The sequence below is a fragment of the Delphinus delphis genome, chromosome 2, assembly GCF_949987515.2.
Source record: "Delphinus delphis chromosome 2, mDelDel1.2, whole genome shotgun sequence".
In the NCBI taxonomy this organism is placed as follows: Eukaryota; Metazoa; Chordata; class Mammalia; order Artiodactyla; family Delphinidae; genus Delphinus; species Delphinus delphis.
In genome coordinates, this window is record NC_082684.1 from 74,747,195 (window position 1) to 74,816,696 (window position 69,502).

Sequence of the window (69,502 nt, forward strand, 5' to 3'; positions counted from 1 at the left end):
CACCCCAGGGCTGGCCTCACAGCCAAGTTCTTGCTTCTCGGGGCTATGCCCCACTGAAGCATTTCAATAAAAACCATTTCTAAAATGTCCCATTCGCCGTTGTTAATGGGTCAGGCAGAAATTCTACCCACGTCAGCTTCTTGGGTTTATTTAACCCAACTCATTTCTCCCTGAAGCTCTGCCTCTGAGTCAGGTGCCAAGCCTAACTTGGCACTTCACACTTTATAATCCAGACTTAGCTGTCATCAGCCGTGAAGATCTGAACCAGTTTATGTGAAAGGAAATTAGACACCGTGGGTTCAACCCCTTCTGATGCCTCCCCCTATATCAGCCCCACCCCCATCTTCTCAGGATGCCCCTTCTTTTTGTTGTCTCTCTGCTTGATTTCATGTTTTCTCTCTGCTCTCACTTTATAAAAATTCCCTTCTCTTTCCTCCACAGAATTTAAATAAAAACTAATCAATCAATAAACCAAGTGCTGCTTATGGACATTACTGTAACAAGAAAAGGTTATTGCTAGCTTCAGGGTACCCAGAAAACTGGTATTACAGAGGGAAACACAGATGGAATGCGAGAAAGTGAGCTAGAGAAAACAAGAGACAAATGAGACAGAAAAGCGACTCCTGGACAGCAAGAGTGAGATTGAGCAAAGAGGAGAGTGAGATTGAGCAAAGAGGAGAGGGAGACGGGTCGTGGCAGAGAAGATGGATGGAGACATTGATGGGCAGAGCTGGACTGTGAATGGGGGTGTGGGTCAGGGAGTGGGAAGGGAGACTCAGAAGGACAAGTGATAGAGTGGGCAGAGAAATAGGGAAGAAGGAAGCAGCAAGAAGCTAATGCACAGTGAAACATGTCCCCCTGGAGACAGATAATTTCTCCAGCCATACATAATGAACACGTGCCTCTGTGTGCTGCCCCTGTACTGTCACAGTCACTTACATTCTGCAAGAATCTCTCTCTGTCTACTCTGCTTGTGCAAGGTTGGAAAGAAGGTTTGAGCTCTCTCAGAACCACCTTTTCTCAACCCAGCCAGGAAGACAGAAAAGCAGAAACCGGTCTCATAAGAGCAGGAGGGTAAGTAAGGCAGGATCACAGATTCAGTACCTTTTAACATTTTATTTTTTGACTCACAAAGAGGTCCTCTCTCCCCTCACTTTCATACCCCCTGGCCACACACCTCACACATACATGCCCACAGGTCAGGACCAAGGCTGTTCAAATAGCGAGAGGGGGGCCACAAGTTCCCAGGGAGACAGGAATAGCAGGTGCTTCTGGTAAGAAGGAAATAAGTAGATTCACGTAGAAATGTGTGTAGCCCACAAGGGACTAAAGTCAAAGGGATATTTTTGTACGTATTGCAGCTCTTTTCCTAGCCTCGCCTCAATATCATCACTATCCCAAGGACATCAGACATTCTTAGCTTCCCCATGCACAGAGTTTCACAGAACACATTGACCCTTTTTTCATGGTAGTTCATCTGGAGCAGTGATGTGCATTGTTGTCTGATTAGAGGAAATCCATTGAGCACCAGGGTTCTGTGGGAGGGCTCATAATCATTCTGTTTCCCTTGAGTCTTGAGGCTGCACTCGAAGCTTAATCTTTAGAAAAGAAAGCAGTGGAGCAGTTTAAACCAGAACAACAGATTAAGCATGGTCCCACATCTCTAAGTACGTCCCAAAGAGGGAAAATGGCACATAAAGGTGGATCAGCCTTGAGTCAGTAGAGCCCAGGTGTGGTCCTTGGCTGCATGGGCTACATCCATGAGCATCTGTGTAAGGTCTCTGATTGTTTTACGATACCTGTCTTCCTTTTCAGTTAAACACTTTACTACACTTTTGTTTATTCTCCAATGTCTAGGGTGCTGCAGGCTACTCAGTAGAGATAATAAATGTATTTTTAATGAATAAATGAATGAATGAAGGATTTCACTATGGTGCCTTAATGCCAGTGATTCTTACTCTTCTCAGCATTGTGACTCCCTATTATTTTTGCATTTCAAGATGCTGTTTGCTCCTCTGAAACATACTATGAAACGTTATATTAATTTTTAAATTAAGACAAATTAAAATTACTTGCTTTATGAATCTTTAAAAAATGTTTTGCCAACCCCCTGCTTATAAATGACTACAACTAGGTGTCATAAAAGGCAGTTTTGAGAAGCATTCCTGCCCATCCCCACCTTGCCTGGATTCTGCGGTCCTGCTCTCTTTCTCTTCAAATGGCAGGATTAGTCTCACACAAAATACGATCAGCCCCTGAAGAACTGAGCTCCAGGTGTAGCTCTGTAGGTTATCTCCCTTACCATATTTTGTTTTATTTTGCTTTCTCTTCAATCCATGGACAGAGGCTTAGCCAATACCCAAGCCTGGTTCCTGGATGTCAGGTGCATGAGTGACTTGCTCTTTATAAGGGAAGGACTAATGGTGAAAGAGAAGAAGTTGTGCCACCAAGCCCCACACCCAAAAATGGAGACAAGCCACCTTTCTTTGGGTTTTGGTTTCCTTCGAAATCTAGAATTGTTGCCACTTGTCTTTCTTCCACCGGTTTAAACAAAATGTTTTGACATTCTAGGTGGTGTTCATTAACATGTGCTTTAGAATTTTCTGAAGAATTATAACGGAGTTCTAAAATGAATCAGAGAATTCCAGAGACCTTAAGACCCTGACCTTGTCTTGAGAAAGGGCTGAATCTAAATATCTAAAGCAAACAGTTTTATCTATATTTTAAAAATTCTGAAATGCTTGAAAACTTCAGAGAAGTTGAAAGAATAGTACAATGAATACCCACTTACCCTTCACATACGTTCACTAATTGTTATCATTTTGCCACATTTACTTTATATGTATACATCCATTTATTTATTAACATTTATTTTACTGAATCATTTGAAAGTAAGTTACAGAGATCATGACATTTGACCCTTAAATATGTCTCCTAAGAACTAAGCTATTCCCTTACAAAACCACAGTACTGTTAACACACCAAGAAATTTAACATTACTATGATCGTATTATCTAATACCCTGTCTGTATTCAAATTCACCAACTGTCCCAGTAATGTACATCATATATATTTTTTCCTGATCCAGGATTCAATCAAGGCTCACACATCACATTTAACTGTCGTGTCATTTCAGCTGCTTTAATTTAGAATAGGTCCTCATATTTGTGTGTGTGTCTCTTATGACATTTATACTTTAAAGAGCACAGACCATAATATGTCCTGTGAAATCTGGATTTGTCTGATTCTTTCCTCATGATTAGATTCAGGTTAAACATTTTTAGCAAGAATATTGCCTAGGTGATATTGTATACTTCCCATTGCACTGCTGCTGGAGACACATAATGTCAGTTTGTTACATTATAGATGACGCTGAAGTTTGCCTGCTAGGTCTCTCTATTTGGTGACTTCCCTGGTGGCACAGTGGTTAAGAATCCGCCTGCCAATGCAGGGGACACGGGTGTGAGTCCTGGTCCAGGAAGATCCCACATGCCGCGGAGCAACTAAGCCCATGCACCACAAATACTGAACCCACGCGCCTAGAGCCCGTGCTCCGCGACAAGAGAAGCCACCGCAATGAGAAGCCCATACACCACAACGAAGAGTAGCCCCCGCTCACCGCAGCTAGAGAAAGCCCCAGCGCAGCAACGAAGAACCAAAAATAAAAAATAAATAAATAAATATATTAAAAAAAGAAATAAAGGTACATTATTTGCCCTTTGTAATTAATTAGTAAACTAATAAGAAGTAGAGTGATTATTTGAAATCATGGGAATATCCTGTACTCCCATAGTCTTGCACCCATTGGTTTTAGCATCCCTGATGATCCTTCCTGAATCAATTTTTGCATTGGTGGTTGCAAGTGTTGGTTTTTCAAATTCTGTCATTTCTTCTACCTGTATAAGCTGGCATCTATCTTTCTTTTCCTCTTCCTCATTGTACTTTGCATTTACCTATCTTTAATTTTTTATTTTATTGCATTTTAATTTATTCTTTATTTGCAGGTCTTTAAAGAAAAACTTCCCAGCTGTTTATACAATTTATTTTGCATTTAATAAATCGTCAAATCCATAACTCTTTTCTTTTAAAATCTAATCGAACCTCATTCTTGCTACAACATAAACTCCTTTCTTCACTCTTCCTTGAGTACTTCCCTGCTGCCTGCCTCTCTTCCTTCTCTTTTCCTTTGCATTATCTTCCACCTTTCTGTAACCTCTCTCATTTCTCCAAATCTCAACTCTCTCAGACACTTCCCTCTCCAGTGTCTCTGAGGACACAGTCCCAACTGGCTCTGGGATTTCCTTCCACTACTGTTCTAAAATGCTCTTGGGTGTGGTAATGAATAACTGTCAGAAACAGCTTCCTGGCCTCATGCCAGGGGAAGTTAGACTTCACTGTGTGGAGAGGCCCCTTTGGGATCTCACTGAACAGAAACAGCTTAAAATACTAAAGAGATCTGTTTGATTCAAAGCTAAATAAGTAGCTTTTCCTCAATTGACAAGTCATCTGTGAAGTTTAACATTTGAAATCTCAAATGCTTTAGAATTTTAAATTGTAATTAGGTGAAAAAGGTGCATTTTCTCCCTATTCTCATTACCTAAGAGCACAAAAATGGTTTACTCAAACTTTCTACCAAAGATTCCCCTGTGACAATAAGGAAAAAAAAAAGAAAGAAAAAGAAATGACAGGACTTCCCTGGTGGTCCAGTGGTTAAGACTTTGAGCTTCCACTGCAGGGGGGCGGATGCCGCATGGCGCAACCAAAAACAAAAAATAGAAAGAAAGAAAAAGGGCTTCCCAGGTGGTGCAGTGGTTAAGAATCCGCCTGCCAATGCAGGGGACACGGGTTTGAGCCCTGGTCCGGGAAGATCCCACATGCCACCCGCGCAGCAACAAAGACCCAACGCAGCCTAAAATAAATTAATTAAAAAAAGAAAGAAAGAAAAGAAATGGCTTTTCCATCTTAACTCCGACCTTTGTAGAAATGGACTCATAATTAAAGATATATCCCAAGAGATATTGTATGGGGGTTGTGAACATTCTACTGATAATCAGAGGGAAGACAGGCTTCTCTTTCATGGACTCAGAACAAGAGAGCCAAAGAGTATAACATAGCAAGGCAGAGTGGATTGCAATTTAGGCAGAGACTAATGAATGGTCAAGAGCACAGGTCCTGGAGTCGGAAGACCTGGATTCAAGTTCTGACTCCACCATTTAATGAGCTTAATGACCTTGAGGTAAGTCACCCTCCCTCTCTGAGTCTTAGTTTTCTCATTAGTAAAAGAGGCAATATAATAGTACTTATAGGCTCGAGTACATGAAATAGAGTGGCTGGCACCAAGTAAACCCTCAATAAATGTTGATTATAATAATTGTCATTAACAGTTTTGTTTTCCCTTCATTCTAACGTTTTTGAAAATGATCACCTGTACACCTGAGGATATGAGATGTCCTAATATATTCCTATCAAAAGTGAATGTTTTCCTGGGACTTCTCTGGTGGTCCAGTGGTTAAGACTCCATGCTTCCACTGCAGGGGGCACAGGTTTGATCCCTGCTCAGGGAACTAAGATCTTGCATGCCACACAGTGCAGCTAAAAAAGAAAGAAAAAAAAAAAGGTAAAAAGTTTACTTTTCTAGTGATTTTCCTGGCTTATATTATTATTATTATTTTACTTATCTTTTTTGGCTGCGTTGGGTCTTCATTACTGCGTTCAGGCTTTCTCTAGTTGCAGTGAGAAGGGGCTACTCTTCCTTGCAGTGTGCGGGCTTCTCATTGCAGTGGCTTCTCTTGTTGCATAACACAGGCTCTAGGGGCGTGGGCTTCAGTAGTTGCGGCATGCAGGCTCAGTTGTGGCTCCCAGGCTCTAGAGCGCAGCCTCAGTAGTTGTGGCGCACGGGCTTAGTTGCTCCGCGGCATGTGGGATCTTCCCGGACCAGGGATCAAACCTGTGTCCCCTGCGTTGGCAAGCAGATTTTTAACCACTGCGCCACCAGGGAAGTCCCGTATTATTATTATTTTTTTAATAATGGAAAATACGGGAAAGGAAACACAGAAAGTCTATAACCCTTAAGAATATAAGCACTAGGGCTTCCCTGCTGGCACAGTGGTTGAGAGTCCGCCTGCCGATGCAGGGGACATGGGTTCGTGCCCCGGCCCGGGAAGATCCCACATGCCGCGGAGCGGCTAGCCCTGTGAGCCATGGCCGCTGAGCCTGCGTGTCCGGAGCCTGTGCTCCGCAACGGGAGAGGCCACAACAGTGAGAGGCCCGCGTACCGCAAAAAAAAAAAAAAAAAAGAATATAAGCACTGCCACCTCATTTTCATGTAACAGGCAAAGCTGTTGCCTGGGTTGTCATATAAGCCAGGGTGCTGCTAGGGTGAAAAAAACACTTGGAGGCAACAGGCCTTTCTGCTGAGAAGCAGATCCTACCAAGAATATCCTAGACTTTGAGAACCAACAAGTGAATGGAGGAGACATTTCAGCACTGGGGGGCTGAATAAGACAGCCGGCTTGGGGCAATGAGACCTTGTAGTAACCTCTCTCTGATCCTGTTTCCTATAAAATTGGGATGCCAATAACCTGCCTGTTTAATACTGATACAATCACATTATCTAGTTTCATATATTTCATTTATCACATTCGATTTTCCCCAATTATCCTGATAATGTCCATTATAATTTTTTTCCTAACCCCGATTCAATCAAGGATCATATTTTGCATTTAGGTCTTATGTCTCTTTATTGTCCTTTAATTTATTTTTATTATTATTATTTTTAAAATATTTATTTATTTATTTTGGCTGTGCCGGGTCTTAGTTGCAACACACAGGATCTTCGTTGCGGCATGTTTAGTTGTGGCAGCCGGGCTCCTTAGTTGCAGCATGCACATGGGATCAAGTTCCCCGACCAGGGATCGAACCCAGGCCCCCTGCGATGGGAGCGCAGAGTCTTACCCACTGGACCACCAGGGAGGTCCCCTGTTGTCCTTTAATTTAGAACAGTCCTCTCATCTTTGTGTGTGACTTCATTACATTGATATTTTAGTAAGCGTTCAGGCCAGCCGTCTTGTGGAATGTTGTGAGGATGAAATCAGATATTTTTTAAAGCTGTGCTTTGAGCCAGTGAGGCATAACGGTTAAGAACTTGCGCTATGGAGCTAAATTTTCTGGGTTCAAGTTCCAGGTCTACCTCTTACTAGCTGTATAACCTTAGTCAAATTATTATACCTCTCTCTGTCTTAGTCTCATCTATAAAGTGAGGATAATGAGTACCTCCCCACTACTGTGGCGATTAAATAAGTAAACACATGTAAAGTATTCACAGCAGTCCCTACACAGTAAGTGTTCATGAACTGCTACTGAAGAAGGCAAATTCTTGTTGTGGGATCTGAGTTTCAAAATCTGTGTGTGTTTAGCTAGAAAAAAAATTCACTCAATTATACATGATTATTTTTCAGTGTTTACTAAATGTCTATAATTATGCCAGCTGCTGCAGTAAAAATTTAAAAAGTAGTTCCTGAAGGGGAAAAAAAGAAGTTTAAGATATGATCTCTGATCTCAAACAATTTACTAGTGTGAAATTACTATAATATGGGAAACAATCAAGGTAGAGTTAAGCACTGCTAACCTGAGTAAACATGAAGTTCATGCTGATAGTTGAGAGAAGGAAGTGGTCTGTGTTGACTGAAATAGCTGCAGAGTGTTTAAAAACTGACTAGTAAGAGAAGAGGAGACAGGCATTACTCCAGGCAGATGAAACCGCTTGAGCAAAGGAATAATACAGGAGTGAGGGCAGTGGGAAATAAGTACAAACAGGGGCCTGGGGCCAGATTATGAGTAGTTTAAAATCCAGGTACAAGAAGCAGGTCTTCATGCAGGAGGTAAAGGGGGACCATTTTAGGTTCTTGAGAATGTAGTGTTAGCCAAATAGAGAAAAAATTGGGGACGCAGGCTGCGCAAAAATCCTCGCCCAAAGTGTAAAGCTACTTTGTCTTTCACCTGAAGGATGTCACGCACTTGCATGAATGTTCATTTAAAGGTGGGAGAGTTAAGCAATAGACGTGACCCAGAGACATTCCACCTGGAAATCATGAGCTCGGCCCACGCACCGAGTGCTTGATGCTTAATCCCAAACTAGAATTTTACTGACTAGTTAACCAACTTTAGCAAATTGTCAGAAGGTGCTCGCTCACCGGTTTTTTATGCTGGTAACGAAGGCCTGGTTTCACTGAGGAACAAACATGGGAAAAGGTGAGAGGAGGGTGAGAAAGTGAAAGGAAGGGGAGAGAGGTGGGGAAGGGTATAGGTGCCAACCGGGCCGCCAGGGTCCGAGCGGAAGGGGGCCAGGGTCGGGGGTCGGGCGGCCCTTGGGGGCCCCCTGGGCCCGCGCCTCGGGTGCTACGCGTGTGCTCGCGGGCGGGGCGCCCAGCGGCCGCCAGTGGCCAATCCGGGCGGGCGTCCGGGGAGGGGCGGGGCTTGCCGGCTCTGGCTCCGCGAGTCCTCCTTTTTGCACACACACGAATACAAAGAGCCATACGACCTTCGGGTATCCTTTTTCCATTTTTTTTCTCCTTAATCTTGTGCGTGTTTTCAAATTTTTAAAAAAAAAATAGAGATCTGTGGCAATGCTGGGGTGAGGAAACTGTTGCTAAGGGGAATGTGCGCTTTTCCCCATTTCTTTTTCTGTCTCTCTTCCTCTTTCTTTTTCCTGGTCAAGGTTTTAAATATACCAAGAAGTTGAGAAGCAGGATGGCCGTGTACAACTGTTTCCAGCCAAATTTATAGAGATTTTTTCTTTTTGCTATCACATTTTAAGAACTGGTAAATTTTTATGGTCAGGGGAATTTTAAAAATTTATCCTCTTGGGAAGTGTAAGTTTCTTTTTTTAAGCGGGATGAAGGGATAATGTAAATTTCTGCCACAGGCAACGTGTAAGGGAGCGGAGATTTGAGACTCCCTCACAAAGCTGTTTGCGTGCGTTTTACACACCCTCCCCCAGAACCAAAACCAAGTGGCTTGAATGTGGCAATTGTCCAAGGCCAATAGGTTAAAAATGTTTGGATTTTATAATTGTGACACTCATTTCCCGGCGGAGGGGGGGGTCAAAGCCCTTCTTACAGTGTGTCTTACACACATTTTTCATGAGAACATTGTGTGTGTGTGTTTCTTTAAGCAAGTAATTTCGTAAAGATTTATCTTGGGGTTTTGTGCTTTGTGTATATGTACAGTATGTGTATATGTGCCGTATCAGATTTTGTTTTCAAAAGCGATTGCCTTTGGTTTTTTGTGTGCAAAGTAGCCCCTAGGATGTGGATTTTTTTGTTGTGTTCCCAAATGTGATCCAGACAGGATTTCATGTGCAAATTAAAGCGTAGAAGAAATCCTATGCATAGAATTACTTAGGCATTTTCATTCCATGTGCATTTACTGTATTTTCTGCTCTTCTTCTAAAGTATAAGATTAGTGAATAATTAAATAATTGCCAAGGAATATGCAGTCCATGTGGCAAATGAGGGTAGGCAATGCATTGAGTCTGTGGTTTAAAGCCGCCTTTAGTGACTGTTTTGCCTAAGTGGTTTTGCTTTTTATTGTCTCACGTTCTTAAATGTACAGCTGTGTATATTTTGGCCTTTATGTGTGGTTTGGTTGGTGTGTTCAGAAGGGAAGTTCTCTCTTGGCTTTTTGACAAAATGGTCGTTGATAGGTTGGGATTTGTTTGAAAAGCTTCACAGCTGGCAAAATATCAGGAAAATAATCCAGTCAAGTCCAATTCTCAAAAACTGTTAATGGTGGTGGTGATGGGGGAGGTGCCAAGAGGAGGCAAAGGCAAATAATATATGGGAGGGATAAGAAATGCATTTTGGTTATCATGTTGCATTTTTAAAATGAAAAGCTTTCTCCCCATGCCAAGAGCCACGGAGAGAAGTGTATGAATTAGAGAACAACAGGCTCAGAACAGCACCTCCGCTTACAGGAGACGTATTCTCACTTTTTTCTGTTACAGAACCATCGTCTCCTATTAGGAGTCATACGGAAAATATTTATATTCAAATCTCTATTGGCAGATTGGAGTGAAAGCATAGGAGGTATATGGGGTGATGAGGGAGAAACTGGAATGTCACAAGTGAAGTAGCGACCAGGAGATAAAAAAAGATCTACTGTAGAGTTCAAATTTCAGGACAACAAAACCTCTGTGTGATAATACATTTCCATTCCCCACCTCGCGTCCCACTCAGTTTCAAGCAGTATTTAAGACACCTAACAACGGCGATTAAACTGTTTGTACAGGTCTTGACATTCACTATAATGAAAGTAGCCCGTGTGGGCTCTGGGTTTATCTGTATTGAGTGCATTTTTATTCCCTAACAATACAAGTCAGATCAGTCTCAAATGTGGATCATTCCACAAGTTTAGGCCTGCGTATCTTTGAAATCTAGTCAGTCTAGTGCCCTTTGTGATGGCAGCAGTGTTAGGAATTTTTAATGGAGTTTTGCTCTTAATCTTTTTCGCCTTACTGCAGGTCTTCACGTATACTTCCTACCTTCTCGGAAAAGAGAGTTCTTCTAGAGCAGTATACACAGCCCAAGCCCCTGTCTTCCTAGACTATTTAATTTTTAGTAGGATTTTAGGCTCAGAGGCAATGTCCTTGCTTTGAATTTCTTTGTAAGAAACAAAATTCCTCCCACGAATATATCGTTGTCTTGGCCCTCCTACCAAAGCAAAGCTAAACTCGGTTGGTTTTGCTTGGGAATCCGCGGGGCCCCTCGAAATGAAAACTTCTTTGAAGTAAGGGCAGCTGCCACCTTGCTGAAAGATCTGCAGCTGAGGCCGGTAGGAACGAAAAGCCTTCCGCCACCAAATGTATGAGGCCGACTTGTAGCCACTGTACCTATAATCGTGTACACGCAGCTTTGTGAGCAACAGAGAACAAAAGCGAGTAAACAAGAAAAAAAAGAGGCTAAAGATGGCGTCTGACGGCTTTGAAAAAGCCTCGCAGTCGTGTCCCTCCCTGAAGAGGCCCCTCCCCTCCCTGGCTTGTTGAGTGATTGCGGATTGCGGCCAATAACGTCCCCAGCCCTGCTCCGCCTCATCGTCCAACCGCCAATCACCGGGGGCCCGGAGACTGGCAGGGCGGGGCCTCCCCGCGTGCGCGCGCTAGCCGGGTACACGAGCCGCGCCTCGGTCGTCCGCGGCCGCCCGCGCGCCTTCTTGGCGCCGTTCGGTCAGCTAGCGCGGCGCGCGGGGCACACGAGGTGGGACACCCTTAGGGCCGCCAAGGCGGGATCGCCGCGGGAACTCTCCCGCCATACTCCCCCCAAGCCCTCCGAGCTTTTTTGGCCGCGTAGTCTACCCACGGTGACCCAACGAGATCCCCGGCCCCGCCTCGGCCAATCTGCTGTCTGCGGGCCTTCTGAGGAACACCCCTTTCCCAGGACACCTAGGGCATAGTCTAGCGGGGGCCTCAGTGGCGGGTCGCCCTGTTCCCTGCGGCCTGGAGGGCGGAGCTCAGCTCTATTCTCCCTTGCGCCGCTGTGTCCTCCCTGCCTGTGGCTGAAACGTTCCCTTCGGAAATTGTTCTGCTGTCCCTCGTGCCCACTTTGTCATCTTTGACTAATATTTAATCAGCTAACGTTTACCGAGGGCTCGCTGGGCACACGATACAGCTTTAGGAGCTAGTTTTTCATTTTTCAGTTTCTCCAGAAATGCAGGAAGAGTCATTTACGTCAGGCACATGGATATGGAAACCTTAAACCGGTAATTTTAATCTCACCAAGTTGCATTTTAGCACATGTAAAGAAAAAAGACAGTGCTATATCGGGTTAAAAACCCTCGTACTACTATACAGACATACTTGGAATTTTCGGATTACGTGGGATCCTTTTCTTAGGAACTCATTCTGCCCTCTGGGTCTACATCTTTTTTACCCCTAGAAACGAAGTCTTAGATTTTGTTTTTTTGTAGATCCTTAGATGGGTCAGTCTTTAAAAATGTAGAAAAATACTGTCTTATGGTGTTTACTTACCTGCTCTTGTGTGATAAGGAGCTCATGTCTGATAGAAATAGGTTTTGAGAGGACCTTCTATCCGGTGAGCCATTTTGCACCTTCAAGTGGGGGAGAAGGGCTGACCGGCACAGCAGGAACTTTAAGTGGCCATTTTCCTTTTTTATTTCTTAAAATGAAGATTATGGTATCGATTGCTATGCTTTCAGTAATCACATTTAAGGAAGTCCATTGCTAGCATGACCCTGAATGAGTCAAGGGCCCATTATAAAAACATATATCATCTGAGTGATACCATACCCTACACACCTATTAAACAGTGGGAAAACTTTTATTTTTCATAGTTTGGAGGTGAACTCAGTCATGCAGAAAATTCAAACTCAGAATGGGTTGAAGCAAGCAAGGGAGCTGCCAAGGGTATGATATATTTAGTTCTAACAAAAATACATGTCTTGGGAGGAAAGGGATAGTTAAGATTATGGACAGTCTCACCCTGAGCTGTCTGTCTAAAGAAGATGAGTTTTCTTTCTTCTTTATCTAAATACTTATTTTAAAAAAACCAAAATTTTTGAAAAGTACATTTTCTAGGCTCCTTTCACATGTATTAAAATTAGACCAATACAGAATGAACCCCAAACACACAGATTTTATGTAAACTTAAGTTTGACAGCTGCTGCCATTTTGTGTTGGCAGCTCATCATAGGATTGAAGATCTTTTTCTTAACATTCAATTCTAAAAGTTGATAGCATTTTGCAAAAGGCATGTATGTTATTCAGTGGTGGTCAATCTTAGTTTATTCCTGTTTTTTCTTTCTTGAACAAGAATGCAAACTCTTGGTTTCAGAATAAATCAGCAATCTGAAGTTGCAAAAGTTGATAGTATTCAAGTTTAATAATAATGGTATAGACACTGCCTGGATAATTTACTCCAGTTAACTGTTGCTTTGCCAGACATTCCATGGATTGCTTCATGGGCTATTAAACAGTTATACATTTTGAGAGGTAAAATAAAGATACCATAATAAAGTTTAGCTATGTTAATAATGTTGGCAGGGTTAAATGGGCTTTAGAACCTTAAACTAGTGATGGAAAAAAGCAAGAATGATTAATTGTGGTAGGTCTGGAGTGTTAGAAAAGAAGAATTTAGCAGGTTGTAGCAACAGATAATGCAGCACTATCTATAATAAAGTTCTTTTATCAGTTTGAATTATTCAAACTGAGAAATGTCTGTAAAGTAAAAAGAGTGTCTCAATAGCATATATCTTTGTCTTCCTCTCTCCATGTCAATGAATCTTGGCCGCTGAGTTCATCTTTTTCTTCTCTGCAGTCTCAGGGAAGAGCTTGCCTTCCTTCCTTCTCATGGGCGAATCCTTGCTAGAAGAAAACTTAAATCCTTTCCTAATATGTTTATCCTTTCCTTTTTCACTGGCCTTTTTCTTTCTGCTTTTTAAACATACTGAGGCTCTAGTGCCCTCTCTGACTTCCTATTTCCTTCCTTTCATAACTAAACTCTAGAAAACTTGACTTCATGTCTTGCTTCCATTTTCTCTCCATCATGTTCTCTTTCGTCTACTGCATAGTATTACTTTCACTACAAAAAATACCTCTCTGGTCATTGCCAGTGACCATCACAGACAAATAAAATGTATTTCCTTAATTTGCATCTTTTTTAACCATTCTGCTGCACTTGTCACAGTTGATTGGATCCACTTTCTTGATATTCTTCTTCTTTTTAATAAATTTACTTATTTATTTTTGGCTGCGTTGGGTCTTCGTTGCCGTGAGTGGGTTTTCTCTAGCTGCAGCGAGCGGGGGCTACTCTTTGTTGTGGCGTGCAGGCTTCTCATTTCTCATTGCAGTGGCTTCTCTTGTTGAGCACAGGCTCCAGGTGCGCGGGCTTCAGTAGTTGCTGCACGTGGGCTCAGTAGTTGTGGCTCACGGGCTCTAGAGTGCAGCCTCAGTACTTGTGGTGCACAGGCTTAGTTGCTCTGTGGCAATGTGGGATCTTCCCCAACCAGGGCTCGAACCCGTGTTCCCTACATTGGAAGGCAGATTTTTTTTTTTTTTTTTTTTTGCTGTACGCGGGCCTCGCATTGTTGTGGCCTCTCCCGTTGCGGAGCACAGGCTCCGGACGCGCAGGCTCAGCGGCCGTGGCTCACGGGCCCAGCCGCTCTGCGGCATGTGGGATCTTCCCAGACCGGGGCACGAAGCCGCGTCCCCTGCATCGGCAGGCGGACTCTCAACCACTGCGCCACCAGGGAAGTCCCTTGATATTCTTTCTACTTTGGCTTTCATAACACTCTTTTCCTCCCACCTTACTAACCATTCTTCTCTTTCAATGAAGCCTCTTGCAAGGATTGGCTCGAAGTGCTGTCCTTGGCCTTTGCCAAGGACTTTGTATTTACTCCTTGGAGAGCTCATTCACTCTCTGAAGTTCAAATATAACCTCCTACTAAAGTTTCCAAATCTGCATTCCAGCTCTGACCTTCCTCCTGTTTTTGTTTTTCAGTCCTAGCCAGTTGCTTTCAGAACATTCCATTTAAAGATGCTGCCATCAATTTGAAATTTAACATGTTGTATAAATACACATCTTCTCAAACATGCTGGTGCCTCCTCTCAGCTTCCTCATTTCTATCATTCTGTCAGTGGTACCATCTTCTGACCCTCAGGTTTATAATCTTGAAGCTGTCTTTAACCAATTTCTATCCCCCACATTTATTAAGTTAAGAAATATGATCAGTCCTTCCTCCAGGATATTGAACCTTCATATCCACAATGCTGATTCTCATCACTTCTCTCCAGGATTAAACAATCTCCTAACCTCTAACTGTTCCACTTTAGGTATCTAAGACAGGGGTCAGCAAACTATAGCCCCTAGTCTTAGGTCTGGCCTGCCACCTGTTTTTGTATGGCCCATGAGATAAGAATGACTTTTATATTTTTTAATGTAAATATTAAATGTAATTTGTGACATTTCTGTGTCCATAAATAAAGTTTTATTGTAACACAGCCATGCTCATGTTTATGTATTGTCCATGGCTGCTTTGTGCTACAGTGGCAGAGTTGAATACTTGTGACAGAAACCACATGGCCTGCAAAGCCTAAGTTATTTACTATCTAGTCCTTTACAGAGAAAGGTTTGCGGACCCCTGCTCTAAGAGTTTCCTTAACTCGATTTTCAAAGTCCTCTGTCAGCTTTCTGTACCTTTTATATAAGCCATTTTGCTCTGATCTCTCACATGTACCCTTTTAATTCTGTTATGTTTTTTTTCCTGTCACTTATCACGTCTTCTTACGACCCTCCCAGTTCATCCTATATCTTGCTCAAGGCTCAATTGTAGGTTTTTCTTCGATAAGCCCCCTTCCACATGATTTCATTCTGTTGATCTTTCTATTATTTTGAACTAACTCCTCAAGATTTTTTTAGTCTGTACCATATTTTTAGGCACATGTGTATATTTTGACTTGTTCTTTAGACATTCTATTCTCACATGCACCGTAAGCTCCTTGTGTGTAGGGACTTTTGTCTTCCCTTCACTTGAGTACTTGGAGGTGGCAATCCATTTTGGTGACTCATCCTTTAGCATGGCCTTTCATATAGAGAATTTTTAGAAACACATTTTTGTTGTTGTTTTTAACTTGCTCATCTTCTCTAATGGGGATATATGTAACTAATGATATTAGTGTTTTGTTTTTAATAATTTATCCAGCGTTTGAATTGGTGTCTGGTTAGTAAATATCATAATGTGAAATGTTCCTTTAACACCTGCCAACTCCAGTTTCCTCATGCTTTTATTTCAGTGTCTTAGAGCTTATGTGGGAGACTCTAGCAGGAGCCTGGGAAACTAAGTCAGCAGTAATATCCATAGGAACCCCAAAAGAGTTATTTGAACGCCCATTATGCTACACTGCACTGTACCAGGTTTTTATAGACATATTAGTTCAAGAAAACACCTATTTGTTGCCCTGAACGTGACATTCTAAAATGGACATAATTAGGTAATACACAAAATCGAAAAGCAGAAAGAAATTGAGGGACAAAATTATAGAGCAGATAGTATCATGATATTTTATGTCAACACAAATATGAAAATATATTTAGCATTAAAAACTAGCAGAGTTGAAATTATCCTTAGTCTAAACCAGGTCATGATAGTAAGTAAATTACAAATACTCTTGTTTTCTCAATACCTTTCTAATTTGCATCACAGAAGGTTTTGTACTGATAAATGCGTCTTTGTATACTTGAATTCATTTTTTCTTAGAAATGTGCTATTAAATTTAGAGGGGAAACTCCCCAAATTCTATTTCAAGCCATTGTATTTTTTTTTTTTTTTCAAGATTAGGACATCAGGATGGATGTCCAGGATGGGAAGACAAAAGGTTTCAGGAATCTCGCTGTTACGTGTGGAGCACTGACTGTGTGCCAGTATTCTGTAGATGCCTTATATATATTATATACAGTCTTCACAAAAGCACTCAAAAGCATCTCAGAGATGAGAACACTGGGGCTCAGAAAAGGGAATTATATGCCCAAGTTCACACAGCCCATTTTAGTGCTGTTTTGGGAAGATTACCCAAGAAAGACCATTTAAGGGGAGGGAGGGGCTCAAGGTAGGCACAACGCTGGCAGGGGTAAAGGCCTCCTGCAAGAAAGAGTGAGTTTTGGGGGCAAAAGTATTGCAGTTGTCAATTTGATCCCAGGAAGTGTACCCAGCTGGAGTCCCAACATGATGCATCTTCATTTCTATTTTTTTTTAATTTTTAAAAATTGAAGTATAGTTAATGTAAATTATATGTTACAAATGTACAATATAGTGATACACAATTTTTAGAGGTTATACTCCATTTATAGTTATTATAAAATATTGGCTACATTCCCTGTGTTGTACAGTATATCCTTGTAGTTTTATACATTATTTATTTATTTATTAAAAACAGTTTTTTTAACTGAAGTATAGTTGATGTACAGTATTATATAAGTGACAGGTCTTAATTTCTTGTTGTACAAATCCTGAACCCAAGTGGTATATTACTGTTTACATAATTTTCTTTCTCTCACAACATCCATGTTTCAGATTAAACTCTGCATGATGTTGGTTTTAAAAAACTTAAAAACCCCGCTGGAGCATGTAGGACCTTATTTAGGAAGGAAAAGGATATATTAATGATTCATCCACAAATTGACCTGGGAATCACTTAGTGCTTTCCTTTAACCTTTTGTTTTAATTTGACTTTAACCTTTATTTTTTGTTGTTGTTGTTTTTGTTTGTTTTATTTATTTTTGGTGGCATTGGGTCTTCGTTGCTGTGAGTAGGCTTTTCTCTAGTTGTGGAGAGCGGGGGCTACTCTTTGTTGCAGTGCATGGGCTTCTCACTGTGATAGCTTCTCTTGTTGCAGAGCACGGGCTCTAGGCACGCAGGCTTCAGTAGTTGTGGCACGCAGGCTCAGTAGTTGTGGCGCACAGGCTTAGTTGCTCCACGCCATGTGGAATCTTCCTGGACCAGGGCTCGAATCTTCCTGGACCATGTCCCCTGCATCGGCAGGCAGATTCTTAACCACTGCGCCACCAGGGAAGTCCTAACCTTTAGTTTTTTAGGTTTAACTATGCCTTCCAGTGACTCTAATGATAGAGAAGCAGTAAATGGATTTAAGTTCTTACAAGATGTGAATATCTAGCACAGAAAAGCATTTCTTCCATATAAAGGGTAGAAAAAGCAAATTAAAGACTATTCTTTAAAAACCAAATGTAATTAAAATGCATTGTCAGATTTACATTTTAGTACCTCAGAGGCATTGATATTGCCTGTTTCCGAAATGAGATTGCTGACTCAAAACAAACAAACAAACCAAATCTCGGAATGTGGAAAATTCTCCTAACCTTCTCCTCTCCTTTTTTTTTTTTTTTTCCCTCTCTCTCCTCTCCTTTTAATTGTGATGTTATGATATAATTTACAGGGTAAGATAGAAATGTATCTCTTGAGGAAATTGTAAACATACTTAAGATTTTGTCACTTAGGGAGCTTCAGGCAGAAAGATTCTTTTTTCTGTAATCAAGTGTCATTTAGAAAATGACAATATGAAGTTCCTTGGAGTGTTCTCAGTGGTACAAACCAACCCTCCCACACTTTTTTTTTCCTCCTGAAGTAGTTTAGTTGCTTAACTACAGTGATTCAAAAGAGAGGCAGTTTGGCTTATCATTGATATTCTGGTCTCTCCTTTTGGGGGCTGGTTGTGCGGGTAGAGTGGCAGCATGTAGCTACTTAGACAATCCCGTTCAGCTCTGCCTCTCCCTTAAGCAGCATGAGAAGTGGAGTTGAGGGTCCCCAGTTGGTTTCTCTGGGCTTCCAGCTGGAGGATTCAGAACAGCTAGTTTCTATCGCAGAGGCTGTAGGCCCAGGTGTACAAAGTGTGAGAGTAGGGGGCTGTGCACAGCCCTGGTTACTGCAGCTCAACTCTCCTATCCAGCTTTTCCTTTCATTTCCCTGCCCACCCCCAAAACATTAATGATATAATAGTGTGAAGTTGGCAACATGTTGGGGGCTGCAATGATTGGCCTTTTCCTTGTATAGGAGTCTTACTCTGAATGCATCTGTATGCAAATTATAGAGACGGTAGAATCATGATTTTTTATGTCAACAAAAAGTGGTATCAGTTTAAATACACACACACACTAAACTGAAAGTAGCCATAACTGGATTCTGCTGTCTTCCCCTGACCTTGAAAAAGATATATAAGTTCTCTGCATGTCTCTTCTCTGGCCCTGGGTTAACATGTGTTTCCTAGAGCTGTTGTGTGGATGAGATTAACCTACATGAAGTGTTCTGAACTCCTTAAGGAAGGATGTCAAAGCAATAAAATGCAATACTGTTTTTACAGCGAAGACAGAGAGACGGAGAAGACAGATCTACATTTTCTTCCTTAATTTTCTGATCTTTCCAGATGCCGGTGGGTCCTTTTGAGTCCCAGCTCTGTTCCTTAGCTTGGAGTGGTGGGGAATTCCATGCCTTCCACCCTCTGAAACTGTGTTCCTCCCGAAGGCCTTTGTAGGCCCACCCTTTTGGGAAGGGGTGAGTGTGACCCCCACTGTGTTGAGCTAGGGCAGCACAGAGAAGAAGGCGCTCTGCTCCATAGCCCAAGGAGAGGCAGCCATGGACTGTGTGCGCCTTCAGGGCTAGCCCACTCCTCCTTCACAGAACCCAGCCCCCGGGGGCCCAGGCTGCTCCGACCAACCTCCATGAAAAAGGAGAGTGAATCCAAAGAGACCAGAGCTTCGTGCGGTCCGGTCGACTGGGGACACTTTTGCAGCAGTCCAGCAGCGTGAGCACGGGCCTTCCTGCCTCTGCCACCATGTCCTTCAGCGCCACCATTCTCTTCTCCCCTCCCAGTGGCGGCGAGGCCAGATGCTGCTGCTGTGCCTGTAAGAGCGAGACTAGCGGGGGCAGCACAAGCTGTCAGGGCGGGAACCCTCCTCCCAGCACCCCGATCACGGTCACCGGACACGGCCTGGCCGTCCAGAGTTCAGAGCAGCTCCTGCATATTATCTACCAGCGGGTGGATAAGGCCGTGGGTCTGGCTGAGGCTGCGCTGGGTCTCGCCAGGGCCAACAACGAATTGTTAAAACGTCTCCAGGAGGAAGTGGGTGAGCTGAGGCAAGGGAAGGTGCCCGTCCCCGATGAAGACGGCGAGAGCCGGGTGCACGGCTCCCCGCCCGAGGAGCCCGGGCCCCTCAAGGAGAGCCCCGGAGAGGCAGACAGGGCCTTGCCGGCCGTGGAAGAGGAGTGTGACAGTGTGGGCAGCGGCGTGCAGGTGGTGATCGAGGAGCTGCGGCAGCTGGGAGCGGCCTCAGCTGGGGGGCCTGGGCCCTTGGGCTTCCCGGCCGCTCAGAGAGACGTACGGCTCCCGGTATGCGCCCTGGCTGCAGGCGAGGGGCCTCCGATGCTCAACCCCGTGAGTACGCAGCGCAGGACACTAGCGGGGCTGTGCTTCTGTGCTCTTCCCGACCTCTTTCTCTTCTCTTCTCTCCATCCTTCAGCCTTTCTTTCGGTTGTATCTGTGACAGAACAGCACGGTACCCAGTTTCCTTTGCCGGCAGGGAGAGTCAGCCCTCCTGGGTTTTTTGTTTTTTGTTTTTTTGGGTTTTTTTTTTTTTGGTACCGTGGCCTCTCCGGCAGAAGGTCATTTTCTGGCGTGAGTGGTGTCGGGGCAGTGGTACTGCGCTCCCTCTCTGTTGCTCTGCATGGCACCTTCTCCACAGCTGCCTTGGCTGCTCCGTGGGTTCTGCCTCTCCTGGCAAGGATGCCTGCCGAGCACAGACGGCTCATTCATATTTGATCACGGGCCCTCTGCTTGCCAAGAGGAATTCAGGACTATGAGGGAGATGGGGATGTGAGGAGAGAGAGGCAGAGGCGGGGAGAGAGAGAGAAGGGAAAGTGGGAGGGAGAGGACAAAGATAATAGCCGACAGGTGTAGGGAGGGAAAGAGGCAGGCGGAAATGAAGGGAAGGAGAAAAAGTGGAAAACAAGAGCAGAGGAGAAAGGTGAACCTAAATGGAAGGAGAATTGATGCAAGAGAGAGAAAATGAGGTAAGGTGGGAGGGAGGTAGAGGACAGGAAATAAAAATGAGGAACAGAAATGAGAGTTGAGAGTTCACAGTAAGAGGATGATAACATGTAGGGAGAAAGAGGGAAGCGAGCAGGCCTATTTTGTGAGCAGGAAAAGACAAAGAAGCACATGTGCTATTTCAGCTTCTTTACTGCTCAGGGCCATATGAGCAGGAAAATCCTGGCTGAGGAGAGTAAAAACTGCAGAAGTAGTTTCACACATGGAAGTATGGAAAGGAGATGGAGCAACTGTAGAGATCTCAGAGATGGGAAACTAACAGATGTGTTGCCACTTGAGAGACAGTGGGAGGTCTGTCAGCTCTCCTCCACCCTCTCCTCCAGAGCGTCCTCCCTCTGCCCTGTCTCTGTTCCTCCTCCCCGCCACGACGAGGCCCAGACACCCAGGAAAGTGTAGAGCAGCAGAACACACAGGGTTGATGGGAGGGATGAGACTCCCAGCCCATCTGCTGGATCTTAGGAGTGTGACCAGTTGTGTCACACTGCCACTGGTCACTGCTCCCTTGAGGTCTAGCCACGTGCGGGTGATGGCCCCGCGGCTCGCCCCAGTCTGTGCCCCGCCAGGGACTATCCTTGGTTTGGGACTGTTGGAGGAGGAGCTGGGAAGGTGGGAGGAGGCTAGGAGGTACCTGGCCAGGCAGAGCCCTGAGCTGTGGTTCTTTCTGGCAGGGAAGGCTTCCAAGCCAACAGGATGGAATTAGATTTCACAGCACAGAAAGCAGCTCACAGGTCTATAAATCTCAGCCTCCTCCCCCACTTCTTTCTGTGTTTTTTTTCCCCCACTTTCACTGTTTTGTTTTCTGGGCTGCAAAAATCCCCCTCCTTTCTTCTCTCCTCTCTCTCTCTCTCTCTCCCTTCCTCCCTCCTTCCTTCCCCTACCCTCTATGTCCTTGAGGGAGGGCACAGGCAGGCAAGCAGGTGTCAGGGCAGTGACAGTCGGATGTGGCCAGAGCAGGATCAAGGTGAGGGCACACACTGGCCCTGCAAAGGGAAAAGGGCGGGGTCGGGGAGGCAGTGCTAGCCTCTCTAGAGATTTCCGACTTTATATCTCCCTCCTTTGCTCCCATATCTCTCCTTTTTATTGTTATTTTATTCTCTTGCTCCTCTTGCTTTGTTTTCCTTTCTTGTCATCACTTCCTCCCTCAACTCCTCTCAGGCAAAACACTTGCCTAGTTACATTTCCTATACTCAAGCACACAGCGTAAATGACTACTCACAAAGCGTCAGAAACATGCCTTCTCTGTATAATCAGTCCTGTGGTAATGACCCAACATGAGAGGCCCTGTACCCACAGAAATATTTGCCCACACTCCTTGTTCATTATACTTGGCCAGTGAATGATGGTTGATCAGGTTCCCGTAAGCCTGGCTGGCTAATAGGCTATTCTTTTTTATGTTCTTAGCTGGTGGATGATTATGTGGCCTCTGAGGGTGCAGTGCAGCGGGTGCTGGCCCCTGCTTATGCCAAGCAGCTTTCACCAGCCACACAATCGGCGATCCAGCGGACAACCTCAGAGACAGGGCCGGAAAACGGAACCAAGCTGCCCCCGCCCCACCCTGAGGACATGCTCAGTGCTGCTGCTGCCCTGGAAGGTGCCTTGGAAGAATCAGGCCCTGGGGGAACTGGGGAGCTGAGACACTCTCTAGGATTTACTGCTTCCCCATGCAGGACCAGAGGGAGTGGGCAGAAGAACTCCAGGCGCAAGCGGGATCTGGTCCTCTCCGTAAGTGAGCTCGCTTTCTCCACGTTTTTCTTCAGTCTGGAGAGATAAGTGAAGAGGGAAATGTGGGTTGATTTTAAACGTCCCATATCGAATGAATGGTATCCTGAAGCCTGCTGGAGTGGGAGGGGCAAGAAGGAGAGAGCCTCTTCCCTAGCCCAGGGACAGGCAGCCCCACTGCTATCAGTGGAACTTCTTTAGGTTTTCCCAGATAGATTGATATCTTCCATTTAAAGATAAGGGAATTATATCATATATATAATTATATAATTACATCATATCTCCTGGTGATCTCATAATCCTGATGGGAAGATCCTTAAGGGGTTAAGCAGATTGACGGCAGCAGAGCAGCACTGGAAACTGCCTGCAAATTACCAGTGTTCAGGGTGAGTAGCAAGGGTCCCCATGGGCAGAAAGGCCAAGGTGTCCTGAGGTGGTCCCGTACCCCAAAGATGCAGAGGGCCACTCAGCTCAGGTGTAAAAGGTTTGGAGATTCTACTGATTCTCAGAGCACTTGGCAGGGAAGGTACTGATATGATCCAGTTCTGCCTGAAACCTTGCAGTGGCTCGGAGCCCTAGGAGCGTCACTAAACATCCTACAGTGTACAGGATGTCTCCCCCAACACCCCCATTATCCAGCCTAAAATGTCAATAGTGCCGAGGTTGAGAAACCCTGTTCTAGGGTGACCGCAGACCTTTGGATTCGCTCTGTCGCCCAGAACATCTTTCTGATAACTGTGGGGATGTTCTTTAGCCGTATCGTGTTCCCATTGACGGTAATGGGTCTCCACTCTCTGGATAATGGCTGATGAGGTAACTTGAGGGCTCTGGTTAGGAGTGGAGGTCACCACTGACATCCAGCAAGATCTCATCATAGTATAGAACTCATTTCTCCTTGTTACAGTCTTAGTAAAGATTGAAAACAGCTGACTACCATTTATACCTCCTTTATTCATATTACTTCTTTCTTTTTCTAAGAGATCCTACTTTACTCTGCCTTTTCATTTGATGTTTTTACATTGACATAGTCTTTTTTTTTTTCCTCTCTCTCTCTTCCAGAAGACACCATTCATAATCAGTATCAACTGGTTTCTAACCTTCATTTCAAATTTTGGTTATGTTCAGTGACGTGTCACTTACCAAGAACAGGGAATAGGGGGACTTCCCTGGTGGTCCAGTGGCTAAGACTTCATGCTCCCAAAGCAAGGGGCCTGGGTTCGATCCCTGGTCAGGGAACTAGATCCCACATGCTGCAACTAAAAAAAAAAAAAAAAAAAGATCCTGCATGCCATAACTAAAGATCCCGCATGCCGCACGAAGATCCCGTGTGCTGCAGCTAAGACCAGGTGCAGCCAAATAAATAATATTAAAAGAAAAAAAAAAAAAAACAGGGACTAGGTTTAGTTTCTCTGTCATGGATTTCTGGCCCAAGAGGGCACTGTTGTTGCCAGTGATAGAAATGGAGGTTTATACCTAGAAGTACATTTCAAGGGATTTCCCAAAAATTCATAGTGCTTAAATTGTGAATAAATGTGTGACAATTAAAATTTGCATAAAATCAGGACTTTTGATCAGTTCCATTCCTCTAGTGCCTACTAACTCCAGCGAGAGGTCTAGTGATGAGGCCTGGCTTCTTCCTGCCCTTTGGAGAGCTCAGCATGGGACCTTCTGGGAGGACAGCATTCTCAGTCATCCTGCTCTGTGTTATAGTGCTTGAAGAGGCGTGAGAGGACCAGTCAGGGAGTCTTGCTGCCTGTCACAGAGAAAGATATAAAATGTTCTTGTATTAGTCTGTGGGTTTAGAGGGAGAGGGATAGTTGCAGATCTTCACTGTTCCAACCTTTAGCTCTGGGAAGGAATGAGAGAGGTATCTCTCCAATGTGATGAAGCTGCTGTGGGTCGCTGCTAGAGATCCAAAAGGACCAAATCGGAATCTTAATTCCTTGGACTGCTGCAGATCCCAGCCACCCACTGGGGAAATTATTCATTTTTAGCTCACTCAGGAGGTAGGTGAGCCAGCAGCCTTTACAGTCTTAATGCTTGTTATTGTCTAGAGTATTTTCCCTTTCCACTTCAAGCTTGGTTGGATGTTTATCAGCTGATCTCTTCCAAGCCACTTGAATTGGAAGCTATGCAACTCCCCCACCCTACTTTTTTTTCTTTTCTTTTTTTCTGCAACTCTTTCAAATTCTTTCTGAAGCATTTACCCATCTTTTGTGATTTTTCAAGTTTGGCCTTCTAAGAGGTAAAATAACTATATCAAATATGAAGCTAGTACAACAGTCTTTTTTATAGAGTGGAGACCCTAACCATAAAGAGTTAACAGTAATTTCCTAAGTTGATATGGTCAGTCAGCCATAGTGCTAGGAGCATAAATTGGGCATTTTTTAATATGAAGCTGAAATCCTGAGATCAGCATCCCATCAGTTTGGGACTGGGTAATTTCCATTGACTGAAGGACCTTGGAATGAAAATATAATCAGAAACAACAAAACTAAATTTAATAGGAAGAAATGTAAAATCCTACATTAAAGTTAAAAAAGAAAACAGTTGCAGAATGGTGGAGATAGTAATCCATGTGGAAAATGGACTACAAGCTCACTATGAATGAACTCTGTGACACTGAGAGTAGGGATGGGCTTGCTAAGAGAGGTACAGCATCTTGGGTTTCATTCCTAGAAGTATAGAGTTCTAGTCAGGGAAGTAATGTTCCCTTTGGCCAGACCTCAACAGATGAGTTAGATTCAGTTCCAGGTGCCATGTTGTAAGAGGGACACTGGCAAACCAGAGAGGCTCATAGTTTCATGAGGAGTCTGTCTGGCAACTATGTCATGAGGAATGGTTGAAGGACTTGGTGTTTAGATGGGATAAGAAAAGACTTGGTAAGTACATGGAAGCTGTCTTCAAATACTTCAGGTGCTGTTAGGGCAAAACTGGGGTCAGATTTTGGAGCATCTAAGGCAAATTTTTTTTAATTAATTAATTTATTTTTGGCTGCACTGGGTCTTTGTTGCTGCACGCAGGCTTTCTCTAGTTGAGACGAGCTTGGGCTACTCTTCATTGCGGTGCATGGTCTCGTTGAGGTGGCTTCTCTTGTTGCAGAGCACGGGCTCTAGGCGCGTGGGCTTCAGTAGTTGTGGCACGTGGGTTCAGTAGTTGTGGCTCGCAGGCTCTAGAGCACAGGCTCAGTAGTTGTGGCGCTTGGGCTTAGTTGCTCCGCGGCATGTGGGATCTTCCTGGACCAGAGCTCCAACCTGTGTCCCCTGCATTGGCAGGCGGATTCTTAACCACTGTGCCACCAGGGAAGCCCCTGAGGCAAAATTTTTTAACAATTAGAGATGTTCAATAGTAGCTGAGTCAAAAACTAGTGAGAACCCATCATTAAAGGTGTATAAGCAAAGGTAGTGACTTCCCTCGTGGCGCAGTGGTTAAGAATCCGCCTGCCAATGCAGGGGACGTGGGTTCGATCCCTGGTCTGGGAAGATCCCACATGCTGCAGAGCACCTAAGCCCGTGCGCCACAACTGCTGAGCCTGCGCTCTGCAGCCCCCGTGCCACAACTACTGAAGCCTGCACGCCTAGAGCCCGTGTTCCTCAACAAGAGAAGCCACCGCAACGAGAAGCCTGCGCACCACAACAAAGAGTAGCCCCCGCTCACTGCAACTAGAGAAAGCTCACATGCAGCAATGAAGACCCAACACAGCCAAAAATAAATAAATAACATTAAAATTTTTAAAAAAAGAAATGTCCACTTGCAGTAGCCCTGGTGTATATTTGCTCTCTCCTTGCTGTTAGGAGTGTGTTTGTGGAAGTGTTTGAAACCCTCTACTGTAGTGATCATATTCCCTGGGAGCAGAAGGAAGACCAGGGGGTAATCCTGGAGACTCCACAGAAATTAAATGAAAAGGAAAGAAAGGGAGGGTTCATTAGAAATACTAACTTGGATCGGCTCTCTGGCTAAGAAAGGGCATCAACAGAAATGGTACCTAGACTATGGGCAGGATTCAGGCAGAGAACCCCATAGGGACAGTGCCTAGGGACCAGAGGAGGGTTTCATCATATTTGCTCCTGGCTTGATTCTGTGTTTGTTTGTTTGTTTCCCCTAGAAATTGGTCCACAATGTGCATAACCACATCACCAATGACAAGAGATTCAATGGGTCTGAAAGGTACGATCCTCTTGAGGGAAAAGATCATAAGGAACTTTGCCAAGGAGAGGGAAATAGAGGGGGCTGCTTCAGTATAACAGTGAGGGTAAGGCTTCCATCTCACCATTGCCCCTTGTATACTGCCTTAGGCCATGGAGGACTTTACCACAAAGTTGATTAGTGCTGGGAATCTCTGTCTAGCTTTTAAAATGCTGACGAGGGACTTACCTGGCGATCCAGTGGTTAAAACTCCACTCTCCCTGGGCTTCCCTGGTGGTGTGGTGGTTGGGAGTCCGCCTGCCGACGCAGGGGACACGGGTTCGTGCCCCGGTCCGGGAAGATCCCACATGCTGCGGAGCGGCTGGGCCCGTGAGCCATGGCCGCTGAGCCTGCGCGTCTGGACCCTGTGCTCCGCAACGGGAGAGGCCACAACAGTGAGAGACCCGCGTACCGCAAAAAAAAAAAAACAAAAAAACCTCCACCCTCCCACTACGGGGGGGCACAGGTTCCATCCCTGGTCGGGGAACTAAGATCCCACAAGCCACGTGGTGCAGCCAAAAAATAAATAAATAAAATAAAATACTGCCTTATTCACTCTCTTCTCTTGTGGCAGCATCAAGTCCTCTTGGAATATTTCAGTAGTGAAGTTCCTTCTGGAAAAGCTCAAGCAGGAGCTGGTAACCAGTCCCCACAATTACACTGACAAGGAGCTGAAAGGTGAGAAAAACTAAGCTAACTCCCATCCCATCCTTTCTTCATCCCCTGTTCCTGGCCAGAGGAGAAGAGGCATATGGAGATGATTTAGGTGGTTTTGAAAATAGAGGACTTTAAAAAATTGGTTTTGGTTATTCTTTTCACCTGCAATACACACAGGATTGTCTCTAATTGCCTTTTTATTCCCCTACTCAGTCTGAAATGAAAATGGGAGAAGGAAAGGGCCAGAACACCATCATGCATGACATTTACACGCACAGCCTGAATCTAGGGTGTTATAAAAAGGAGGTCAGAGTCCAGCCCTGCTCTTTTGTCCCTAAATATTATGTCCTGGGTTTTCTACTTTCCTTGCTCTTCTGTTATTTGTCTGTAGCACTAAGAAAGCTTCTGCTAAAAAAAAAAAAAGAAAAGAAAGCTTCTGCTGAAAAAGTACTTGTAATCTGCTGTCAGCTGAGTAGAATGGGGGTAGGTTTACCTGGGAGTGGGGGAAGGGAGTTACAGAAGCATTGGAGTTGTCTTTTTTTTTTTAACGTCTTTATTGGAGTATAATTGCTTTACAATGGTGTGTTAGTTTCTGCTGTATAACAAAGTGAATCAGTTATACATATACATATGTCCCCACATCTCTTCCGTCTTGCGGCTCCCTCCCTCCCTCCCTGGAGTTGTCTTTTTATAGTGGGAGGAGTTCCTGTTGGAGACGGAGGGAGGCAGAGGGAGCTAAACCAGAGAGGAATGAATAGATGCTGATGGATATACCCAGAAAGCCCATCGTCTAAACAGTGGTTCACCCTTCTCCCATCCAGTAGTATTAGGGCAAAAAAAAGGGCTGAGGACCCTGCTTTTTGCTGCCTGCCTTCTCCCTCCCCACCAGGAGCCTGTGTAGCCTACTTCCTTACTAAGAGGCGTGAATACCGCAACTCCCTGAACCCCTTTAAAGGCCTAAAAGAAAAAGAGGAGAAGAAACTTCGAAGTCGCAGATATCGGGTAGGTTTCTAGTCTTTCCTTTCAAGATGCTAAACTCTAAAAGCTAATAAATAAGGCACAGTGGGAAGGGCCAGGGGACGTGGCATCTGAGAAAAGAGTTGAGATCCAGGAACGGAGCAGAGGAGGAGGAGGAAGGGAGCCAGTTCTAAGATCTGACTTGGGTTCTCTTGAGGACTTGTGTTCTCTTGAGAACTTGGTTCTCTCGGGCACAGATTTTACACAGCCTCCCTTCCACCCAAAGCCTTTCCCCAAACCTAATGCGTGGTTTGTTGCTTTTCCTAATCTCTGTCCTGGGCTCCTACCTTAGCTTTTTGCCAACCGATCCAGCATCATGAGGCATTTTGGCCCTGAGGACCAACGCCTGTGGAAGGATGTGACAGAGGAGCTGATGTCAGATGAAGAGGACAGCCTTAATGAGCCAGGTGTCTGGGTAGCCCGGCCTCCCCGTTTCCGGGCCCAGCGCCTCACGCAGCTCTGCTACCACCTGGATGCCAACTCTAAGCATGGCACCAAAGCCAACCGTGTGTATGGACCTCCCTCAGACCGCTTACCTTCTGCTGAGGCCCAGCTCCTGCCACCAGAACTTTACAATCCTAATTTCCAAGAGGAGGAGGATGAGGGAGGTGATGAGAATGGACCTGTCTCCCCATCTTTTGACCAACCCCACAAAACCTGCTGTCCTGACTTGAACTCGTTCATTGAAATCAAGGTGGAAAAGGATGAGTGAAATCTAAAACCAAGAATAACTCTGGCATCCGCCTCTTCCCATGTCCTCAAAATGGGTGGCCACAGGGCTTCCCAGAATGACGAGATGTCTTCTGCAGTCTGAGAAAGCAAAGCTGCCTCTCTTCTCAACACAGCCTCCACTAGAAGTGGAAGCTGGCAGCTCTGGTGGGATAAAAGGACTCATCTCCAAGGGGGAAATACTCCCCCCCTCCCCCCGCTGTGAACGACAAGCCAGAAAATGCTTATTCCTAAGCATAACAGTGCCTCGGAAGAGCCTGGGCTGAGAAAAGGAGGATGGGTCCAAGAAACAGGAGGCCTTCTTGACGTATGCCCTGGTCTCTGAGTTGTTTTTTCTTCTGGTTTCACTCAAAGCTTTAGTGAAGCGGCCCTTGGTCGTACCTTCTACTTCCCCTGACTGCTGGTCTTGCTCCGTAGTGGAAGCAGCACAGGACCAGGCCAGGGTAATACTGCCACCTGGTGGACAGTTTCAGTCATGGGCTTCATTCTTCTGAGCAGAACACAGGCTCCATCCGTATTTGGGAATTGGGATCTAGATGTAATAGCTATTGTTTATTGAATTATATAAGGAAGATTTTATTATTCCCATTGTACACATGAGGAAACTAAGGCTTAAAGAGTTCCCCTGTCTCACCAGCAGCTGCTTTCCCACCGTGTGACCAAGCAGTATACGTGGCTTGGTAGCCATCTCTTAGTCCTGTCAGACAAGCTATATTTTGAGGAAGGTGAGTGTGTGTGTGTACGTGTGTGTGTGCACACAAGCACACATGCAGAATATATACACACACACAAAATTTGTGCCTTTTTGGATGGATTGAGAAGTAAATATGGCTTTCTCTTCACTCTGTCAATCATACAACAAATACTGATTGCTTACTAGGTGTCAGGTGCTGTGCTGGGTGCTACGGATAAACTGTTGAACAGGTTAGATACTGATCAGAAGTTTTATTGTCTAGTCAGGAAGCCAGGCATTTAAGTAAGCAATGAAATGAATTGTGATAAGTGTGATGATGGGGGAATGTAGCTACCATGGCTATGTACCACAGGGGCAACTAACTTGCTCTGGCCGTCTGGAAAGGCTTCTCGGAGAGTGTTTAAATTGATGCTTGAAAGATGGGGAGAAGTTAACCAGGAGGGAAGGGGAAGCCAAGAGAGTGTTCCAAACCTTGGGAATAGCAAGCACAAAAGCCCAGAGGCAAGAGAGAGCACAGACAAGGTACAGTTCTACTGCAGAACCATTTGGGGAGCGGATGTTGCTGAGAGAAGAGGCTGGAGAGATAGACTCTGTAAAATACCTTAAAGAGTATAGACTTAGTTAAAGGACAGTGAGAAATCGCTGACAGGTTTTAAACAGGGAAATAAGATGATCAGTTTTGTGCTTTTGAAGAATCATTTGACCTCAGGTTTCAAGATGGATGGGAGGGAGAAAGCCTTGGCAGGGAGACTTTTGCAGTGGTCCAGGAGAGAAAAGATGATGACCTGATACATACATATATATATATAGTGGTGATGATGAGGGAAGGACAGATTTGAAAGATATTTTGGAAGCAGAATTGATAGGACTTGCTGATAGGACTTGCTTGGATTTGAGGTTAAGGGAGGAGGACATAGGGTTGATGTTCAGGTTTCTGGCTTAAGTAGCTAAGTGGTTAATGATGCCGTTTACTCAGGAAATGCTGGAGGAGCCAGTTTTGGGAGGCAGGGAAGGTGAGGTCAGGGTGTTGTGTGCCTTTGAGACAACCAAGTGGAGATGCTATTCGTCAGCTGAGTTTTTAAGTCCAAGAATGTCTGGGCTAGAAATATGGATTTGGGAGTCACCTGTATATAGAGGCTAATTAAGGTCGTGGGAATGGAGAATAGGGCCTGTGGAGCTCCCAGCTCCAGTTCAGACTATGGAGTGGCTACCCAGAGGTCATGAGCCCTACTGGAGCATGCGCTGTCAGCACATCACACCCCCTTCACTTGCGTCTCCTTCCTGTTATCCCCCTGAAAACACAGGTTGTTGGTCCCAACTGTGCCCACTGCTGCCACTACCAACTCCTGGATGGGCCTCCTTTAACGGCATCTCAACTTTTCATAAGATTTACTCTCCCATTTTAACCCCAAAGGAGCAAAGTTCCCAAATGTTAGAGGATGTAAGTAACTGGAAGGAAGAATCCAGGTTCTCCTTCCCCATGTGGAAACAGGAAAGGAGGGAGAACGTTATGGTTGATTCTGAAGACAGCTCACAGCAGGCTCTGGATGCAACCTGATAGCCCCCCTTGGTTACTAATGCTTTCAGTCCTCCCTGCTTCCAGTCTGAGAGTAAACTGTCCTCTGGATCAGAGAAAAGCTGTAGGCCTGACCTGGGAAACAGAGAGGCTGATTCTCAGGAGAGATGAGGTCAGGGAGACAATGCAGCTAGGACAGAGAAGCCAAATAGTTTGTGCCAAATTAATTTCCCCAAAGATATTAACCTTCTTTCCTCCCCCATTCCCTAAGGCTACACTAAAATTATAAAAGGTGTTCAAAATGTTGAGATGAAAATAATATGCATGATTTGTTTGCATATAATTTTCATACGAATTTACCATCTAAATACGAAGGAGTCATTTCCTTCTCCATTCCCCTCTCCCTCGCCATGTGCTAGTCTGGGCAAAATCAGTTGGCTGATACTTAATTAGGCATGTTCAGCTTCCGCCATGGCTTCCTCTTTTCCTTATTCTTGATCCTCCTAGTATGGCCAAGATCAGCCTCTTTTCCTTTTCCACCTTGATCATTTTCACTTGCTATGTCCTCTAAATGACATTTTCTTTTTCTCCCTTTTAAGTTAGTACTTATTCTTTATCACCAACTACTGTGGGCCAACCAAGGGCGAGGCGTTCGCTAGCTCTAAAACCGGGCCTTCTATCCCCAGTCACCTGAAATATTTGCTAAAAATCTCATTTCCCAACACCAGGGGGTGTCTATCTATCCCTCTATCTGTCCTACCCTGAAGGTAGAGATTAGTCCCAAGCCTCTTCCTCTCTCCTTTTACATACACACGAAAGCTCCCTCCCTCCCGTTACAGAGTTTTGGGTTCAGAAAGTTGTCTTTTTATTGCAGCTTATCTGTTTGTCTCTCATTCTCTCTGGACCTGAACAAATTTGTCTTTCTCTTGGTCTGTTCAGCCTTCCGTCTCCGCACGCCCACGATCTCATTTGGTCCGGCTCTCCTTTCTTTCCATACCTGTCTTCCACCACCTCTCTATAAGGGCTTCCTCGCCTTTCTGGGCTCTTATGCGTCTCTGAACCTCTTTATGTATCTACCTTTCTTCTCTCTCCCTGTCTCACTACTTCTGTATCAGTCCCTTCTCATCTCTCCCACAGTCCCCACACTAGGAACAAAGTCACGGTGTTTGCGCAGAACATGCCTCGCGTCGCCCCTTTCTGAACCGCGACATTCCACCGTGCCCCTCCGCGCATTCCAACTGCAAACAAAGAGTTCCCATCCCCCTCCCCCACTTTTTCATGTCCCAATTCTTGAGTGATGTAGTAGCAACTGTCCAAACTGCCCCTCGCCCTCCTTTCGCCACCAGTCGGCGGATCTCCAGCTCCAGGACACTTAGCACCAACACCCGCCACCCCCCCTTTCCGGCGCACCAGATTCCTGCGCCGACACCCCCGTTCGTCTCGCACACGGCGCTCCGCCCCTCCAGGAAAGTAGATCCGGCCAGGCAGACAAAAGTTTGGGAGAGAAGTTGGGTCGGTGCTGAGTGTGTGAGCGAGGGGGGCGGGGGCCTGGGAGAGTGGGGCTGCCGGGCGAGTCGACGCGTGAACAGATAGACCTGCGGACCGGACAGCCGCGGCCGTAGGCACTTCTAGCCCCGCTTAACCCCTGATGCGCGAGGGGACGCAACCCCTCTCGCTGGGGGATGCTGCGGGATTCTTGGCGCCGGGCATCCGGGGCGCCCGCTAAACCCCTGTGCCTATCCTGTGCCCCTGGGGAAGCGAAGTCCGGCCGCAGGGAAAGAGAAGCGGTCGCCGAGACGCTGCAGGGTGCCGGGCGGGGAGGGGGCTGGAGGCCCCAGGCCCGAGGGCATGGAGCGGTTAGGGGAGAAAGCCAGTCGCCTGCTGGAGAAGTTAAGACTCTCGGACTCCGGCAGCGCCAAGTTCGGCCGCAGAAAGGGTGAATCTAGCAGGTCTGGGTCTGATGGGACCCCCGGGCCGGGCAAGGGGCGCCTGAGTGGGTTGGGGGGACCTAGGAAATCAGGGCCCCGTGGAGCTACTGGGGGACCTGGGGATGAGCCGTTGGAGCCAGCCCGGGAGCAAGGCCCCCTGGACGCTGAGCGGAACCCTCGCGGCTCCTTTGAGGCGCCGCGCTACGAAGGCTCCTTTCCCGGGGGACCGCCTCCCACCCGGGCCTTGCCTCTACCTCAGTCATTGCCCCCCGACTTTCGGCTGGAGACGGCCCCAGCCCTAAGCCCCCGCTCCAGTTTCGCCAGTAGCTCAGCCAGCGACGCGAGCAAGCCGTCCAGCCCCCGGGGCAGTCTGCTGCTGGATGGGGCGGGGGCTGGTGGAGCCGGAGGTAGCCGACCCTGCAGCAACCGTACCAGCGGCATCAGCATGGGCTACGACCAGCGCCACGGCAGCCCCCTGCCCGCCGGGCCATGCCTGTTTGGCCCACCTCTGGCCGGGGTTCCGGCGGGCTATTCCTCTGGAGGGGTGCCGTCCGCCTACCCCGAGCTCCACGCTGCCCTGGACCGACTGTGCGCTCATCGGCCCGCGGGGTTCGGCTGCCAGGAAAGCCGCCACTCATATCCCCCAGCCCTGGGCAGCCCGGGAGCTCTAGCCGGGGCCGGAGTGGGAGCGGCAGGGCCCTTGGAGAGACGAGGGGCGCAACCCGGACGACACTCGGTGACTGGCTATGGGGACTGCGCCGCGGGCGCCCGATACCAAGATGAACTAACAGCGTTGCTGCGCCTGACGGTGGGCACAGGTGGGCGAGAAGCCGGCGCCCGCGGAGAACCCTCGGGGATTGAGCCGTCAGGTCTCGAGGAGCCGCCAGGTGCGTTCGTTCCAGAGGCCGCCCGGGCCCGGATGCGGGAGCCGGAGTCCAGAGAGGACTACTTTGGTGAGTGAGAGAAGTGGTTAGGGACGGGAAGACACCCGTCACCGCATTCGGTTCCCCACTGCCCCGACGGCGGGCGCTGGGAAGTCGGAGGCAGAGACGCGGGGCTAGGAAAGAGGCAAGAGGAATTTCCCCTTCCCACTGGGTTTCAAATGGACCACGGGCACCTTATTCCTGCTAAATTCAACCCCCCTGATGATCTCGTGAATCCCAGTTCCTCAGCTTTAGATCCTGGGTTTTTCGCGGTAGGAGGCCTTGTTGAGGGTAACCAAGTGGGGCTGGGAGAGCATCCCCCCATCTTGCTCCCCCCTCGGCGGCGTTGCCCCTGCAGGCTCCTGCGCGCCGCGCCCCCAGCCGGGCCCAGGCTCCGCCCGCAGGAATTTGGGGAATGCGCGGGTGGGGGGGCGGGGCGGGTGGGCCGCGTGCGTGCCGGCTCCTGCCCGGGCGCTCCAGGTGCCCGCGGGCGGGGCCGGCCGCGCGGCACTGGGCTGAGGTGGGGTGCAGGGGGTGGGGGAGCTGCTTCCTAACACGCGCGGAGCTGTGGCCGCGGTCGGGGAAAGGAGCCCGGGGGGGAGGAAGAAAGCCCTGGGACGGAAAGCAGAGACCCTACTGCCGTCTGGCCCCAGTCCTGCTGGCTCCGTGCGTGGGTGGGCATTTAAGCCGATACCCGGTGGTGTCAGCTTCTGTTTTCCCCATCCTCCGGAAGTCAGGGCAGAAGCCTTGACCACCGGGACAACATCACCCCTGGATGGATGGCGACCGTGTATAGCTGCCAGAAATAACCCGGGCTTCAGTTCTGGCCATAACCTGCTCAGAATTCAGGCACGAAGTAGCCCCTTATTTCCTGCTGCTAAAGAAACCTGGTCGCCGCCTCTCTCCCGGACGCAGTTACCTTCAGGAAGTGTTAATTGATTATATGTCTCGGCTACTGGGGGCGGGGATATTGGTGTCTTGAACGATCTTTTAATCAAGACCCACAGGCACCACTTCACTGTATAAAATAATGCCAATCTGATTGTGATAGGAAGTACAGAAAGAAGTGGAGGGCCTGCTCCTAGGTCTGTGAGCCTCTTCAGTGTTCCCAGCATCTTCTCACCTTTCTCACCATCCATGTTCCTGCCCCAGACCCCATGCTCTAGAACACTGTGGCTAGAAATGTAAATAGAGAGAGGAACCCAGCCAGGGAAGGAAGGTAAGGGAGGAGGTTCAGAGGTAGCAGGGCTGCAGGCTAGTTCAACTCCAACCTTCCCCCATTTCCCCCCCACCCCGCCCCCACCTGAGAGAGGAAAACCCAGAGCAGATGATGCTTTGGTCACGGGAGACTAAGTGACAGGATCCTTTTAGCAGTTTCCTTTCGAGGCTGGGGAGAAGTGGTTGATGGGTGGAGAGAAATCTCGGCTAAGCCATCAGAACCAGAAGGAAGAAAGGAGCTGGGAGAGAGTGCAGTAATACGGCAGGAAGAACCTAGGAGTGGATATGCTGGGTTAGAGGAGGTGAGGCAGACATGCCTGAGCAGTTGGCTCTTGTCTTCCCGTAATGTCCAAGGCTTCCCAAAGAAATGGCTCTGACAGAGCCCCCTGGCATGGCAATCTTGGGGCAGAGCTCCCCTCCCCTGGGGAAGCCTTGGACCCCGGTGAGGGGGAGGGCTGCTTCTCTCCCTAGGGGTCAGTTTGCCTCCTCTGACAGAACCCCCAGCCTGACTGTACCCTCCTACTCCTGCCCCTAGTAGGGGCCCTCTTCCTTGGCTACAGCCTTGCCCAGCTGCCAGAGGGTGGGAGCAGGACAGGCCTGGGCCCATCAGTCGCTGCAGCTGCTGCACGGGCTCCCAAGCCCCTGGGCAAAGACTGGATGGGCCCCAACAGGCAAGGAGTGTGGCAGTGTGCCGAGGGGGAGAGGTGGGGCGGGGTGAGGCGGGCCCGTTGGGATCTGTTCCCCAAAGACAGGCCCTAGCCCTCACTCATGGGCCTGGAATTGGGGAGTGGAAGGAGGGAAGAACACACCCAGGAAAGGGGGGTGCCAGAGCCAGGTGTTATGTATTTTAGAGGAGATGTCAGGGAAGAGCAGTTTGGCTCTGTTCCTCCTATGATAGAAGATGACAGGGAGACATGAGGGGTTCTGCCTCCCTTCCCCCCTTCCTCTGCAACCCTCAATCCTTGGAACACACCCTGCATTCTCAGCAGCCACCTCCCCAGAGGAGTCACACTCACATGGTCCCCTCTGCACAGGGCCCTCTGCTGAGCCAGATCCTTCTTTCCATCTTTGGAAGCCTAGAGGTACAGAGCAGAAGTCATTCTGGGGCTTCCCTGGTGGCACAGTGGTTGAGAGTCCGCCTGCCGATGCAGGGGACACGGGTTCGTGCCCCGGTCTGGGAAGATCCCACATGCCGCGGAGCGGCTGGGCCCGTGAGCCATGGCCGCTGGGCCTGCGCGTCAGGAGCCTGTGCTCCGCAGCGGGAGGGGCAAAAAAAAGAAGTCATTCCATAGCCAAATGGCAGTTCATTTGACAGATGGAGAAGCTGAGGTCCTGGAGAGGCTTTCTGCACCTGGCGTGCTTTCACTAGGAAGCTTTTTCCAGTCTGCTGCTGGGCCCTTATGGACTCACATCTCTGACTGTCCCACACAGTGCCACGGGGATCATATCTTGCCTGATTAGTCTTTTCTCCCCAACAGAAACCGAGCATCTGAAGTCCAGGGACCCTATCTTTGAGTTTCTCCAATTTTCCACAGTATTGGGCACAATGTTGTTGCGAGGCACTAAATAGATGTTCAGAAAATGTCTGTTGATTAATCAGTAAACAAGAATAAGTCTGCCCAGCCAAAACCTTGCTGCATCCCATTAACTCTCTCTTCCCAAAAGGGAGCCCGTCAAAAGGAGGCTGTGACTGGTGGTCCTTTGCCATCAGGAAAGATGAGGAATCCCTGGTTTTGAGCTGGGGGAGTGCGCCATGATGCTGACAACTTCTTCTCTCCTCTCAGGCACCTGTATCAAGTGCAACAAAGGCATCTATGGGCAGAGCAACGCCTGCCAGGCCCTGGACAGCCTCTACCATACCCAGTGCTTTGTCTGCTGCTCCTGTGGTGAGTGCAGCCCCCAGACCTTCTGGACCAGGGCCTGAGGCCTCAAGCACTCCCCGCACATACACACTCACAAGTGCCTAGGGAAAGCAGGGCTTGTGCCTCTCCATTTGCTGGTCTGGCCCCCACCTTCTCTCTTGCTTCCCTTCTCTGTGCTCTACCTGGCTCTCTCCCGCCCGCCCCCATGTTGGCGCCCCTTGCTGAGGTCAGCCCTCCCTCTGCTGAGCCTCTTTCCTCCGCTCTATTCCTCCCTCTTTCTTCTGCCTTCCTGCTTGCCCAGCCTGGACTCCCTCCCAGCCCTCCGGCCTCTCCTTGGAGGGGCTTGGTCTTGGGCAGCCGACTTGAGTTGCCTGGGGCGACAGTGAAAGACTGGAATGTGGGAAGGGTGGGGTGGGCTGAGGGAGCGGGGAGCTGTGGGGGAGTGGAGAGGGGGGTTTTCTCTCGGCTGGTCAGAGTTCAGCCACCTCGCTGGAGTGCAGGCCACCGGGCCATGCCAAGCTGATGACATCACGCTCCAGGAATGCCCGCTGCTGTTAGCTCAGGAGGCCCGCCAGGAGCAGGGGGTGCTCCCAGCGGCCTCAACTCCCCAGCCTTTCCCTCACCTCCCTCATTACCCGGCCCCCCTGCTTACCCACTCTGATTCCTTTGCTGGACCTTTAATTTCCTATCTCTGCCTGTCTGGCTCCAGCCACTCCCATCCCCTGCCTGGCTCCCTTTAGGTTCATCTATCTATTTGTCCTTCTGTTTATAGAGCCTCTTCTGGGAATGTCTCTTTCCCTCTCTCTACTCCCTTGTGTCTCATAAGTTTCTAAGTCAACTTTTCTAAACCACTGGACAGAGCTGGCAGTGGAGATTTTGATGAGAAGAGGGCAGAGGTGGGAAACTTGCCCATTCTCCACCCTTGTCTCATTCCTCCTCATACCTGATAATTTAGACACCCTGGAGCAGTTCCTGGGTGTTGGTTTCATGGGGAGCGGTCCTGCCTTGTCTGCTTGCAGAAGATCCTGGGCTGCTTCTGACCCCGGAGACTCTGGGTCCCTCTAAGCTTGGGGAAGCAGCCTAGTGCAGCAGGAAAGGGGACCAACTTTGCTCTCAAACAAAGCACTTTGTCCCCAACAGTAGTCCCAGTATGTCCTGACCTCCATGGAGCCTATCCCTGGGAGACAGACAGGGCTAGGAGAATAGGAGAGCTGTGCAGAAGCTCCTGGGTTGAAAGGTCCCAGAGAGCAAAGTCCACGACAGTGTGATTGTCTCTGAGCGCATTGTAGGCCCCGTGTTCAGAGCCCCTTGACCTTGTCCCCCAGCCTGTGGTTGGCTTTGCTTTCCCAGGTGGCTCCCCGAGCAAGCACAGGCACTGGAGAAGGCGGCACCCCTTTAAAGCAGGGCCACAGAAAACTGTTGAGGGGGGCAGGAGCTGGAGAAGCAGCAAGCGAAGGAGTGGGGATTGGCAGGAGTGAGACCAAACAAATTGGAATTGCATCAGATGGGGTATTTGTGTGGGGAGACGGGACAGACAGCAGTTAGGAGGACAAGCTCTGAAATCCAGATTTAAACGTATCATGAAACACCGGAGAGCAGTTACCCCGTGGCGGGGACGCCCTGTGCCTGGACCCTGGGAGAGGCTCCAGCCCCTTGTCTACTGCTTCTAGGGCGAACTTTGCGCTGCAAGGCTTTCTACAGCGTCAACGGCTCTGTGTACTGTGAGGAAGATTATCTGGTGAGTGAGGGGTACCCTGGGCCTGGAATTGGCTCCCACCCCTTTCTCTGTGGCCCATCAGGTCATTCTCGGCCCGTAACATCCTCCCTTGGTCTTCTCCTCCTAGTTTTCAGGGTTTCAGGAGGCAGCTGAGAAATGCTGTGTCTGTGGTCACTTGATTTTGGAGAAGGTAAGCACAGTGTCTTCAGCTGAGACTGTGAAGCTGAGGGGCCGAGGGGTGGAATCAGGAACTAAATGGATACTGAGAAAAGGTGGGGGGAGGAAACCTATCAGCAACTACTTGGCGTCCCATTCTTCCCCAGAACCGCTGTTTACAGTGGCTTCTCTTTGCCTATGGCATCAAGTCTGGACTCCTCCGCCTGCCACCCCAGGCTCCCGTGATCTCTAACTCCCTAACTCTGCAGGCACAACCCGGCCCTCCACCTGAGCCAGGAGTGTGGGGTCCTGAGGCTTAATCCCCTTTCTGCTACTGGCTGGGATCAGTTGAAGCTCAGTTTTCTTTTCTGTAAGGAGGAGTTGGGTTGAATCAGTGGTTCACAGCCCTGGCAGCCTAGCAGATCACCTGGGAAGAAGTAAAGAAAATACCAATGCTGGGTCATCACCAGAGACTGTGGTGAATACTTCTGGGTGGGACCCAGGCATTGATGGGCTTAAAAACCTCCCGGGGTGACCCTGATATGCAGCCAAGTCTGAGAAACACTGGCCTGGATGCTCCCTAAGACCTTTATCAGGGTTTCTGCCTCCATTTTAAGACTCCTTGGTCATCCCAGATTACACAGCATTGTTCTAGGACGAGAGCAGGGGCTCAGATGAGGTTAGTGGGAGCAGCAGGGAACGTCATCGGTAGCTGGAAAGCAGAGACTGATTCTCCTCCCGCCCCACGAGCCAGATCCTCCAGGCAATGGGAAAGTCCTATCACCCAGGCTGCTTCCGATGCATCGTTTGCAACAAGTGCCTGGACGGCATCCCCTTCACTGTGGACTTCTCCAACCAGGTGTACTGTGTCACCGACTACCACAAGTGAGTCCTCCGCCCGGGGTGTGGTGTGGACCTGGGCTCAGGGATTCCCCCGCCTCAGCTCCCCTCTGTCCTCTCTCTTTCAGGAATTACGCTCCTAAGTGTGCGGCCTGTGGCCAACCCATCCTCCCCTCAGAGGTCAGTATGTCTGTGTTCTCCTGCAGGGCAGCCAGTGCTGCTGCCTCTGGGGAGGGACTGGGGACATGCCTCCTGGCCTCCCCTGGGAGGCAGTGGTGCTGAGGAATGTACTCCGCGAAGATTCCCGTGTGACTCTGCTCTCTGGGTCATCACCCTGACCCCAACATCCGGGCCTGGACTTGTCTGACAGCCTTGCTGGACCCAGGCTCCATCTCTTTTCTCCCAGTCCAGAGAAGGAGACTTTCTCTGAAGTCAAGGTCACCAGCCCCCAGATGTAGGGGCTGGAAAAAGGTGGGAAGAATCCTCAGGGCTGGTAGGAAGGGGTCAGAAATGATTTACGCTATGTGTGCCAAGGGAGATAAGCCAAAAGCCCACGAGGAAGCAGGCCCTGTTGGGTCTCCTCGTCCCCGGCTTAGCTTACTTTATTGATGCAGCCTGCCTCTTTCCTTTCCCTCCGTAAGGCCTGAGCCCCTGGACAGAGGGGAGGCTCCACGAGGGGACACGCCTTCCTGGAGGCCAACGAAGGAGAGGGGGGACGTTCCCGCAGGGTCTGCAGAGGCCACCTCAAAGCTGCAGACTGTGGCAGAGAGGCTCTGGAGGCCTCTGTATGAACCTCCCGTTGGAAGGGGGGCTGGTGGGGGAGGGGAGAGTTGGGGTTATCGTGCTGCTCTCATGCCCATGGGGGTGTGCATTATTTCAGGGCTGTGAGGACATCGTGAGGGTGATATCCATGGACCGAGATTATCACTTTGAGTGCTACCACTGTGAGGTGAGTGTTGGGCGCCTGGGCTCCCAGAGGAGAGCTAGAAGAGGGCTGGGGGAGTGAAGTCCTAGAACTGCCACAGTCTGTAGGAGAGGTCTAGGATACGGGAAACCAGGAAGGTGCTCTGACCCATCTCCAGTCTCTTTCGCGTCCTTCAGCCACTCTCTCTGGGTGTGGTCGTTTAGTCCTTTCTAAATCTGGCTTCCCCAGAGTCAAGACTCCCAAAACTAGGGACTCCTGGTAACAGCTGGAAATGGGAGCCTGTCTCATTATTTCTGCTGTAGCAGCGACACCTGGCGTCCAGCTGAGGTATTTTCTCAGGTTTCTCTTCTGGGAGTTCATCCCCCTCCAACCCCGCCCCCTTTTTCCCAGTCACTGGGAGTCTAGTGCCCAGCAGGGCCGACTTCCACGATGTCCCTGGTTCCTGGGCTGAGGTAAACTAGGTGTCCTTCTTCCCTAGGACTGCCGGATGCAGCTGAGTGACGAGGAAGGCTGCTGCTGCTTCCCTCTGGATGGGCACTTGCTCTGCCACGGCTGTCACATGCAGCGGCTCAATGCCCGACAGCCCCCTGCCAATTATTGGGTCGGCCAAAAAGTTCCTTCGGTTTTTAAGTAAAAATAAGAGACACATTTTTCATTTTCACCAAGAACTTTATTGGACAGTGTAATCACTGTTTCGTTCCACTACCTTCTACCATTTTTCAGGCAACTTCATAATTCCATCTTCCCAAAACTTTTCATCTTTTTGAGCAAAGAACTGTTCCAGGTGCCTTTTACAGTCTTCCAGGGAATTGAAATTTTTTTCCATTAAGAGAATTTTGTAAAGACCGAAATGAATGGAAATCTGAAGGTGCATTGTCTGGTGAATACAGCGGATGAATCAGAACTTCCCAGCCAAGCTGTAACAGTTTTTGCCAGGTCATCAAAGAAACACGCGGTCTTGCGTTATCCTGATGGACAATTATGCATTTTCTGTTGACTAATTCCGGATGCTTTTCATCGAGTGCTGCTTTCAGTTGATCTAATTGGGAGCAGTGCTGGTTGGAACTTATCATTTGGTTTTCTGGAAGGAGCTCGCAGTAAAGGACTCCCTTCCAATCCCACCATATACACAACATCACCTTCTTTGGATGAAGATCGGCCTTTGGTGTGGTTGGTGGTGTTCATTTTGCTTGCCCCACGATCTCTTCCATTCCACGTTATTATTGTACAGTATCCACTTTTCATCACCCGTCACAATTTGTTTCAAAAACGGAACGTTTTCGTTACATTTCAGTGGAGAATCGCATGCAGAACTATGTTCAAGAACATTTTTTTTTTCGCTTAACTTAGGTGGAACCCGAACATCAAAGCGATGAACATAACCAAGCTGGTACAAATGATTTTCAGCGCTTGATCTGGATATTTTGAGCATGTCAGCTGTCTCCCTCGTTGATTGTTCTCAGTTAATGTCTTGATTTGATTGCTATCAACCAACTGGTCTACCCAACCGTGGAGCTTCATCCAACGAGGTATCTCCAGCATGAAACTTCGCAAACCACTTTTGACACGTTCGATCAGTCACAGCACCTTCTCCATACACTGCAAAAATCTTTTTTTGCGTTTCAGTTGTGTTTTTACCTTCCTTGAAATAATAAAGCATAATATGCCGAAAATGTTCCTTTTTTCTTCCATCTTCAATATTAAAATGGCCACACAAAAATACACCAATTTTTATAAGTTTTTTAAAAATGCACACTGATGTGATAGCTGTCACGATACAATCTAACAAAATTGTTTCAAATGAAGTTAAAGACAACTAAGCGCTACTAGAGCCATCTCATGGAAAACATCAAATGAACTTTTTGGCCAACCCAGTATATCTGAGATGCAGTCACTGCCGCTGCCGTCACCACCATTGACAAATTCCTCTGGCCAGTGGGCCCCTCTGAGGCCAGCCAAGAAAAGGAAGGCACTCTGTAGCCCTGGCAGAAGAGTCCTCTAGGGAGGGCCCCAAGGGCCAGAGACCCAAAGATCAAGACATTCCAAATGGATTGTGGAGGAGGAGCCCTCCAGTTGCCATGATGTGGGTGACTGGCCTTTCCAGGTGTGCAGCCTGTGCTGTAGCACATTACAGGCACACACAGGCGGGTTCCAGTATTTTCTAAAGGTCTGATTCTAGTCTGTATCTCTAGTATACATTTGTGTGCACACACGGGCACACACACACAATCTCTCTCTCTCCCTCCCTCTCTCTCTCTCTCTCTCTCTCTCTCTCTCTCTCTCTCTCTCTCTCTCTCTCGTCAGGGGACTCTTACACTTGGTTCATTAGTAGTAGTTCAGCTCTCCAGACCTGCTGCCTCTCAGAGGAAACCAGAGTTATTTCCACCACAGCTCCCAAACTCTTGAGGTTCCAGGAGCTAGAGAGGCAAAACACTTTCACTTGGTTCTGATCAGTTTGGCTAGATCTCTTAAAACCAATCCACTAAAAACTTGTTTACTTAAAGTTCACTTGATGACCAGTTTGCCAAAAGCTGAGTTCCCTTTTTGGTATTTTTATAGCCATTTAGTTGTTCTGTTCGTTTTTGTCACGCTTGGGTATTTCAAGGATTTATATCTTTTCATCTAAGAGTACCCCTGAGTTATCAGCAGCATAAATTTATCAAATTTGCAGCACTTTGTAAATGACGAGATTGCTTCCTACCTTTATGGATATCTTTTTCTGTTACCTACTTTTCAAACTTTTTTAAAGTTTCCAGCAATAAATAGAATTGGTACAGACATTTTGTGTATCATTTTTTGTGTTTCTTAATCCAATATTCTTTTCCAAATTAGATGCTTTGAAAACTGTAACAGAGCTCAATATGATTTTGATGCTTTGGTCTGTCTACTACATTCCTGCTGTTGAAAGGCCAATATAGTCTCAACAAATAAACAGGCATGTGGCATATTCAGTTGACTAACAAAGGTGTACAGACAATAGCAATGAAAAGTGAAAGGGTGAATCTGCTAAACTTTTTGAAATGCTGCAGATTTGATAAATACTTATTTGAAACTGTCTCTAGGTGAATTGGTTTTAGGCAAATTAATCTGATAACCTTTGATCCTTAGTCTTTATTCTCCACCACTTAGAGTTTCATATTGGAAATGACTCTTGAAAACAGAAATTCCACATTTAGGGATGATTCTAAGATGACTTTGCCAGCCAACCTGGGAACTGCATAAAAGAGGCCTCTGAGTGAAAGTAAGAGTTCAGATTCACACCATGGAGTGCCAGAGTGGGGGAAATGCACTTTTTTTTTTTTTGGCAGGGTAATGTTCTGAAACAAAATTACGCGTTCTACAGCTGGGATTGCTTCTTCTGAACTATTGTTATTAAATAAGTGAATACAAAGGCTCTGTGACTGGGAAAATTTCTCACCAGGCTGCTCCAGGTCTGGGAAATGCAGACAAGCACGTGTAGCCTTACATCCATCCCTTCGGTTGTTTTACTCTTGGGGGTCTTGTCCACTCTGTCACTCTGACCCTTTGTTTCTTACAGTGGTTTTGGCCTCCCTCTACCACTGACTGGCTGATTCCTTCCTAGGTCTGTGCTCGTCTGTCCTCACCCTGAGGGGTCCCCAAGACTCTGTCCTTGCCACTAGGGCTACTTTCTCCCTCCTTCCTGAGGAAAGACAAGTGCTAATATCTGATGAAGACGGGCCCAGGGAAGGCAGGCCATGGCATAGGAGCAGCCCCAGCTGTCGCAAGGCATCACTGGCAAGTTCCAAGTGTACCCCACATCTCAAGAGTTTCCCTTCTTCCTCTTCATGGGGAGATTGTTCATCCTTAGCAGTTGTATTTACTATTTCCTGTTGGTATTGAAAGATTCATGGGATGCTGCCAAGGATACAGCAACAGGTGGACCTTGTTTGGCCAATTTGCCACCTGATTTTCATCAACAGCCAATAGGCCGGAGACAGTGAAAGGGGAAATGGAAGAATTATGGATCCGTTTTGTGTCTCTTTAGATGAGAGTCACGGACAGGGGTCAGGCTTTCACAGCAGACTTGAGCTATTTGCTCTGGCCAGCCCTGTTTGCTACAGGCCAGAATGCGGCTTGTGAATAAGCCGGCTGGTGCAGGTTCTCTGCCTTACCTCTTAGAGACTTGACTGCTTCCCCTTCCGCCTGGAGCTCTCAGGGCCACAGAAATGGTAAGACTCCGTTTATAATCAGGCTGGAGACCATCCTCAGTCAAGGAGGACATACAAGAAAGCTGTTTCAGGGCACAGAAAGCCATTTGGATGAGGTCCCTGAGACTGTACCTAGATGGAAGGGAATAAGAAGGGGGGAATAAAAGGAGACTAACAGGACTGCGAGAAAAGGATTGGGAAGAAGCAGTGAGTTGAAGCATTTTTATTTCTTTTTTTTTCTTTTCTTAGAAGGACCCATACCCCAGAGCTGGCCTAGGGGCATTCAGAATCCTAAAGGCAAGACTCCACAAGAAGGACAAGGGTCCAACCAATCTCAATCCTCTCCGTCCTCTCCTCCCTTGCAGCAAGGAAGACCTAAGGCTGGGCCTTTGCTGTGTCAATTGCTTGCGGAGGGCCCTGTTGTCCACGCTTGGCTCTCGTTGGGAAGGAGGTCCTAAGGTTTGACCTTGGAAATCTGAGCAGACGGTTCCTGGGACATAGATTAGACGGGTCTAACTGTGATGGTCGGGAAGTCATCAGAGGCAAATTCTGTCCACTGTGGTTATTATTTCAGCTACTCTCCTCTTAGAAAGGATAGTGTTGACCCATGTGAAGGGAGCAGGGGGAGATGGGTTAGGAGGAAACCTACTAAAAGGTACTGGTTAGGCTTGTATCCTAGAGAGAGCCAAGCGAGGTGTGCGTTTAGAGATATCGCTGTCACCTCATTTTACTGAATGAAGAAATAGAAACTCTGAGTGATGATGGGACTTACCCAAGGTCACACAGCTGGAAAATGACTTTCCAACTTCTGAAGACTAATAAAGAGCTTATTTCCCCTCTTCCCTCCCCACTACCCCCACCCAGGGACTCGCAGGGCATAAGTAAACTGTAAATGAGACAAGTGCTTCACTATGACAGATAATTAGGGCAACTTTTAGCGGGAAAGCCAGGGAACACGAGAGATAATAATGAAAACTTTTGGTTCCTATTAGTGCTTTTTTGTTAATTAGGATTAGCAATCACCAAAGTACCTTTAAGAGCACATTAGGGGAAACAAAGGAAATATACTGCAGGGGAGTCCCTGTCCTTGAGGAGGTCACAGTCCAGCCAGGGAGATAAATACACACGTAAAATGCGGTGAGAAGATTACAAGCAACATGTCAACAAATGCAGAGAAACTGAGTGTTACAACGAGACCTAATGCGCAGGGTACAGGTGACAGTGATGAGACGGTCTGGCTTAGAGTGTAGATCAGAAGGCGGCAGCCCACTGGCTAAATCCTGTCCCCAAATGCATTGAGTTTGGCCCACTGGGAGTTATTTTTTATAGTATGAACTTGAACCCTAGTTGAAGAAGGAAAAAATGCCAGCTAATAAATGGAGAAAGAATGACAGAATTGGAAAAATGGCATTTTGTGAACTTTAATAAAACTATTGATCCTAGCAAAGATTATTAATTGGTGTTAAACACCATAGGTGAAATGATTGGTAGACAACTGCACACTCATACAGCGCCAAGTAACACTGTCAGTTTACAAACTTGAGGACAAAAATGTAACTGTATATTGGAGGGATCAGACTGTCATCACTCCTTTCCTGGAAACAGTCTTGGTATCACTTACCAGTAGGCCAGTTCTGGTATGAGACAAATGCATAACCCAACCTAGCATATATTCTAGCTGCTCCCTACCCCAAAAGAAGTATTAGATATAACTTACAGTTTACAGGAAATATTGGGGATAGAGAAACGAACTAATGGACACTAGGAGGAAGCAACTGGACAAATCTAGGAGGTGAAGCATTCTGCAGGGCAACTGGCCAGCTCTCTTCAGCAAGTCAGTATGTTTTTTTTTTTAAGCCAAAACTGCTATGAAAGAGACTTAAGGTATGCAATAATAATACAATGCATGGTCCTGGATTCCCTGTTAGTTTAAACAAATTGCTACAAAAGATGTTTGTGGTCAACTGGAAATGTTTTAATATGGACAGGGGATTAGATGGGGTGAAAATTTACTGAAATGGAAAGGTCAAAATCATTAATAAAATACCAGTTCCAAAACCATAATCATTTTGCTTTTAAAATGTCTATATATTTATGAATAAAAAAGATCTGAAAGGATATGCACTAAGGTGTTAACAGTGGTGCTCTCTGAGTGGTGGGAATATGTTCTGTTGTTGTTGGCCTACATTTTCCGTTTTTATACGATGCACGTGTACTTCCTCTGTAATAATAATAAGCTATTATGAATAAAATAACTGGTTGCCAACATTTACATTTCAGGAGATTTCATATAAAAATCTGGATATTATACACAAAGAGCTGGGTTTCTAAGGTTTTTTGAATAATCAGAAGCTCTGTCACCCCGGGCTTCCATTGCCACATGGCAGCAACTGGTCGGAACTGAGTGATGGCTGCTCCTTTGCTTGATGTATTCTCTCCTTAGTTTGTCACAGTCCCCACCACTCTTTGGTCTGTGCCCTTCATACATTAATTACCTGCCTGGCTCCCACAGACTTTTTTTTTTTTAATATAAATTTATTTATTTATTTATTTTTGGCTGCGTTGGGTCTTCGTTGCTGTGCGCGGGCTTTCTTTAGTTGCGGCGAGCCGGGGCTACTCTTTGTTGCAGTGTGGGGGCTTCTGATTGCTGTGGCTTCTCTTGTTGCGGAGCACGGGCTCTAGGCACACAGGCTTCAGTAGTTGTAGCACGTGGGCTCAGTAGTTGTGGCTCGCGGGCTCTAGAGCACAGGCTCAGTAGTTGTGGTGCACGGGCTTAGTTGCTCTGCAGCATGTGGGATCTTCCTGGACCAGGGCTTGAACCCGTGTCCCCTGCATTGACAGGCGGATTCTCAACCACTGCGCCATCAGGGAAGCCCTCCCATAGACTTGTGAGTCAGTAACCCTTGATTTGGATGATCAAAGGCTCCCCATCCATAGAGTCTCCCATTATTAATCATTTGAAAATACTGATAAATTAGTTTTGAAATGCTGCCCAAGAAAAGCATGCATTCCAGAAATATCTGTGCCTGTGTTTTTATACAGCAACCCAGTCATGGGAAACCCAGATGTAACACATAATCTACTTAGCTACCATGGTTGAATACTATAAATTAGTTTGGCAAAATTTCTCTTTGGTAAATGGAATATAGAAAGTATACTAAATTGCTAACTTCCTCAAGGATTTGCTTTTTTTTTTTTTTTTTTTTGCATAACACCTTAATCATAGGAGATGTTTCAATATTTACAGTGTATGTTCTTCCCAAGCATGAAACTCCAAATGCCCTCTGGTAGGTCTATTTCTCCCACTGGCTCTGACACAATTTTTAAAGGAGAAAATCTCTTCCATATGCAGCTCAGTATGAGACAGTGTCATCATCAGTTTAAAGCCCAGGGAAATACTTTATCAGCCTGGTACGTGTTTACGCATTACAGCACCACACTCAGTCGGTTATAACAAGAACTGAACACGTTGTGCTTCATGTCTAGCTTTTCAAAATGATATGAGTCTTCTTCTGAGTCAATTTCCTTTAACTGTTTCATATTCCTTTGGTAAAAATGGTTTCAATCTGTCCCATTTTTTGAGCCAAACTTCTCAGCTTTTCTTTGAGATCCAAAATTTCCTATCAGGCCTTCTTTATATCCTAGCTCACAACAGAATCTCAGTAAAACCAGGCTCATTCCAGTTTGTATAACAAGTTTCCATGAACAGTCAGGCCACCCTTGAAGCCACAGCGCTGGGTTTGAAAGCCCCTTGGAAGGGTTAAGCGTTTGCAAAAGTGGCACATTATGAACATTTGTTCTAAAATTTTCATTTGATGTCATAGGTTGATTACATATTTTCTTTATCCACCTGGTTTCTCCTTAAATCATGTACTTACAATGCGCATGAAATTTTCTAGCTTAATCAATAGTTGTGGCTCTGAATAACTTCATTTTCCAGTGAACACCCTTGAAAATAATTCTGAAATCTCTTGACTGCCTGTAAAATTTTTATTCCTGAAACTAGCTCTGAGTCCATAATACCATAATATATTCCTGCTACTTGTCTTCAGATACTTTCAAAGTGGTATGGCTTTGTTTGTTTGTTTGTTAATTTTTATTTATTTTTTATTTTGGCCACGCTGCATGGCATGTGGGACGGTTCCCCAACCAGGGATCGAACCCAGGCCTCCACAGTGAAACCACTGAATCCTAACCATTAGGCCACCAGGGAATTCCCCAAAGTGGTATGGCTTTAAAAAATTTTTTTTCTAAACAACTGCTTAGTTAAGCATGGTTCCATAATTCAATGGCTATTTTAATGTCCTAGCTTTGAAACGGGTTATGTAAGCCCAAATTTTCAGTGGGAGAAAATACTCTACTCAAAACTTTCCATTAAAAAAAAAAAACAAAAAACTTTCCATTAGTTTGATAAGTAGAATCCTAAATGCTCAACCAAAATCTCTATCTTTGGAGCAGCGTTTTGTTTCCTGGCTAGGGTATGGGAGGCAGAGTCCCTGCAATATTCTCAGCAAATCTCCATTCTTCTCTGCAATTCTAAACAATGCAGCAAAGGAATGGCCCAAGTCTGAAAGGCTAAGTAGACTTTTTCTCAGACTCCCATTTACATTTATTATCGTTAAAACATATGTGAATATGTTTTTGAATATTGTTTTGAATCCTCAATCAAGAGCAATGTCTTCAAGAAGGTAGAGCTAGATTGTGAACACGAGTTATGCCTAATTTATCTTTCTCCACCTCCCCCCTAACACCCCCTCCTCCACCAGAGTCTAGCTCAGGAATACTTGAGCATGTTCATGGCTTTATCATTAAAGAACATTTAAGAAGTGGGCGATTGTATTTTGCATATGGTATAGCAGAAGGTGAGATGAACAACAGTGATGAAGAGACAGGCCTATAAAGGCCAAGCATCCCACGGAAGAAACAAAACTATATAAGGTATTAGCACTGTGGGGTGGTCAAAAATTCATCCTTTCAACAAATAAGCGCCTCTGTATGCCAAGCACCGAGATAGGTACCTTGGGGTCATGGAGGAAGCACCTCCTTAAATACAAAACCAAACAAATTAAGGTTTTAAAGAGGGTTCTGTAGCACTTCTCAACAATAAAAACATGAACTGAAAAAAAAATGAATTATTAAGAGTAGCAACAACATGGATAAAACTCAAAATTAACTATGCTGAGTAAAAGAAGCCAGACAAAAAAAAAAAAGAGTACATCTTTATTTGATTCCATTTATATAAAATTCTAGAAAGTGCAAACTAATCTACAGTGACAGATAGCAGATCAGTGGTTGCGAGGGGCCCGAGAGAGGAATTACAAAGGGGCACAAGTAATCACTTAGGGAATGACGCCTATGTTCACTATGTTGATTGCGGTGATGGTTTCACAGATGTATAGTTATGTCAAAACTTAATGAGCAGTACACTTTAAATATTGTATGCCAAAATACCTCAATAAAGCTGTTTTTAAAAAAATCCAGAGCAAAGAGATAGAGAGGGAGGGAGGGATGGGAAGAGAGAAAGAGAATGAATTCTAGGGCCTCTCTCACAATTCTTTATTGCTCAAGGACACCAGATGGTGTCAATTGTAAGATCCTTTTTCGGTATTCCACTGCAGTCTTAGCTGCCAGGATGGTCTATAGGCTCAACTTTCTCGTCTTAAGTAGAACTGGCCTGTGAAGTCTTTTACTTCACCTGGTCTGGTCTCCTCTTGGACCCAGGATGCAGCTTGGACTCCTTGTCTCTGCCTCCACTTGCTGGGATGTTTCCTCCATTCGAAATGATCCAAATTTCCTCTCCTTTCAGGCCCAGCTAAGAGAAGATTTATTTCAGTCTTCCCTATCCATTCCTGCAGAAAGAGTTCTGTACCTTCTTCAATTTTCTCTGGTATTTATATTCTTTTTTTTTTTTTTCTGGTATTTATATTCTAAACTGCTCTTTTGACACCTTTTTGCTGCCATGTACTGTTTGCTTTTCATATGTATGTTTTATCTTCTGAACTAGATTATGAACTTCTTCAGGGCAGGGACCGAGTCCTATTTATCTCTGTGTCTCTCCCAAGGCACTTGATAAGTGCTTAATAAGTGTCAGTTGTAAAACACCTCACTTTGACAGTCTTTCCAAAGCATTATCTCAGCGATTATCTCATCTGATCATTACATCAACACTGTGACATTGGAGGAGCTAGAAATATGTTAGTTCTTCCTTTTGACAGATAAGGAACCGGAAACCCAAGGTCACACAGTTTGTTAGAGACACAGATGGAACAGATAATTGCATGTGAAGGTTTGATCCAATTCAAGTCTTCCCAAGGCCCTCTGCCCTCCTACCTGAAGACAGGCCTCTGTACCCTTCACCTCCTCATTCCCCCAGTACTTTAGAGCTGCTTAGCCAAAGCTTTGTAGTACCATTTTAGAAAACTTGGCAACTATGAGACATGAAATTTCTGTAGATTTCTGATCAGCTCTGAGTCACCAAAGCACGCTTGCTATTTTGTTCCAAGTGCTGTTTCTTAGGGACATTATGCCTGATATTTAATGACGCTGCACTACAGAACTGAGGAAGCATAAATGATCTTTAAAAGCCTTAGAAAATGACAGCACTTTAACATTAAGCATGAAAGGTGACAGTTGACAAGATGACCAGGGGTAAAAAATTTCTGCACTGGATCACCCTATTTCCCTATGTATTGCTCACAGAATTCTCTAGTTGGTACCAAAAGAAAAGGTTAAACTCTCTGCCACCCAGCACATCTAGCCCTGAGATTCTTTTCCCTCTACCCCAGACTATCTGCTTCTCTGATGCAAGAGATTTCATAACCTTGGTGCAATTTACTTAGCATCAAATATTTTTAAAATAATTCACCTAATTCCAGTCGACTTTGAAAAAAGGGTGGGTGGGGGTTAAGACAGAGAGAGGTGGGTAGACCCCCCCTGAGAGGAGCAATGACCTTTGGTCAAAGTCCATAGCCAGCCTGAGGTCAAGGCCAGAGAGGAAGTCAGGGGAATTGTCCTCCCACCTCCTGTTGGGATCCCCCATTGGCTGATACTAGTCAGAGAATATGGGAACCCTGAAGTCCTGAGGTAGTCCTTACCTTCTACATAGGTTGAAGAGAAGGTGGATCTGGGGGGCAAATGTAAGACATCCAGCTCACTGGTCTACGGGTGGGCAGGTGACCCAACCTGGCAATAAGACATATGGGAAAGTCTGCTGGGTGCTCCTGGGAAAGATTTTCTTCCTTGACTGTTACAGGAAGAAGGCTCTTCCCCTTCCATTTTGCTTGGGATGCTGTTGAGAGGATGTACTCCTTGAACTTCTGAAGCCACCTTTTGACCATGAGGGGATTGCGAAGAGAACTGTAAACAACCTTGATACCAGGGAGCTACTAAGAAGCCTTAGGACCCCCAGCTCCAGACTTCTGGTTAAGCAAACAATAAATGTCCACATAGTCTAAAAAAGGAAGACAGGGGTTTTAGTGAAGGATGAGAGGTAAAGGAGAGGGCAGAGGAGGAGCCTGGGGGAGGAAATTGGGTGGGAAGCCCATCCAAGGGGCAGGGGTGGCAGCGCCAGTGGGCGGCAGGTCTGGGAAGGTTCAGAGGGCCCTTGGGTCAGGTTTACATTCTGCAGGCCGCGACCTTGAGCAAGCCACATAACCTCTTTGCGCTTTAGTCTTCCCCTCTGTAAAATGGGTATGATAGTGACTTCCTCGTAGGACACTCTAAGAACTAAACGGGGCGGGGCAAGGGAAGTAAAACTCTTGGCATAGTCTGACTCATTGTGGGCCCTCAGTAGAAGCCGGCAATTATTACCGTCTTCTCAACGTTTGCCCTCAACATGGGGGAAGGTACCCAGGAGAAATGGTAAAGAAGTCTGCCTACCACGTCTCCCCTTCCCAGCCCGGATTCCGAACACCCAGTCTTCCGGCCGTTGGGGTCTAAGGGCGCGAGCGAGGCGGGGGGCGGAGCCTGCGTTCCCGCCTCGAGCGGGGCCCCGCCCCCTACCACTGCCTCCGGTGAGCTTTCGGCCTTTTCCCCTCCCCCGACCTCCCCGCGCGGCCCTCACGGGCCTAGTTTCCCGCAGCCCCTGAGCCCGGTCCGAGGGAGAGGTTCCGGAGCCCGGGCGCGGCCGGGGGCCGGGTGTTGCCGCCGGCCTGCCCGCCCCAGCCCCCTCGGCACTGCCTCGGGAGCTTCAGCTGCCCACGCTGTGCAGGTTTGCTCCGGAGGGTCGGCGGGCGGCGCTGCGGGGAGGAGGAGCGCTGGGAGGGTTAAGCCGGCCAGTCCCTGGTATCCGGTCGCCGAGACCGCCCTCGGCCTTGGGAATCCTTGACTGCCCAGGCGGAAGGAAAGTAGGCGCTGGAGAGCCCGCGCCGCATTTAGATTCATCTCGGGCTCTGTAAGGGTCACATCTTGTGAAAATACCTGTAAAATCAATTTAACGTTCAGTGCAGCGTGTAAAGACAGATCTAAGAATTTAAAAGACGCCTGAGTCAACATTTAAATGCTTCGGTCCTTGTATCACCGTTTAGACACGTCTGAGTGCAAAGGGTGGAGAATCGAGCCTCATTGCTGCCACCGTTCACGCCCTGTAGCACTTTAAAAGGGTAGAGGAAAGCACCCTAAAAAACCCCAAGTGGGCACTTCCCCTAGGGAGGGAAGAACAGCTGACTTTTTTTGAAATTTGGGTTGGTCCTCATTTCCGTGGGCGAAGTTTCCCTGCAAAATTTATTTTCAGGCTTAGATCCGTGATAAACAGAATGCTAAAACACTAAGTAGTGGCTTTTGTTGACAAGTCGATTGTGTTATTAATTCTTAATGTCTCATCCAAGGCAGGAATCGTTATCTCAGTTTTGCAGGTGGGAAAAAGTTTGGCACAAAAAATCAATTCCCTTAAATTCGCACAGAAGCAACGGCTGAGCCGCAAATTAAGTCTTAGCATTCTGATACCTCAGCTACGGTCCCCCTCTAGACCATGTTACAACACAAATGAGTAGTTACTTTGATGTTACTCATAAAACCAGGGAGTAAACCAAATGTTCTGTGAACATGAAGTGTTAAATCATAGTAACCTATGTCTGTTCTGCTTTGGGAGGCTCAGCTTCCCTTTGGAGTTTGATACTTTGCAGAGAGGAGGGGGTGGAGCAAAGAAAGAAAAAAATGGGAAGTCATGTCAAGGGAAAAATTTTGTCTCCACAGAGTCCAAACTGTGCCCATCTTTACTGCCCTTTTGTGTTGATGTCATTCTTTTCAGTGTACTCCGTGTTCTGGCAAAACACCGACGGCTCACGTCGTCCTCCCTGCCTCAGACGCATTAATACACCTTTGAGTTCCTCTTCTGGCCCTGACCTCCCTGTCAGTCTTCTTGTCATGCTCTTTCCTCCAGGTGCTCTTTACTAATGCTGTTATGTGAAAACCAGTTGTTTTTGTTCAAGTGTGGAATGATTCGTCAGTCCAGAAGGATGTTTCTAGAGTTAATGATCAAAAACTACCAACAGATCTCAGATGAAAGGACAAGTTAAAGAAGCACAAGAAACTATTGTGGAATTTGATAGCTGGCTTATTTGACTGGAGAAAAAAGCAGACCTGGATTTTTTCCCCCCTTTTCCCAGTTCACTCATAACTGGAAAGCAGCAGCTCAGTTTTAACCTTAGACATAATGGTGGGGGGAGGGGGCCATCCTCCTGTTTAGACTAGTGAATTGGAAAGTTTTCTTTCCCAAAGAGGCTCCTTTTCAGACAGGACCCAGGATGTGTGACATAGTCCCCGCCCTGTAAGAGGTGTTTCTCCTCCCCAGCTTGTAGATGACAGAAATTTGAACCCAAGGTAGTTGTCTCTCTGGAGCAGCCAAGCCAGTTTATTTATCTTTTTGTTTCTTTCACTCAGTTGGACAGATAAGAATCACAAGAAAAGCAGATGGCATCCGGGGATTTCTGCTCATCTGGAGAAGGGATGGAAATACTCCAACAAGGTAAGTGTAGCCATTTGAAAGAGGATTGAGGACTTATCCAGAGAGGTCTATCTAGGGTCTTGTCGTCTATAATAAAAAGGGGGAATTCCCTGGTGGTCCAGTGGTTAGGATTCGGCGCTTTCACTGCCATGGCCTGGGTTCATCCCCTGGTTGGGGAACTGAGATGCCATGCGACGTTGCCAAAAAAAATAAAAAAAGGATTTATAATGTTCACCAGTATGGTTTCTCGCGCAAAAGCCTAACTTTCTAGAGAAACTAGAATACTTGAAGATTCTTAAACACTCTCTTATTGGCAGACAGATTATACTGACTCCTGTTCGGTACCTGCTAGTGCAGTAGACTAAAATTTCAAGATGCTCCCACGCTGAGTTAGCAAGCATATCCTGAAGATGAGCGTGGCCAGTGAACTTTTGAAAGCTACCTTCCTACCTGTGTCTTGAATTTTCTCATATCTTGTCCTCCAAAATCTCAGATCCTTCCATATCTTGAATTCTTTGCATATCTCAAATCCTTTCTTGAATCCTTCAAAAACTTGAATCTTCTGTATTTTGACCATTTCCATAATGATCTTTCAATGCGTTTGGGGGAAAAAAAAGAGAGATTGCTTATTCTCTAAAAGGACTCTGGTATGATGGTCCAAAGAATGAAAATGTAAGTGTTTGGTGAGTGGGAGTAAAACATAAGACCTCAGCAGAAAGCACGTGGGAAAAGAGATGGAAAAAAAGCCCTTTGAGCATATGGAATAAACAGTGGATCCTGACTTCTTGCACTTTTTCTCACGCATGTGCTGTTCTGCATCCATATGGGTTACTCAGTCTATTTACAATAAGGAGAATTTGGTTAGTTAAATTTTTTATTTACTGTTAAGAATATACCTTCTCTCAGTCTTGCTTATGCGACTAGAGATCCCATACAACGAGGGAACTTTACACGTGGTTTTTTTTTTTTCCTCAAGAGCTCTAGGTATTCTGTGTGAATGAGGCATTTTAGGTACTGTGGTATACCAAAGAGTCCCTTATTCTTGATTCTCTTTGTCTAATATTTTCCAACTGCATTTCCATTTTCTAAGATCTTAGTTTTTTTAAGACTCATTGCCTAATTCTTGATTAATGTCCTTGTATATAATATAAATGCTTGTTACTCTGAGTATTGCCTCTAGTTTATTTGTGGATTTTTTTCTTTCTTTCTTTCTCTTTTGGCCACGCCACGGGGCTTGTGGGATCTTAGTTCCTTGACCAGGGATTGAACCCCGGGCCCTCGGCAGTGAAAGCACAAGGTCCTTACCACTGGACCGCCAGGGAATTCCCTGTTTTTTGATTTTCTTAAAATTTTCATTCGATTTAGAAAACTTCCCTACCAAAAACCTAGGGGTTTTTTGGAAGTGAGTATTAAGCTAAGAGTTATGCTCAGTTATATAAATTGAGTCCATACTGTCTTTGCTTTTTGGTCCCTATGGGGGACATCCCTTTAAGTGTGCAGCAAACAGCTTCCTCCTTGTAACCTGAGTGAAGAGGACCTATTACAGAACCCACACTTCAGCAAACTGCTGCTGAGTCTCTCACAACACATGGACGAGAGTGGCTTAAGCCTCACACTGGCAAAGGAGCAGGCTCAGGTAAGGGCCCTGGGAGAAGGGCTAATAGGGAGGAAGGAAATATCTTCTGAGAAAGAGGGGTTCCTACCTGGGATTTTTTTGGTTTTCTAGGCGTGGAAGGAAGTTCGATTGCATAAGACAACGTGGTTAAGGTCTGAAATTTTACAGAGAGTCATTCAAGAGCTGCTTGTGGATTACTATGTGAAGACACAAGACAGAAATTTAACTTCTGAGGACAAAAAGGTGAGGCAGGAGAGATGAAGTAGGCATTGGTACCAGCTGTAGGAATGACGAGGCCAGATATGGCTTCAACTGATTCTATGATCTGGGGGAAATAGGAGCTTTGGGTAGTGGTTATCAAGAAGGAAAGGGACTGTGGTTATGGGGAAGAGGTGGATGTGTTGTCAGGGTTTTGAAAAGAAAGATTGACAGGAGAAAGTACTGGCAGCTGGGAAGTCATCCGAAGGGGATGACACGTTTGAGGACTTTGAAGATGTGTGAAAAACTGGTTTGTGAGGATGGAGGAGATGGAGTGGGAGAAGTTTTATAGTAACTTCTTTTTGTTTTTTATTCTCTCTCTCAGTTTCATGAGACCCTTGAACAGCGGCTGCTCGTGACTGAGCTGACACAGCTCTTAGGTCCCAGCCAGGAGAGGGAGGTGCCCCCACTGCTTGGGCTGGAGAAGGTGGACCTTCTGGAGCTCATGCCACCCTCAGAGGTTGGCGGGGGGCAGATATTGGGACCAAAGAAGGGAAATGGGTTAATTTCTCCCATATATTTAAACATTTTTTGGTTAAGCTTTATTGTTTCTATAAAAATGAAACATGTTCGTGGTGGTCAAGCTCAAGTAAGTAAGAAAGACATTACAAGGAAGAAAGTAAAAGCTGAAATACTAAATCTAGAAATAAATGCAGTATTATTATATACAGCTTGACATAAATAGTATTATACCTTCTATACCTGTATAGAGAGTATAATCTGTTCTCACAATATATTTTGGACTTTTTTCAAGTATATGATTATTTTAAGGTATATATATTACTCTTCAAATAACTGTAAATAAGATGATACCTCCTAAAGCACTCTTTTTTTTTTAATTGAAGTGTAGTTGATTTACAATATTGTGTTAGTTTCAGGTGTACAGCAAAGTGATTCAGTTATATGTATATTTATATCTATTCTTTTTCAGATTCTTTTCCCTTATAGGTTATTATAAAATATTGAGTAGAGTTCCCTGTGCTATACAGTAGGTCCTTGTTGGTTATCTATTTTATATATAGTAGTGTGTGTATTGTTAATCCCACCCTCCTAATTTATCCCTCTCACCTTCCTCAGGCACTCTCAGCAGTGTCCAGGCACATAGTTAGTGCTCAGAGTCCTTATTGTATCATCAGTTTAAATTACAGATAGGATTCCATTGTATGGATGTAGCATAATTTGCTTAACCTTATTGATGGATATTAATTTAAGGTTATTTCCACATTTTTGCTGGTAGAAACCACACTGATAGGAACATGGTAGTTCATACATGTCTTTGTATGATTATTTTCCGAGTGTTAGTGCTTGAATTGGGATCACCAGGTCACAGGCTACACACATTGAACACACTGGTACGTATTGCCAAACTGCTCTCCAGAGAAGAGCTCCCAGTGCACCTAGGTCCCCACATTTTCATCAGCATGGGATCTTGACAGTCATTGTATTCTTTGCTAATTTGATGGGTTAAAAATTAATCTCCCTGATGTCTCTTGATGCATTTTCTTTGGTTATCATTGAGATTGTTAGTCATCACATATTCATTCACTGGATCTTTCTAGTTCCAACAGTCTGTCCACATCTCACTTTTTTCACTTCTGTGGCTGTAGGATTTTATGTGGATGAGAGCCCGGCTCCTGCTTGAAGTGGAGGAGCAGCTCAAGAAGAAATGTTTCACTCTGCTCTGCTACCACAATCCCAGTTCAGGTGCGTGCTGGCTGTGTTCTGTTCATGGCTGGCCTTCAGGGCTCCTGGTCTTCTCTTTTGAGAATAATGTGTTTCAATTTTAGATTTGGGACAGAAGCTGAGAAGCGTTGGAAATGTTTACTTGTTTGTTTCCTTGCTGGTAGAATAAAGGCAAGAAATTTTGTACAGACTTCTTTTATTCAGCAAAGTGGCAGCATCCTCTTGCTGCAGGGAAGCATGGTTCGTTCTTAAGAGAATCAGAATGAAATAGGGAGTAAAATTCAGGTTAATAGAAGTTGACCTTATCTTTATTTCTATGATTTAAGAGTTAAGGGCCAGGGCTTCCCTGGTGGCGCAGTGGTTAAGAATCCACCTGCCAATGCAGGTCCCACGTGCCGTGGAGCAAGTAAGCCCACGCGCCACAACTACCGAGCCTGTACTCTAGAACCCGTGCACCACAACTGCTGAAGCCCGTGCATCTAGAGCCCGTGCTCAGCAACAGGAGAAGCCACCAGAATGAGAAGCCCGCACACCGCAATGAAGAGTAGGCCCCGCTCAGTGCAACTAGAGAAAGCCCACGAACAGCAACGAAGACCCAGTGCAGCCAAAAATAATAAATAAATAAAATAAATAAATAAATAAAAAAGACCCAACACAGCCATAAATAAATAAATTATTTTTACAAAAAGATTAATAAAAAAGAATTAAGGGCCAAATCTGGAAAGTAAGAGAACTGGGCTGTTTTTACCAGGCCATCAGAAGAAAACCTGGAGGAAGACAGAATCTGTAGGGTTAGATATCGGATAGGGGCACTGAAACATGGCCTTCAAAGGGCAGGAGCAATTAGGGTTTTCCTATCCAGCGCTCTGTCTCTGCCCAGATTCAGACAGTGAAACCCTGAAGGCAGCAAAGGTATGGAACCTCGCAGAGGTCCTGGTGGGTGAGAAGCAGCAGTGCCAGGATGCCAAGAGCCAGCAAAAGGAGCAGATGGTGCTCCTGGAGAAGAAGAGTGCCACCTACTCCCAGGTTTGGCAGGGCGGTGGGATGGCCTCCTTTCTTTTTTACCCTGACCCCAGGGGCCCCTCTGGGGAAGCCAGGGATTTCTGATCTGCTTTCTTTTCTACCCTCTTTCATGGCCGCCCTCTTGCTCCTGCCTCCTGGGTGCTCAGGTGCTTCTTCGCTGCCTGGCCTTGCTGCAGAGGCTTCTTCAGGAGCACCGGCTGAAGACTCAGTCTGAGCTGGACCGTATCAATGCCCAGTACCTGGAGGTCAAGTGCAGCGCCATGATCCTTAAGCTGCGGTGAGCTGTGAGCGCCGCGGATCTGAGGGACTCCATCTCATACACCACCCACTCCAACCCTCGCCCTCATCTCTTTCGTCTCCATCGCGCCTGGCACCCTGTGGGTGTTCAGTAAATGTCACATAGCAGTATTAGCCTTTGGATTACTCTAAAGCTGTCAACATTCTTGGGTCTTTTATTTTAAAGCCCTCTGAAGTAGGTGGTTTACTGTGAGCTAAATTGCTCGGGAATTTGGAATGACCTTGTTTATCCTGTCACTGCTCAACACAGGACCTTGACCATTGGCAGGTCCTGGGTCCCATTCCTAAGTCTACTGCTGTTAGGGATCCTCAGCTTGACATTTCTTTCTTCCCTCGGTCAGGATGGAAGAGCTCAAGATTTTGTCTGACACTTACACTGATGAGAAAGTGGAAGTTCATCGTCTCATTAGGTGAGAACTCCCAAGAGCCTGACGCAGCTATTCAGAGCTGGTCCCCATACCCTCCAGACTCATTCATTTTAGTGCCTTCTCATTCTCGTGTAGTTTCTGAGGAACCAGATCCTTATATTGTATCTTCTGTGCCTGGGCTTTTAGGGACCGTTTGGAGGGGGCCATTCACCTACAAGAGCAGGACATGGAGAAGTCCCGACAGGTCCTGAACGCCTATGAGGTCCTCGGGGAGGAGTTTGACAGGCTGGTGAAAGAGTACACCCAACTCAAGCAGGCAACTGAGAACAAGCGCTGGGCCCTCCAGGAGTTCAACAAGGCCTGCTGCTGAGTGTGGGTGGGGCCAGGAGGCTCAGCTTCTGCATAGGGGCTGCCTCCTCCTCTTCCTGCTGGAAGGGCCACCTCCACCTGAGCCCACCTTCACTCAAGGGAGCGTGGGGACACTTGCTCAAAACACTGCAGTCCTTTAGGCACCCTCCTGGTTTTTCTTCCTTGTTTACAATGAGAGTCTCTTCTAGCAAATGTAACAGATTTGTATAATTTTCTGTACAGCTATTTGTCAGTGTCAGCCCTGTATCATACTTGATTATCTCCTGAATAAAGTGATAATGTTATATCTGAGGATTTTAGTCATTTTCCTTTGGGCAAAGATAAAAAAAGAATATCAAAGGCTATATGGAAAAAAAAAAAAAAAGGCTATACGGATAAGGAGGGAAACTGAGTGGATCCAAATAGAGATGGATCCGTAATGCTTACCCAAAGTGAGGGAGGTTGAAGGGCCATCCCACCCACGTGGAGTCTTTCTTTCTTTTTATTTATTTATTTATTTTTGGCTGTGTTGGGTCTTCGTTGCTGTGCTCAGTCTTTCTCTAGTTGCGGTGAGCGGGGTTCTCATTGCGGTGGCTTCTCGTGGAGCACGGGCTCTAGGCACGCGGGCTTCAGTAGTTGTAGCACGTGGGCTCAGTAGTTGTGGCTCACGGGCTCTAGATCGCAGGCTCAGTAGTTGTGGCACATGGGCTTAGTTGCTCTGCAGCATGCGGTATCTTCCCAGACCAGGGCTTGAACTGGTGCCCCCTGCATTGGCAGGTGGATTCTTAACCACTGCGCCACCAGGGAAGTCCCATGTGGAGCCTTAGAGGCTTTGTTCTTAGCAGAAGTGGATTAAAACTGGTCTTGCTCTTGAAGAACTATAGTCTCCAGAGGAGTGCTAGATGCTCAGATGGATAGGGAACTATTCTGTCACTGTGGCTCTCAGTGGGGCGGGTATGATAAAGTAGCAGGGCATCCAGCTCGGTTACAGGAAAGGACACAAGGCATTTGTGTTCCCGCTTCCCTCTGGTGTGGTTTGAGGGTTACTTCTTTCTCTGAGAGCAGAGGGTGGGAGGAGATCACCCTGAGGAACCAAGTTCACGGTCTATTTAGCTTAGAAAAAGGCAGGGCCCTGGCTGGTGTCAAAGTCAGGGACTGCAAACAAGCACAAGACCGACACCCTTATTTAGAAGGGCCTACCCAGCTTCTCAAACCAATTTCCAGGGAGACTGTGTCAAGGTGCTCTTTTGCTAAGATCAAATAATGATGGTTTTGGATTGATTCGTAGGAAAAATTAAGGTCTTTGACTCAACTTTAAATTTTTCTGTAAATAGTGCTTACTTCCGTTTATCTATAAGCAAGTGCTGGCCCACACAAAATGAACAAGAGCAATTAGATTGTATGGTCAGGCCACTCAAGACGGCTGTTCTCTTGCTCTTTGTACATCCCCTGCTTGACCAGTCCCCGCTTCACCTGCACCCTACTCATGTGAACGTGCTTGCCCCCAGCCCCAGCTAGTGATCATTCTAATCCTTAGGCCAGAACGGCTCCACCTGCTAGTTTATTTAAGGGAAACATCTGCCCTCCTGACGGTTGCTAACCTGAGGGGCTGTGAGGCATGTGCCTAGCTGCTGGTTTTCCTCGTAGCTGATGAGCCAGCCTGACTTAAATTCCCCCTATAAATGGTAGCCCCCTTCTCCCCCAAGTGGTGAAGATTGCTGCCATGTCCTGCCTGCTCTCTGCCATCAGCAGGGGTTGGGGGCTGTTGCTCCAGGACCCTTTTGCTGTGGACATGTAAGATTCCCTGTCCAATAAGACACTGATGTCTCTGTCACTGACTCTGGGCTATTTCTTAGGTCTCGAGGCTGGGCAGCTACAAGGCTTGCAGGCCTGCGGGGTCAGCCCAACATAGATCAATGTAAAAACTCAGAAACAGTCAATATTGCTTAGTTACACTATAATTTTTAACCTAACGTTTTTGGGGGAATGTTTTCAAACCTACAGAAAAGTTGAAAGAATGGTATGACAAGCACCAGGATACGTTTTTTTTTTCCTTCTATTTTAAAATTATAGTTGATTTACAGCGTCGTGTTAGTTTCAAGTGTATAGCAAAGTGATTCAGTTTTATATATATATATATATATATATATATGTATGTATTCTTTTTCAGATTCTTTTCCATTATAGGTTATTTCAAGATATTGAATATAGTTCCCTGCACTATACAGTAGTTCCTTGTTGTTTATCTATTTTACATATATAGTGGTGTGTATCTGTTAATCCCAAACCCCTAATTTATCCCTCCCTCCCTCCCCTTTTCCCTTTGGTAACCATAAGACTGTTTTCTATGTGAGTCTGTCTCTGTTTTATGAATAAGTTCATTTGTATAATTTTTTTAGATTCCACATATAAGTGATATCATATGATATTTGTATTTCTCTTTCCGACTCACTTAGTACGATAATCTCTAGGTCCATCCATGTTGCTGCAAATGGCATTATTTCATTCTTTTTTATGGCTGAGTAGTATTCCATTGTATATATATACCACACCTTCTTTATCCATTCATCTGTCAATGGATAAAGGACATTTAGGTTGCTTCCACGTCTTGGCTATTATAAATAGTGTTGCAATGAACATTGGGGTGCATATATCTTTTCTAATTAAAGTTTTCATCTTTTCCGGGTATATGCCCAGGAATGGGATTGCTGGATCATATGGTAACTCTATTTTTAGTTTTTTAAGGAACCTCCATACTGTCCTCCAGTGGCTGTACCAATTTACATTCCCACCAACAGTGTATGAGGGTTCCCTTTTCTTTACAAAGAGTGTTCAGTGCACCTGAAGAGAGCACTACGGTGCTGTGTCTTGGTCCTTTCCTTCTTCACACTGACTGGAGATGGAAGGTTCGCAGTAGTAAATTTCTCTATTGTGGAGATGAGAAGGGGCCTTGGAGGGCAAGCAGAGGGGTTGAGCGAGAGCTGAGGGTTAGCATCTTGGACCTCAGCTGCCCTCTCCTCCTCACATTTTTCAGAAAAGATTTGCCTTTACTGTCTGTCATTCGTTCTATCACACTCCTCTCTCTCTTCACTTACCTTTTACCACATCTGATCAAGAACCAAGTCTTGCTGGGAATTCCCTGGCAGTCCAATGGTTAGGAGTTGGCACTTTCACTGCCAGGCCAGGGTTCCCGATCCCTGGTCAGGGAACTAAGATCCCTGCAAGCCCCACAGCCCGGCCGAAAAAAAAAAAAAGAACCAGTCTTGTTGATTCTTCCTCCATAATGAGAGGCAAAGTATATCACCTCCAGAACTTGGAATAGGATCGCTCTCTGGAAGGAAACTAGGGCGTTCTCAGACAAGCAAAATCTGTCTCCTACAGGCTTTCAAGGAGGGGTGAATATCCAGGTCTCAAGGGAGTGACCTTGCCTTCATTCTCCCTCAGCCACCACAAAAAGGCGAACCCAGCGCCCCCTGGAGGGCCCCTCACCCCATAAAAAGTCTCTCCACAATACCCATCCTAAAGGATCTGGACTAGGTTTGTTTTTTTGGGGGTTTTTTATGTTTATTTATTTGTTTGGTTGTACCAGGTCTTAGTTGTGGAAAGCGAGATCCTTAGTTGTGGCATACAAACTCTTAGTTGTGGCATGCATGTGGGATCTAGTTCCCTGATCAGGACCTGGGCCCCCTGCATTGGGAGCACAGAGTCTTATCTACTGCACCACCAGGGAACTCCCTGGTCTAGGTTTTGTTAAGTGAGGTCTCCTTATACCTTGAGATAGTGAAAATATAGGCGTCAACTCATCATGAACGGGGTTAGCAATCTGTAGAAAGAATTTTCCCTAAAAGATAGTTATATTCAAGTGGCTGAGGTCCAGCCAAAGTGGCTAAGTAAGGCCTGGTCTCAGAAAAATACAACTCAAATGTAGAAAGACCTAAATGTACTAAGCCTGGCTGAAGAAAGACTGTGTAACCAAACGTAAATGATTAGCCCAGAGTTTAGAAAAGGGTTAAAGAACAAGATCAGGGCTCTCCAGAGGCTCTGGACCCACCCAGCTGGAGCCAGGCCCTGAAGCAGAAGACCTCCCCAATGTCCTGCCACCTTGTGAGACCAGTCAGCATGGCCAATGGGCATCCTTCCCCTGCCACTGCCCCACCTTACTCAGGTCCTCATTTTGGGTCCCTGCAAATTGTCCTAACTGCCCCTCCTCTCATCTTATACACCACTGCCAGGCCAATTTTTATGATTCTGACTTGTTTTTCCCAAGTAGTTTGTAATTTTCACTTCACGTCATTTCTCTGTTCAAAACATATCAGGTGTCCCCACTGCATACCAAACACAGTCCACATGGCTTAGCTGGGAATTCAAGCCCTCACAGTGCAGCTCGACTTTCCAACCTTTTCCCACCACGCACACCTTCTACTCACCCTAAGCCACCCCCCAGTGGGCTTACTCACGCTTTCATGCTTTCCTGTGCTTGTTATGGTTCTATCCACCTGGCAAGAACTCTTCTGCTCATAAAATCCTATCATCTTGGAGGCCCACCTCAAGTTCTGCTTCCCCATGATCATTCCAGCTAGAAAAGGTCTCACTGTCATTTAATACCCACAGCACTTTGTTACAACTTCTTTAAGGTGCCTGTCATGCAGGCCTTGAATTTCATTACCCCACTGGGCAGTGTGTTTAACCCTATCTACAACATCAGAGGCTCCTGGAGGGCAGCTGGTTGTAAAACAGGTGTTCTCAGTCTTTCCGGTCTCAGGACTCCTTTACTTGCCACTATTTTTAAGGACGCCAAAGAGATTTTGTTTATGTAAGTTTTATCTATAGATATTTCTCATATTAAAAATTAAAAGTGAGAGACTATCATTGGCCTTTTCCTGAAGGATATCAGAAAAAAAATTACTTGGTTTTATTGAGCATGGTTGTTTCTTGAATATAATCCTTTGCCGAGATGGAGTCAGGTAGTATCCGAGCTCTAGTTAGTCACAACTGCTTTGATATTTAAATATGATCTTGATTAGATCTCAATTTTATAAACGCAGAACTTAATCCCTAGTGGCAAACGTAGAACCAAAAGAGCTTTTTTTTTTTTTTTTGCGGTACGCGGGTCTCTCACTGCTGTGGCCTCTCCCGTTGCGGAGCACAGGCTCCGGATGCGCAGGCTCAGCGGCCATGGCTCACGGGCCTAGCCGCTCCGCGGCATGTGGGATCTTCCCGGACCGGGGCACGAACCCGTGTCCCCTGCATCGGCAGGCGGACTCTCAACCACTGCGCCACCAGGGAAGCCCCCAAAAGAACTTTTTTTAAAAAATAATTTTTTTATTGACGTATAGTTTATTTACAATGTCGTGTTAGTTTCAGGTGTACAGCACAGTGATTCAATTATACATATATATATACACACACATATATATACACATATATATATTCTTTTTCAGATTATTTTCCCCTATAGGTTATTACAGAATATTGAGTATATTTCCCTGTGCTATACAGTAGGTCCTTGTTGGTTATCTATTTTATTTATAGTTGTGTGTATATGTTAATCCCAAACTCCTAATTTATCCCCTCTCCCTTTCCCCTTTGGTAACCATAAGTTTGTTTACTACGTCTGTGGGTCTATTTCTGTTTTTTAAATAAGTTCATTTGTATCTTTCTTTTTTTTTTAGATTCCACATATAAGTGATATTATATATTTGTCTTTCCAAAAGAGTTTTATGTACATGTCACAGGGAAGGAGGCAGCAAATGAGTAAGGCTTAAATGATTTTCTAATATTCCTTGATATTTGATTGTCCTCTTCCTACTACAGATAAAACGCCACTGAGTGATATCAAGTATATGAATTACAAGCCTATATCTTAAGAATGGGAACTTTCTATTCAGAAAAAATTGAAGATAATTGCTGGAAGTTTACTTGAACATCATTTTAAAAATTATTTTAAAGACTGAAGAAACTAATACAATATAGAATGGTCTTAGTTGTCATTGTTAGAGAAAAGCAAAGAAAAAAAATCCAAGTAATTTAAATTTGACTTTGAAATGTGATTTGATATTTACATATTGAGATGATGTGTCTGATATCCCAGACATTCACAATATTTAATAAACTAAATATTTTCCCAGTCAAAAAGGTTTTAAAAAGTGAGAACATTTAAAAATATTTATTAATTCATTAAACATAATAAGCCCATTGCATGTCAACATAAATAATACATTTTAATTAAAAAACTGTGTTTTCCAAAACAAAAAAAACTTATGGGGCTTCCCTGGTGGTGCAGTGGTTAAGAATCCTCCTGCCAATGCAGGGGACATGGGTTTGAGCCCTAGTCCGGGAAGATCCCACATACCGCAGAGCAACTAAGCCCATGCGCCACAACTACTGAGCCTGCGCTCTAGAGCCCGCAAGCCACAACTACTGAGGCCGCGTGCCACAACTACTGAAGCCCACGTGCCTAGAGCCCATGCTCCGCAACAAGAGAAGCCACCACGATGAGAAGCCCGCGCACTGCAACAAAGAGCAGCCCCCGTTCGCCGCAACGAGAGAAAACCCATGCGCAGCAACAAAGACCCAATGCAGCCAAAAATAAATTAATTTAAAAAAAAAAAACAAAAAAAAACCCCACAAACTTATGAGAAGAGTGATATTGTTTTATATTTTTGCAAATCTCCTTGGTATCTGGCTTAATAGAAGGCAGCTGGATTCTCATATCTGCTTTCTGTTATGATATGTGGCTTTGGCTGAATAAAGAAAATCTGGCCTCACGCAGACACGTAGGAGATCCTCATGCACCTCCTAAAAAGGACTCAGGGAGCCCCCAAGGTCCTTGGACCACGTTTGGGGAAACGCTATTGCAAAAGAAAAAGCAATGGGTTGGGAATCAGAAGAACTGGATTCTTATTCTGGCTCTACTATTTAGTTGAAGCACAACTTTGTTCAAGACACTGAACCTCAGTTTTCTCGTATACAAAATAGATATATTAATGAGTCCTACCTCACAAGATTATGTCCTGAGCATTAGGACAAGATTATGTCCTGAGGTGAGATAATATATTTAAAGTACCTGGCCTGTGGTAGAGCTTAATAAATATTACTCTGCCCACAGAAAGACAAATACTGTATGATCTCACTTATATGTGAAATCTAAAAGACAAACTCATAGGAAAAGAGATCATACTTGTGGTTACCATAGGTGGAAGGTGGGGGAAGGGGTAATTGGAGGAAGGTGATCAAGAGGTACGAACTTCCAGTTATAAGATAAATAAGTCCTAGGGATGTACTGTACAACATGGTGCCTATAGTTAACACTGCTGTATGATGTGTAGGAAAGTTGTTAAGAGAGCAAATCCTAAGAGTTCTCATCCCAAGGAGAAACATTTTTTTCTTTCTTTTCCTTTTTATTGTAACTATATAAGAAGATAGATGTTAGCCAAACCTGTTGTAAACATTTCACAATATATGTAAATCAAACCATCATGCTGTACACCTTAAACTTATACAGTGATGTATGTCAATTATTTCTCGATAAAACTAGAAAAAAACCAAAAACAAACAACAAACCCAAAAATATTAGTCTGCCTAGGAGGACTGTTACGTTATTGCTAGGAGTGAGAGTGACTGCTGAAGATTGGACAGCTACAGGGGCCTAGAGGGCGGGGGTGGGGGGGGGTGGGGGGGGCTTGGCTAGGTCTTCAAAAGAAAGAAGAATGGAAACAAGCAGAAAGACCAAAGAGAGATCACAGGTTTTAGATACATTGTAAAGATGTTTCCCACATAGTATAAACATGCTTATAGAAAACTTGGAAAATACATTTTCCCCCGGCACATATTAAAGTCATTCTGCACGTACGATTTGTAATCTGTGTCATTTAATGGCGTATCATGAACATTTCTCCATGTTTATTAAATTTTCTCTGACAACATTGATTTTAATGGCTGCTTAAGGTTTCCTTGCATGGATGATTTATTTGACCATACCCCTATAGGATATCCAACTTGTTTTACATTTTTTGTAATCATAAAAAAAATACTACACTAGACATTTCTCTTAATGAATCTTTGTCCTAGTTTGTGAACATTGTCTAGGATAGCTTTCTAGAAGTAAAACTATAGATGATGTGTCTTAAGGTTAAGATCAAAGGTTCTGGAGTCAGTTGACCTAGGTTTGTACCCCATCTAAACCCCTTCTTAGGGGGGCAAGTCACTTAACCTCTCTAAGACTTAATTCCTTCACCCATAGATGGATAACATTTCCTTCCTCACTGGGTTCATGTGAAGATTCAGAGTTCCTGTGAATGTAAAGTGCTTTTCATAGAACCTGACACAAAATAAGGGCTCAATAAATGTTAGCTCTTATTACTATCATAAATGCATTCAGGGGACTTCCCTGCCAGTCCAGTGCTTAAGACTTCACCTTCTAATTCTGGGGGTGTGGGTTCAATCCCTGGTCGGGGAGCTAAGATCCCACATGCTTCGTGGCCAAAAAACCAAAACATAAAACAGAAATATTGTAACAAATTCGATAAAGACTTTAAAAATGGTCCACATTAAAAAAATCTTTTAAAAAATTGCATTCATATATTTAATCATGCATGTATACACATACAACTGGCCTGTTTCTGGGCTATTGGTTTTGTCTTTCTTTTTTTAATTTATTTTATTTTATTTTTATTTATTTATTTATTTTGCGTTGGGTCTTCGCTGCTGCATGCGGGCTTTCTCTAGGTTGCGTCAAGCGGGGGCTACTCCCTGTTGAGGTGCGCAGGCTTCTCGTTACAGTGGCTTCTCTTGTTGTGGAGCACGGGCTTAAGTAGCTGTGGCACATGGGCTCAACAGTTGTGGCTCGCGGGCTTAGTTGCTCAGCGGCATGTGGGATCTTCCCAGACCAGGGCTCGAACCCGTGTTCCCTACATTGGCAGGAGTATTCTCAACCACTGTGCCACCAGGGAAGCCCCTGTCTTTTTTTCTCTGTCTATTCTTGTACCAACTGCACATTGTAGCCTTTTATTTATTTATACATTGCTTGTTTCATAAAGGGTTTGAGGTAACAGGCTAAAAATGTAGAGCAAATTCCGTCTCCTTTCTCC

At 45.9% G+C, this 69,502-nt stretch overlaps 3 protein-coding genes across 11 annotated transcripts; all 3 read left to right on the forward strand.

Moving 5' to 3' along the window:
• The first annotated feature begins 8,515 nt into the window (after positions 1 to 8,515).
• Positions 8,516 to 29,645, forward strand: C2H14orf93 (chromosome 2 C14orf93 homolog). Of its 3 annotated transcripts, XM_069540400.1 has the most exons (8): positions 8,516 to 8,545; positions 18,944 to 19,071; positions 19,198 to 19,951; positions 22,025 to 22,345; positions 26,448 to 26,509; positions 27,102 to 27,205; positions 28,074 to 28,186; positions 28,494 to 29,645. In XM_069540400.1, the coding sequence occupies exons 3-8, from the start codon at positions 19,352 to 19,354 to the stop codon at positions 28,911 to 28,913; spliced, it is 1,620 nt and encodes a 539-aa protein (XP_069396501.1). In that variant the 5' UTR covers positions 8,516 to 8,545; positions 18,944 to 19,071; positions 19,198 to 19,351; the 3' UTR covers positions 28,914 to 29,645. The 3 variants fall into 3 exon arrangements, with proteins under 3 accessions (XP_069396501.1, XP_059859476.1, XP_059859478.1); XM_060003493.1 differs by having other exon boundaries at positions 18,944 to 19,951; XM_060003495.1 differs by lacking the exon at positions 8,516 to 8,545 and having other exon boundaries at positions 18,811 to 19,951.
• Positions 29,646 to 32,685: 3,040 nt separating this feature from the next.
• AJUBA (ajuba LIM protein) lies at positions 32,686 to 47,541 on the forward strand. Of its 2 annotated transcripts, XR_009518368.1 has the most exons (9): positions 32,686 to 34,021; positions 36,994 to 37,095; positions 38,742 to 38,809; positions 38,916 to 38,978; positions 39,699 to 39,829; positions 39,913 to 39,964; positions 40,665 to 40,733; positions 41,188 to 42,876; positions 45,128 to 47,541. XR_009518368.1 is itself a non-coding variant. In XM_060004851.1 (8 exons), the coding sequence occupies exons 1-8, from the start codon at positions 32,989 to 32,991 to the stop codon at positions 41,341 to 41,343; spliced, it is 1,674 nt and encodes a 557-aa protein (XP_059860834.1). In that variant the 5' UTR covers positions 32,686 to 32,988; the 3' UTR covers positions 41,344 to 45,106. The 2 variants fall into 2 exon arrangements, 1 of the variants encoding a protein (XP_059860834.1); XM_060004851.1 differs by lacking the exon at positions 45,128 to 47,541 and having other exon boundaries at positions 41,188 to 45,106.
• A 5,205-nt stretch (positions 47,542 to 52,746) lies between these two features.
• Positions 52,747 to 60,725, forward strand: HAUS4 (HAUS augmin like complex subunit 4). 6 transcript variants are annotated; one of them, XM_060003498.1, is made up of 11 exons: positions 52,909 to 53,087; positions 54,126 to 54,257; positions 54,758 to 54,842; positions 56,315 to 56,457; positions 56,548 to 56,679; positions 57,020 to 57,154; positions 58,302 to 58,398; positions 59,258 to 59,403; positions 59,547 to 59,677; positions 60,039 to 60,107; positions 60,252 to 60,725. In XM_060003498.1, exons 3-11 carry the CDS (start codon positions 54,788 to 54,790, stop codon positions 60,433 to 60,435), a joined length of 1,092 nt encoding a protein of 363 aa, XP_059859481.1. In that variant the 5' UTR covers positions 52,909 to 53,087; positions 54,126 to 54,257; positions 54,758 to 54,787; the 3' UTR covers positions 60,436 to 60,725. The 6 variants fall into 6 exon arrangements, with proteins under 6 accessions (XP_059859483.1, XP_059859481.1, XP_059859480.1 ...); XM_060003497.1 differs by having other exon boundaries at positions 56,322 to 56,457; XM_060003500.1 differs by lacking the exons at positions 52,909 to 53,087; positions 54,126 to 54,257 and adding an exon at positions 52,747 to 52,890.
• Positions 60,726 to 69,502: the final 8,777 nt, after the last annotated feature.

Bases quoted from the DNA above. Each gene is read 5' to 3' on its own strand.
- AJUBA (XM_060004851.1), top strand. From the start codon at position 32,989: ATGGAGCGGTTAGGGGAGAAAGCCAGTCGCCTGCTGGAGAAGTTAAGA. The intron at 34,022-36,993 runs GTGAGTGAGAGA...CTCTCCTCTCAG, and splicing joins GTCCAGAGAGGACTACTTTG to GCACCTGTATCAAGTGCAAC. The intron at 38,810-38,915 runs GTGAGTGAGGGG...TTCTCCTCCTAG, and splicing joins ACTGTGAGGAAGATTATCTG to TTTTCAGGGTTTCAGGAGGC.
- C2H14orf93 (XM_060003493.1), top strand. From the start codon at position 19,352: ATGTCCTTCAGCGCCACCATTCTCTTCTCCCCTCCCAGTGGCGGCGAG. The intron at 19,952-22,024 runs GTGAGTACGCAG...TTATGTTCTTAG, and splicing joins GGCCTCCGATGCTCAACCCC to CTGGTGGATGATTATGTGGC. The intron at 26,510-27,101 runs GTACGATCCTCT...CTCTTGTGGCAG, and splicing joins AGATTCAATGGGTCTGAAAG to CATCAAGTCCTCTTGGAATA.
- HAUS4 (XM_060003497.1), top strand. The intron at 56,458-56,547 runs GTAAGGGCCCTG...TTGGTTTTCTAG, and splicing joins TGGCAAAGGAGCAGGCTCAG to GCGTGGAAGGAAGTTCGATT. The intron at 58,399-59,257 runs GTGCGTGCTGGC...GTCTCTGCCCAG, and splicing joins CTACCACAATCCCAGTTCAG to ATTCAGACAGTGAAACCCTG.